The sequence below is a fragment of the Ostrea edulis genome, chromosome 2 (genome assembly GCF_947568905.1).
Source record: "Ostrea edulis chromosome 2, xbOstEdul1.1, whole genome shotgun sequence".
NCBI lineage: Eukaryota > Metazoa > Mollusca > Bivalvia > Ostreida > Ostreidae > Ostrea > Ostrea edulis.
In genome coordinates, this window is record NC_079165.1 from 20375011 (window position 1) to 20447099 (window position 72089).

The 72089-nt window shown below is 36.0% G+C and overlaps 7 protein-coding genes and 1 long non-coding RNA gene across 11 annotated transcripts in view; 3 read left to right on the forward strand and 5 right to left on the reverse strand.

The window, feature by feature from the left end:
* Positions 1-206: 206 nt before the first annotated feature.
* LOC125667617 (synaptotagmin-like protein 5) lies at positions 207-6792 on the reverse strand. The gene is made up of 6 exons (XM_056153330.1): positions 6571-6792; positions 3441-3673; positions 1567-1691; positions 1037-1139; positions 685-827; positions 207-213 (listed from the first exon to the last, which is right to left on the reverse strand). The coding sequence occupies exons 1-6, from the start codon at positions 6680-6682 to the stop codon at positions 207-209; spliced, it is 723 nt and encodes a 240-aa protein (XP_056009305.1). The 5' UTR covers positions 6683-6792.
* Positions 6793-8562: 1770 nt separating this feature from the next.
* On the forward strand, positions 8563-26029 carry LOC125667623 (uncharacterized). Its single transcript, XM_048901217.2, has 8 exons — positions 8563-8954; positions 14726-14813; positions 22039-22196; positions 22333-22642; positions 23228-23314; positions 24408-24529; positions 24667-25541; positions 25862-26029. The coding sequence occupies exons 1-8, from the start codon at positions 8825-8827 to the stop codon at positions 26027-26029; spliced, it is 1938 nt and encodes a 645-aa protein (XP_048757174.2). The 5' UTR covers positions 8563-8824.
* Positions 26030-26155: 126 nt separating this feature from the next.
* LOC125667624 (protein FAM166B-like) lies at positions 26156-36885 on the reverse strand. The gene is made up of 6 exons (XM_048901218.2): positions 36538-36885; positions 34040-34266; positions 32357-32535; positions 30109-30247; positions 29769-29990; positions 26156-26535 (listed from the first exon to the last, which is right to left on the reverse strand). Exons 1-6 carry the CDS (start codon positions 36588-36590, stop codon positions 26462-26464), a joined length of 894 nt encoding a protein of 297 aa, XP_048757175.1. The 5' UTR covers positions 36591-36885; the 3' UTR covers positions 26156-26461.
* Positions 36886-39424: 2539 nt separating this feature from the next.
* Positions 39425-44112, reverse strand: LOC125667575 (uncharacterized). 3 transcript variants are annotated; one of them, XM_048901126.2, is made up of 3 exons: positions 43975-44112; positions 43048-43279; positions 39425-40346 (listed from the first exon to the last, which is right to left on the reverse strand). In XM_048901126.2, exons 2-3 carry the CDS (start codon positions 43219-43221, stop codon positions 39963-39965), a joined length of 558 nt encoding a protein of 185 aa, XP_048757083.1. In that variant the 5' UTR covers positions 43222-43279; positions 43975-44112; the 3' UTR covers positions 39425-39962. The 3 variants fall into 3 exon arrangements, with proteins under 3 accessions (XP_048757083.1, XP_048757084.1, XP_048757082.1); XM_048901127.2 differs by lacking the exon at positions 43975-44112 and adding an exon at positions 43436-43653; XM_048901125.2 differs by lacking the exon at positions 43975-44112 and adding an exon at positions 43382-43653.
* Positions 44113-58205: 14093 nt separating this feature from the next.
* On the forward strand, positions 58206-60156 carry LOC125681830 (uncharacterized). Its single transcript, XM_048922074.2, has 3 exons — positions 58206-58711; positions 58842-59336; positions 59508-60156. The coding sequence occupies exons 1-3, from the start codon at positions 58268-58270 to the stop codon at positions 59997-59999; spliced, it is 1431 nt and encodes a 476-aa protein (XP_048778031.2). The 5' UTR covers positions 58206-58267; the 3' UTR covers positions 60000-60156.
* A 3083-nt stretch (positions 60157-63239) lies between these two features.
* Positions 63240-65192, forward strand: LOC125667626 (uncharacterized). The gene is made up of 3 exons (XM_048901220.2): positions 63240-63745; positions 63876-64370; positions 64542-65192. The coding sequence occupies exons 1-3, from the start codon at positions 63302-63304 to the stop codon at positions 65031-65033; spliced, it is 1431 nt and encodes a 476-aa protein (XP_048757177.2). The 5' UTR covers positions 63240-63301; the 3' UTR covers positions 65034-65192.
* Positions 65193-67917: 2725 nt separating this feature from the next.
* The window catches only part of LOC125681833 (small RNA 2'-O-methyltransferase-like), an 11854-nt gene continuing 7682 nt past the window's right edge, over positions 67918-72089 (reverse strand). Inside the window, exon 6 of one of the 2 annotated variants that reach the window (XM_048922078.2) lies at positions 67918-69009. In XM_048922078.2, the coding sequence (XP_048778035.2) occupies positions 68820-69009 (190 nt within the window). In that variant the 3' untranslated portion in view covers positions 67918-68819. The other variant, XM_056156379.1, reaches the window with a different exon arrangement.
* The window catches only part of LOC130052153 (uncharacterized), a 998-nt gene continuing 678 nt past the window's right edge, over positions 71770-72089 (reverse strand). Inside the window, exon 2 of the long non-coding RNA XR_008800533.1 lies at positions 71770-72079. This is a non-coding gene — a long non-coding RNA (uncharacterized LOC130052153). The remainder of the gene's footprint in view (positions 72080-72089) is intronic.

Below are 72089 nucleotides of genomic sequence, written 5' to 3' on the forward strand. Positions count from 1 at the left end.
GCGTGTATATATATATATATATATATATATATATATATATATATATATATATTTGTGCACCGTAAACTATTTGATATTATCCCAGATGAGAGATTTAGTACATTCACTCTCAGACAATTTTGGTTGGCCCGATTTGTATAATGCATGTTTTGCGCGCGCCTTCTTCACGAGGTGTACAATGGCGTCCACAAGTTTTGAAATCGAGTTCATCGACTGTAGATATAGGAATAAGGACCTATTATATAATAAGATTCATTATGTTAGATAAAGGGTAGTTAGATCTGCACAGATCCAAGAATGGCTAAAAAAAATAGCACGTGGTATGCTAATAAAGCAGTCACATAGTCAGCACTCAGCTCATTTCGGAAAGAAAGTTTGTAAAAAGACAGGCTGTCTTTTGAAACTATTTTCATTTATATCTCTACAACCTTAGGGTTTTGTATGCGTATTTTATATACTTTTTTGTTTCATTTTATTCATAAAATATCGTATTATCTATATCTTTATCCAGATGTAATATAAAAATTAGAGCATAATTTTTCACATTTAAATTATATATGCTATGACTGAAAATTGTAACAATGAAAGAAAATCTGATAAATATACAAATTCAAAACAATTGGTTCATGCATCAGTCATATCATGAAACAAGTATGGTGCGTATCTTTTTGTTCAATCTTATACCATTTCGAACACAGTTCGCCACAGCGGGAATCAGCCAATGGGATTGTGACTTCGCCGATACAGAAGTTCCTTCCGTATTTATTGTACTGCCATACAGTCACCAACAATGTCGAATCGTCCATGTCTGCTTTTGATATATAATACTAAAAAATAGAGAAAACACCATGAATGTAGTGCATGTGTAATAATGTACATTACATCATAAATTACAACAGGTTTGATTGGTGGATTCTATTTGAATTTATGAAATAATTTATACATCGAATACTCCCGTGAATTTCAAATAAATATATTAGAATTAAAAACTTTAATACGCTGTTAATAGCGTCAGTAAAGGATGGCCTCATCTTACCCGAAACAACTCATAGAACCTCGGGTTAGTTGTGGCAGGCAGGACTCTCGTTTTCCTTTTGCCATATTTGATTTCAGCAACGACAAGGTATGATTTCACATACCTAGAAATAAAGTGAAATATCATTATTGTTCTGATTTTTTGGGGATGCATAACGCGCTGAAGGATTCGGACATCAATTCTCCTTGTCATACAGTTTGATAAAAGTACTTATTTCAACCATCAAAATCACAACTGTATGGAAATACATTGAATCACTCTACCCAAGTTGATTGTTATGATATTGAGAAAAATTCGTCAGAGATACAAACAGAAATTAATTATATCCATAGAAGTTTGGATGTCCCTTTGTAAAACAGATATTCCTCAGATCTCAGAGATTTTGCAAGCCATAATCTAATTTTCGAACTTTTTACTCTCCAAATGCTAACCTTATTTTTTGATAGCCAAAAATTTCAAGGACCTGAGTACCGAGAGAAAAGTGTGACATAGTTATTTCTTGTCGGTATACATTCATGAAGTTGTCTTACGGGTTCGAGTGTTGTTTCCTTCCATCCACTACCGGAAGGTCACGACACTCCATGATGGTCACATCGAGGCTCTGTGTGCTGTAGTTATATTTCAGGCCTATACACATGGCAGGATCACCTTCATTCTGCAGTTTAGAGTAGTATTCTGTTGGACTCCAAGATTATTTTAGCATAAAATCTAGACTATCAGTGGCGTTTTCTTATTTGCGAAATAAAACGGAGGTTGTATGTCGCCACAAGCGTTAGCACTATGAAATCTAGAAAAACAAAATCCTGTTCTGCATATCTAAGCTAAATCAAAATATTCAACAACAGTATAATATAAGGTTGACTAATTGATTGAATTTTGTTTAACGTCCCTCTCGAAACTTACTCATATGGAGACCTCATCATTGCCGGTGAAGGGCTGCAAAATTTAGGTCTATGCTCGAGTCGGCGCTTACGGCCTTTGAGCAGGGATGGATCTTTGTCGTGCCATGCCTGCTGTGATACAGGACCTCGGTCTTTGTGGTCTCATCCGATGGACCACTCCATTTAGTCGCCTCTTACGACAGGCAAGGGGTACTGAGGACCTATTCTAACCCGGATTTTTCAATTGACCTACATGTATGAATCCACTTACCGGACACGATAATATGGGGGTGATTTCAGTTTATTCCCAAGTTAGAAGGGTAACTTTTTCTATATTCTTTCTTACTCCCATGTATAATACTCTAACCAATCACATCCATCGTTTACAAACTGACGCATGCGCAGTATCCTTGCAAGACCGACATGTTGCTACCATGCTAACCTCCGAGAAAGGCAGGGTAACTTGGGTATACATTGTAGTTCAAAAGTCACAATATGTCATGTAAGAGTTGACACTCTCTCCGTTCGATTGCAACTCGGGTACCCCGAGTTCTTACTCGGGCATGTATAATTCGTTTACACCAAGAACAATTTTAGATTGGAATTCACTTCCGGAGGCACTCATAAACACCATAAAACCAGAGGAGTTCAAGTCAACACTGCAGGAAAGTTACCAGCGCGACTAATACCTCGACGGGCACACACCAAGTTCCTCAATGATATATACATGTACTCACTCAGTGAGTTCTTTTTGAGTATGATACAGATACCGAAGTCGCCCCTAGTGGTTAAGATGCTCGCGTTAAACCTAGGACTGTTTCTTCGCCAAGTGGCTGGCATTCCTGCAGTGGAGGTGACAGTCACGGGTCTTTCGGGTATGACCTTGAAAACTGAGGTCCCCTGTCACGGTAACCGTTGCTAAAGCAAAGAACTCCCAGTTCTACGACCGTAAGCATAGATCAAAGTGTGTGACACTTAAACTAGTGACGTCTTTACATGAATGAACATTTCTCAAATGAGGCAAAAAAAACAACAACAACAAAAAACAAAAACAGAACAATCCAAAACAAAAAAATCCGAAACAGCATAGGTCACTTTTTGTTTATATTATCCAGAACTACTACACTATGTATATGCACAGTGTGTTTCAGAAAAACATAGACATTTCATTCGTTAATATTATACATCAAAGGAAAATTGCAGTGATTTTCTTTTTTTAAAAATGATACAAGCTTTCCCATTTAGGCTCTGAAAATATTTTTACATGCAGAAGAATGCTTGCATATTTTCTGTCTCACCATGTACATATATAAACTCACGGTTTTATCTTGTGCGACTGGATCCAAATCGACTCCAAGCCTACTTTCTAAAAACAAAAGATACTTTGGAACTTAACCCTTTTTTACTAGAGATGTTTCAATTACATACAAGTAAATAGAGTAGTTTCCAGTTACATCAAATTCACATAATTTAACTAAATTAATATTCATTTATAAAAAAAAAATATAGGAGAGAGAGAAAACCCTACCTTTTTCCCCCACGTTCAAAAGGTCATCAAAAGACGAAAACGCTAAGTCCTCCTCTTTGATTGAGCTCTGTTCGTCGAACTGAGAAATGCAATAACTCTCGGAGTCATCCTCCCAGTATGTCGTGTTCTCAAAGCACGGACAATCCGTTACACGTGCGGTCTGTTGCCAGTACGTATTTGTCCAATATGTACTTAGATAGGCTTCTGGGTTCCCAACAGTGCCCGAACCTATCAAAAATTCTTGTTGTTTGAAGTCAGATATAAAGCAGTTTATTTTAAGTGTGAGTGTGTTTATATATATATATATATATATATATATATATATATATATATATATATATCCAAAATTGAAATAGAGTCTCAGTAATCGGATACTAATATTTAAAAAATATGAAAAGAAAACAGTGTTTTCTTTTCATATTTTTTAAATATATATATATATATATACATATGTATACGCTATAGATTATAGATAAAAGTTTGAGTACTGGATTTTATTTTTTGACTTTATTCTACCCCGATACCAAGAAAAAAGAATTTATTGAATATATATATATATATATATATATATATATATATATATATATATATATATATAAGCCAAAATATAAGTAAATATCCACACAAGTAATAGTATAATAAAGAAAAATTAGAACGCCGAAAATAACTCAACCGGTTTCATTTTCAATTTTGAAAAGTTATGACAGTATTGCTTAGTTACACATTATAGATTTCTATAATGTGTAACTAAGCAATAACCGGGCTTTAAAACGTTATATATTTCAAAATACTTTTGGATATCAATAAATAACCATTTGTCAAATTACTTCACATTATTGAGTAAAAAAAAGTTTATCTTCATCCCTCACACTTTAATCTCATTTGCAATTGATCACAGAGTGAACAATTTCGCTTTGTTTTGGTCTGTAAACATATGCCAATTTATAATACCTGCAAAAAAGAATTTGTGTTTCACGTGGGGGGATGAATTTTGAAAATATTTTCCGTTTTAAGGAGGTACTCTACATTGTCATAATGGCTTACTTCTTTTAAAACATGGATGAAAATATGAATATCAGCAATATTTGTCTATTCATTTATAGACTTCTTGCCTAGCTGAGTACCTCAGTAGGTTAGCACGTCGAGATGATGAAATGTAGATCGCGTGTTTTTCTCAGATTGCTTTCAACTAAAACTGTATTTTTTGCCTAAACAAATTAAATTTGAAAGTTTTCAATTTCAAATTATTATTGTACATATCTTCCTCTTTTCATCCATATCAAATGTCTCAGGTGTAGCATACTTCCCATCTTCGCTAGCAAGGATGACGATCCACAGTGTTTCTCTATAGAATAGAGAAACACCGTGGATCGTCACCCTTGGCTAGCGAAGATGCATACATGTACATCCTTAAATCCATTGATTCCTATATTTATAGGTTATAGACTTTGTATGGGAAAATATGACGACCGAGTTTGGTTTTTTTTGGCGCGTAGACAATAAAAAATCCCCTTGTTAGATATTTTTGTCCGCGACAAAAAACGAGGTCGTCATATTTCCCATACAAAGTCTATAACATTTTTATTATATACTTTCAATTTCATTTAGAAACTAACAATAATTTTATTTTTAACAATAACTTTATCAGTTTAACTGAGTAAAAAATGAAAAACACGAAAAATTTGAAAATGAACGGCGTAGAAATTTTGTTGTGATGTAATGTTTGCGGGCCGGAATGTTTCCGGGCATATATCGTGTGATATATGCCCGCAAACTTTTAAAGAAAAAAGAAATGAAATTGAAAGTATATAATAAAGTGAAATACGTGATTTAACCCAAATTAGAGAGTTATCTCTCTTTGTTTTGTCAAATAAATCAACTTTTATGAAAATTCATATAATTATCTATATATTGACATAAAAAAAATTATTTAAAAATGATAACTTTTGAAAATTGACCGGAAGGTAGACGGCGAAACAATACTATCGTTGGCAGTTCTTTAACGATTATTAATTACTTATTGTCATTACTAGTATATGTATATACCAGTATGATCTCCTTGTTACAGAGTTGCGGGGACTTACAGTACCTGCACCTTGTGCGTTTGTTTGTTCGTTGGTCGACCTTGATTGTTTACAAGTTTCAAATTTACAAAAATGGTGTATCCAATCCATTGTCAAATTAAAATAAGTACATGTGAAAGGTCACCTTCATTAGCGGGTAAAATGCTAAATCTTGTGAACAAGAAAAATAGATATCGGTCCCTAAATACTATTCAGTTTTCTCATCCCACTAAATCCCCCAATGTACCCTAATCCCCTTCAATCTACATTTGTAAAAAAGAAGAAAAAAATAGATAAATAAATAAAATAAAAATTTAAAAAAACAAACATATTATGCATATCTAAATACATTGGCCTATCATATCCTTGAATATGTCCTGGCCCGAAGATCAAGTCCAGTGAAATTGGGGTTGGGATTGTAAAAATATTACCTATACAAGACCGTCAGATCCGTGCTTTCTGTCAATACTACTGCCTATCAATTATATTAGTATAGAATATTAATTATATTACCATCTACTAAAATGGAGTAAATGATTGTCATCAGATTCAATGAAGGCACTGGTTCTATTACAGATTAAATCTACAGTATACATGTAACTGGTTTAATGTACTTTTGAACTAACTCTCTCTCTCTGTCTTCAAAGTTCTTTTCAAAACTGAAGAAAGTAATTGTTTGTGTATGATTTAGGTCAGTGAATTTCTCTTTGGTTTAGTAACTAGTCCAGATACAGAGGCCCGGATGGCTAACTACTCAAAAAAGGTGGGTTTTTTTCAGGGTAAAGAATAGTTTAGGTTGGACCACAGGCAATTGCGTCGCTTGGGGTCGAATTTTACTATTACTCTTTAATAGTAAATTCGACCCCAAGCGATGCCTATGGGTTGGACGCGGCGCCGGGTACGAGTATCAAACCCGGGTCTCCCTGATAAAATACATGTATAAGCAGCATTATTTTCCCAAATATTAGATTGATTGAATGATTGTATTTAATGTCCCTCTCAAGATTCCAAATATCAGACATTCAGAGTTCATCAAGATATGAATAAGAAAAAATGCTATACCTGTATAATTCCATAACAACATTTCAAGACACCAATCCATGGTTGCGTTCAGTCTCTTGCTATCTGTTTTCCCAGCTGGACTACGTAGATCCAGGACCATTGCCCTCATCATCGCACTCTCTTCTCGGTAAATAATACTTATAATCGCATCTGTTTTCAGAATTTGTCATGTTCTTGTTGTGAACCCGTGACATTACAAATCATTTTACTGGTAGGAATGAGGTCTGGGGAAAATGTATAACTTTTTAAGATCAACCATGTTATACGGTATATTATTTATCAAGCTAGTTAACAACTTTTCATCCATAACAAAGTTCTTTGCCTCCTACAAAAACTTGATTTCATTTACAAGCAAACAATAGGTCTATTTTTCAATATTCAAACCCCCCCCTCTCTCTCTCTCTCTCTCTCTCTCTCTCTCTCTCTCTCTCTCTCTCTATATATATATATATATATATATACATGTATATATATATACTCCTGGGCACCTAATCTCTGGTGTGTCCAAACATCCGTATTCACCAGGTTCTTCATTTGTATTTATTAGTATGAATTTTCCGTTTGACCTGGGGATATCCCCTCTATACTTCTGAGAAGACTGTAGATATATGGCTGGTTCTATTCATACTTATGCATCACTTATTTGAGATTTGTGCCTCATGAACTTATGTACAATTCATACTTTTATTTATTTGAAAGAGGGAGTACGAAGCATCATATCCCTGTAAATGGGCCTCCTTTATTCGATTGGCAGGGAATCGGCTTGATTGTTTCCAAACGGAAACTGTAACTGACAACATGTACCATGTCGATTTCCAATTCACCGAACAGGAAGCAATGTTGTAAATTACATATTGCCGATAGGATCCCCCACTTTCGTCTCTTTCGACGCTGATAGTTATTCATCGCCAGTCAAAGGTATCAGATAGCTATAGTAATTATCCATGCAACGACACACAGGGTATTGAAATCGATCGTAGTAAGGGAAGTTCGGGAGAAATAGACTAAATGGAAATTAATGTTTGCATCAAAAACGCGTATATTTTAGATATATTAAACCTCGTCTATGAGTATGACCTACTGATACACATCGTTCTGGGGACCTCTAGCGTTAAATTTATGCGAAATTCTTTCCTTTCCCATTCATACAATTGATTCAGTCAAAGAATATGCATTTCTTGAAACTTCCTTTCTGTCTTGTTGCTGCTAGTAAGTGAATTGGGAATATTTGATTTCAGTAGAAACGGTTACTATCGTCATACAAGTACTAGCAGTATAAGGTACACACTGATCTACCACTCCCAGTGTACACTTGTCATACAAGTACTAGCAGTATAAGGTACACACTGATCTACCACTCCCAGTGTACACTTGTTATACAAATTTCAAAGTCGATGGACAATGAAAAATAGTGTTGGTCCTTTAAACAAACTCACTTTTCAATCAAAGCGACCGGTCCTCCTCTCCGCAAACATTGGTCATTTCTGCTAGCGCATTGTTTGTTCATCTTAACGAGGGAATGTTAAAAGACTCGGATTCAATAACTCTATATTGCCGAGGCTAGGTGTACCTAGACATTTTAAGGCATATTTACTTTCTCCAAACAAAATCTAATATTCTAAACAGATATTATTTACATCAGTGCGGCTATGATTTGTCAATTAGCCTAGATCTGGTGAGACTTTTAACCATTTGCGTCAGGGTCGAGGGAACATTTCCGAACGTTTACCACGAATAGTCGCAGACAAGAAATATAGTGTCATAGACGATTTTGCATAGATGCTAACACTCTTCCCATCAATGTTGGATTTTAAAACGTTAGAAAGGATATAAAATATCTTATCTTCTCGGACGAGACGTCGAAAGGTAACAGCTAAATTAAAACCTGCCAGTGTTAGCTTTGGAATATAGAGAACATACGTTTATTATTGGGAGAGGCGGACCAATACCTATTCATAGTCTTCATCTGAGCCATGATCGTAAATCTGGTGAAAAGTGCGATTTGCATCGCATCGATTGATAGGGAGGGCACTTGATTTGGAGTTAAGTCTGTTTGTAGGAATACATAAAAGGATAAATATCCTAAAAAGTTATCAGATGAGGACATAAATGTATTAATACACCGTTACATTGAAGGCACGTGGGATATGGGAGGAATTAACGCGAAACTTTATTGATTTTTGATGCTAATAAAGTAAAGACAGAAAAGGTTCGGTTCAAACTTCAGATATACAATTGGGATTTTTCTCTCGTCATGACGAACACTTATGAAAAAATTCTGAGCGTAATATCAAAACCGCCAGCTTTTCGTCAGGACTTCGAGATTCAGACGTTGATGCCATGGCTCCGAAAACAGTCGCAGTTATTCTCACAGCTGAAGACAGGTAAGGAAATTTGCTTGGAAGTAAGGAGATGGTTTGCCAAATGTCAAATTTGACAACACATTATTTGAAAACCTTGATAATAAAGGCCCTAATGAATAGTTAACCGTGTATTGTACAATCTATTATATGATGTTTAACAATATAATACAACATCATTGTCCATTTACACACACTTCTAAAAGTGACCGTTATCTTCCACTTAACACTGTGTAAATGTAGGAGTTAATGGGGGGTTCGCCGATTAAATGCAGAAATTAACCCATACTTCATTGATTGTACATATTCTTACACATGTAATAATACTGAAAAAATAGATTTATACTCGTAATTCAAATTTGTTTAAATAGTAGAGGTTTACGTCATGTTAAAATGTCTCCATAATCTATTAAAATATGATATCCTACTTTTTTTCTATTCCATATAACGTTTATTCAAAGAATGTTTTGATTGCTTATATTTCTAAAAGTGAATACATTTGCAATGAATTTTAGACAGAATTTAAGTTTATCACACCCAAGCATTTGGACTGACAGCTATACTGATCATCAGATCCCTCCGAGTCAATTAACATCACTAAATCTCTCTGGTCGTTCCATCTACAAATCGTTGGACAAAGTATTCTAAAAATACTTGCATACTTAGTTGCTTTTGTTCAACGATATAAGTGAATTTCAGAAATGACCAGAATGATCTGAAATCACAGACCCAAAACAAAACGTTAGAGCAAATAATGGTGGTTTGAGGTCGTGGGGTATAACAGACTTTAGATGCTCGAGTGTATACCAACTGAATTCTACGTGTATGTAAAGTCCAAACCGGGACCTTTGTATGCTACTATTTAATTTTTTAACAACACTTTGACAAACAGAACGTGATTCTTTGATGTGTTCCTTTAAAACAAGCACTTGTGCTCGTTTCTCCGTCCGGTCCCCCGATCGTAAATCCCGCTCTTTGCCTACAGAAGTGTTTGTTATTTCTTCGCAAATTGAAATCAATTTAAGATCTTTGTCTCAAGCGATAAAAAATTTAAAAGACCCTGCTAAGATTTCATTAGTTCAAGTGTGCTGTTTATGAAAAATGCACCATATCTACGTTATGTAGACAGCTATCTCGAAAAAGTGTTTTCGTGTTCTACTCGACAGAAAATTGACCATAAATATCTAAAAAGGTGTTCTTTTTCAAGTGTTTTGGATGAAGAAATTGCGTCGAAGTGACCATGATTTTCAAAAGAAAATTTAGTGTTCTAGCCGTCCGGTCCACGCTAATGTTGCACACACATGACAATGAACGTTAAGATTTTCTTCACCATTTTCTATAGGTTATGCGCGCGAAATTCATTTAATATATATATATATGTGTACATAGATCTAAAGGTTTAAAAGACATATACAATATGTAAACAAGTTAGTTGTAACACAATATGGTCACCCATAAAATTTTGCAGATAGATTGAATTGCACTAGAATATCAACTTCAACTTTTTAATTTTTCTATTAGGACTTCTGCACTTAATTAAATGTATTACATGTACTTAGAAAACTCGCACGAACTGGTCCATATTTGCTTTCAGATAGATATTATAATATACCCCAATTTGATTGCTGAGCAAAAATGTAAGTTTCAGATGACTACGGATCAGGCATTTCGGAAGACCCCTCTCCGTGGATATTTCCTGCGTTTGCCTGACATTTATGATTGACCATACACTAAAATGTACACGCATGCCGTAGGGATCAGTTTAGTCATGTCAGCCTAATAATATAGGGTTATTGAACTTATATTGGTGAATATTGGCACTCTTTGGCTGTCAAAATACACTCGCAAGCTCGTGCATATTTACAGCCAACTCGTGCCAATATTCACCAATATAAGTTCAATAACCCTATGATATCGTCATTTATTTTGTTAGATTGGTATTTCATGGATTGCATTATTGAAAATAAACTTTGTCGCCTATATTTTCCAAGAACTTCTGTTTCTGACGTTACGTCACATGTACATCGTCAATTGTAACAACTCGGCTCTTTCCGTTACGGAAAAGGACGAGCGTGATCCAATTAGTACACCGTGTATATACAGTTATCACGCCTCAGACAAAATTGTTGAAATCTAATTGGTCAGATCTTGGTCACATGACGTCGTGAAAAAAACCGTATCATGCGAGTAAAAATCCGTATTGGGCGAGTAATTTTACTTATCGTAATATGAACATCGTTCGGAAAGAAAATGAATAATCATTGAATGAAAAAAAAATTAAGGTTTTTCTTCTCATGTTGTAATCTTTTTATTTACACCCACCCGATGAATTCTAAAAAAAAAAAAAAAAATGACAACAAGGTAATATAAGGGGATGAAGAGCGGCACTGTTCTACACAACTTTTAAAGAGGCATAACACGAAGAAGGAAGAAAAAGAAATCAATCGTGCAAGATTTAGAGACAACAAAGAAACTGATGGGAAAAAGACGCGTATCCTAAAATTAATGCATATTTTATCTCCTCCACATTACGTTTCATAAAGGTTAATCGCCGCTGAGGTGAAGTTTTTTTATGGTATGAAAATTTCTCAATGGTTTACTTGACAATCGATAACAAATGTGTTAGAAAATCATCGATCTGCGTAAATTTATTTATAAGACTTGATTGTAATTTTGACTTCTTTATGGTAATGTTCAGAATTCTTCCCAAGTCAGAATTCGTTGTTGGGGAACAATTTTCCGAGTCTCGTAACGTTGAAAAATACGAAAGAGTTAAGACTAATGTGTTTAATCGCCGATTATCCACCTAATCCGCGTGTAGTTTCTGTTCGTGTCACTATTCTGAAAGATGTTTCTCAAAGTCAACAAACACCACGTCTAATATAGCTATCAATGTGATCAAAGAATGCTGCTTGAAAAGCAATTAATAATGGCTTGGTATGCCCAAATAAAACTTTGAATGAATGATACTGAAGACGAAAACCAGCATATTGGAGTTAAAACCCCCAAACAGATTTGATTAATTAGGTGTTTTATATTGAATACTGAAATGAACACTGTGTAATGATAAAAATTTAAGGACAAATAAATATTTGCCTTGCAGGTGAAGTTTGTGTGCTGTAGATGAATAAGTGAAATTGAATCTATGGATTGAACATAAATTTGACAAATTTTGTTTCTACATCCAAAGCTCTTTGAATACTTAAACAATCAATTTCTAAATGGAATCCATGGTCGACGCTGTTTTGGGCTAATTTGAAATAAATGTAAAGTCGAATCCAGGATTCAAAAGGACGTAAAAGCCGCGAAACTGCAGAGTTACAATGTAGCCCAAAGTAAGGGGGGAAATCTGTTACGGTGCGTTGATTATAATGTGCTATATAGAAAATAATACAGATACATACACTTTTTCATATCATCAGCCAGAGTGAGCAATGTCAGTCTCAGGGCTGATATTATAGGGCGAACATTGGCATGAAGTGTGGTTTGGAAAAGGTTATTTTTTATATGTTTTTTATATATACTTGGTAATTATCAAACAACAAGATTACCAGAAAGTGTATACAATATGCTCCTCACGCGCTTATGAAGGGGTTTTTTCTTAAGGAGTTTGTTTTTTGTAGGGATTTTTGTGTTGTTTTTTCATCGACGATATTTGTCATTCTTTTAAACATCCAGTGCAAAGAAAAAATTATAAAGGTCGGGAATCAAAATCCTTGCAATACGCACATCTTCTTTACAAAGATCTTAGCTCGAAAACTGAGAGAATAGTTAAATGGACAAACCTTGTACTCACTTTAAAAATTGACTGAGTTCGACAACCCGTGATTTTTCCAAAATTAAAGAAAATCAAAATCTTAGCCGCAAGCACATCTTCAATACCCATACAAACACTATGTAAAATAAGAAAATCCTAGCTTTAAAACTATGAGAGAAAACATACTCTCTGCAATATTTCCTCTAAACTAAGTCCAACAATCTGTAATTTCGTTTTTTAAAAATTCCTATGCAAACATTTGCATCTCGCGGATTATGGTTCGAACAAACTTGATTATATGAGAAAGCTCTCGTACATGTTTTGGTTGACTTTTCCGGTACGGTGATATTTTTAGTTTTCAAACCCCGCAATATTTTGATTGTTTTTTAATTATTACCCATTGGAATCGGATGTGGTCTTTCATTTGAACCATCTTGAATCTAAAAATTTGGTTGACATTAGCATAGTGGTTTTTGAAAAGATGCCAAAAGTGAGATGAGTTGGTATGTAGACAAACAAACGATGGACAAATATCACTCACAAAACTCGAATGAATAAATTTTCTTTATGATCTCAAACATGCACATTAACACTATTACACCACTGTATCTCGGATAACTTAAAATGTCATTCTCCCTTGATTTTGCCAATATCTTAGGCAATTATCCTAAGCGAAATGTACAGACGTATGACACGTTGAAGTTTATATAGTCAGAGTATAAACAAACAAACAACACATGTATAGTTCCTCTTCACTTTAGACATGAAAACTTATAAATAATTAGAACTCCTGTCTTAAAAGTTTTACAACAGACCATAAAATGTTTTGAAGAGTTATATGGAATAATTTTCTGAAGTACATGCTCTCGTGTTTGTTTTCCAATTTTCTCTCGCGATAATAACAAGTATATTGTGCACTGAGATTCAGTGAACTTGACTAAGACATTTTGGTATTAATCGTTATCAAGGGATTTTACAAAATCCAAATCATGGGCAAAATTTTCAATATCTTTTTATGTCGTCTAAGAAATCTTGATCTTAGCCTATAAAGTAACACAGGTTTAATTTTCACTTTGGTATTATGCTTAATTTACGTAGTGTACTTAATATTCCAAGGCAGGGGAAGGTTTTTAAGTGATAAGATGATTTTCATTAAAAACACACGATTATTTTATTTGAATTCACATAATCCTCAGTAAATGTTTGACCATAGTTGTCAATAGCACTTGTAACAAGAGAGGAATTGCATAAAAGTATTTCATGATTTTAAAAACCTTCCCTTAAAGTGCTCTTGCTATCATATTTCATTTGAAAAACTATCTAAAAATACTGAAAGTATTGAATAGTGCTAAGCTGTAAATTCTTACATTTACATGAAATATTGCTTTACCTTGGCAATATCAACAAGGTGTAACACTAAAAAAATTTACTGGCAGTTCTATGAATATTAGATCATGGACGTTTATGATGACACAAGGTCTGCTTTCCGTCACAGGGGCTAAGCCCGTTTTGGGCCCGAACTCTGTGATACCATAAAGATATTTATGGTATCACAGAGTTCGGGCCCAAAACGGGCTTAGCCCCTGTGCTTTCTGTAATGTTATGTGTGGTCGGTTCTAAATGGTTAACGGCAATGGCTGTACGTTCAATTCCATAAGACTTCGTGCTACATCAGTTCTCTATTTTGATATCCCAATAGGAGATATTAAACAAGTAGACCTGTTATCCGGAAACTAGAAAATGAAAGTAGAAATCCAGTTTGTGACACCCCCCCCCAAAAAAAAACTCAACAAACAATGAAGAAGAAGTTTAAGAAGCGCTGCAGCTATGCTTAGCGTATTTTAGAAAGAAGTGTCCTCAGCTTGGGTAAAACTTTTGCTTACCTCAAAATATATTTATGTTACGTTGGGTTTTTTTTCTTTTCCTTTTGTGTTTTGTTCAAGAACACGTTTTACTGAGTAACATTGATTGTGATAATTCAAGATATGCATGTAAAAAAGACTAGTGCAGGTTCATAGGGGATTTATATTATTTTCAGAGTATTTGAAAGACATATTACGAAACTGTGGGCAAGTAACTTTCGAAAAAGATGACATCATCATCAAGCAAGGAGACCAGGGAGATTGGTATGCATATTCCTTTATATACATGTATACGCTCTAGTCTTCGACTACCAATTTACTTTCCGAAGAATCAAGGTTCTATTTTAAAATGGTACCACCTCTTTAGTCATGATGCACCAGAGTAACTATGAAGCGTGCTACTTTGTTCTTCGTGTTAATAATAAATAAGTGGCTGTGAAAAGAAGACTTGTCCTTCTAAAACGTGTCTATATATCAGAGCCTATGGTCGCCATATTGTTTAACTTGTAAAAGAAAATGAATGATATGTGATGCAGTCATGACTTAAAGAGTCGAATTTTTAAAAAAAAAAAAAAATGTAGAGAAAGTCTGCAAATGCCATTTATGAATTTATTCGAACTAGCAGGTCTTCATAGTATACTGTGACGTAGTGTTACCTTGTTAGGGTTCAAACACCACAGGTCAATGAGTCAGATAAATAAAAAACTATATCTGGATTCTAAAAAGTACATTTTATTAACCTCTTTCACAGAGGGTGCAGCACCCTCAAGCACTTTGAAAGTAGCTTTATGACGTGTTTACGTTTTCAATGGTTAGATGATAGAGGTATTATCCTCTCTTTTCATTAAAAAGACATCGCTTAGATCTGTTCAAATATTTGTTCCCGCTTTCTTTGCTCTTCACACCGTGTTTGCACTTGTCATTCGTAATCAAACAGAGCATCTTTATCTTACCTTAATATTAGAACAATAGGCCCGTGGGCCTTAACGACCACCTGCGTTCGCACATTTTTAGGTCTTGTTGTCTTTTATTTTGAGTTCACTTGGATATATCAAATCAACACATGAATATTTTTATTAGATACGTCGTCAATGTATCTAAATATGGAGTTGCCACAGCAAGAGATATTTTATTCTCATGTAGAAGCTTTTGAACAAAGTTTGCCTCATAAGAATATAGATATGCCAGTTAATAAAGGAGCACAATTCATGCCCATTGGAATTTAATTCTATTTAGATTTTGATTTCGCTGAGTATGATAAAACTGCCCTGATCACTAACTGTGGTATGCAGAATCTGTATTACCTTCAATCGGATCGTGTGACTGTATAAGTTCTACACACATAATGTAAATTCTATATACTGGTATATCTTTACAACTGTAACTTAATCTCATGAGTCACACCTGTCAACAAAACCTGATCCAATCGTTCATGACTTTACCATGTTCCCTAGTAGATATATTTAAATACATGTTCAGATGATAAGAAATGAATTATCAGCAAAAAGACACAATTTATACTGAAATTGTTTTTGTATACATAGTCTTGTCTAAGACGCGGTCGGTCAATTTTCATTAAAAAAAAAAAGGTGCGCTTGCATCAAGATAAGAAATTCATAGAAGCTCGATCACACACTGACAAGTGGGAAAAAACCGATGGTTGTATGATGAAATTGTAGTATTACAAGAACTTCCTATGTGGAACAAAGTGATTGACAAGTTTTGGGCTGTTTTCTGTGTTTGGTTACTATCAGGAATACACTCCCGTGGGGATCTGGGTTAGAATAGATCCTCAGTAACCCCTTGCTTGTCGTAAGAGGCGACTAAATGGGGCGGTCCTTCGGATGAGACCTTAAAAACCGAAGTCCCGTGTCGCAGCAGGTGTGGCACGATAAAGAACCCTCCCTGCTCAATGGCCATAAGCGCCGAGCATAGGCCTAAATTTTGCAGCCCTTCACCGGCAGTGGTGACGTCTCCATATGAGTGAAATATTCTCGAGAGGGACATTAAACAATATTTAATCAATCAATCATATGTACTTACATACGGATTATTCAAATTTACCAAGAGCTAGTCTCGTGCAATTATATAGGGTAGGGTTGACTGGTCTTGATGAAGGTTGCCATGTTCGAATTTTGAATTGACGATATGATTTAGATTTAGCATATAATTCTAACAAAATAATTGATAAATTGTCTCGGAAACACCGTGTACTTGTAATCATCAATAAGATACAAATGGTGTTACACTTTCTTGACAATCACAGAGTTTAACGATTGAACTAGTGTGATCATAACCGTAATAAATACATAGCAGAATTCCATACACATCAAAACACTTTGATGGGAAATTCTAGTCATGTGAGTGAATACGCTTCATATAGTGGATCCGATACGTATCAAAGCTAGTCTTTATGACTGATTACATATCAAAGCTAACCTTTGTAATTGGTATTTACAGAAGAATTATCAAAACTTTGAAAATTAATACACTTATCCTGGTTTTTTAAGGATAGTTTGAAGGGGGGGGGGGTGAAATAGGCATGTGGAAACAAACGATGCCATAAATAGGATCAAAGTACAGCATTAACCCTCTTCTGAAAGGTTAATTCATAACCCTCTTCTGAAAGGTTAATTCATACCTCATTAAAGCGCGTGATTTTCAAAAGGCGATTTATCGGTGAAATATTTTATTCATAGTCATTTCTGGATTCACCTTATTGTTTGCATTACCGATTTGTTTGCGTTTTCTCTCTGTGTTTTTAATGTACTGATTAGAAATATGAAAAAAAGAGTACATTGCATACCCCCAAGAGATCTATTTGGACCCTCGGAGACGTTTTCATATTCCGTGTCATCAACAGTATTTTTAGATAATTAACTCTGGATGTTATGTTTTTACGTTTTTGATATATATATATATATATATATATATATATATATATATATATTAAGTGGCTTTCTCTGGCCAGCTTTGAAGGGATTGTACCAGTTTCTTTATGACTTTCCAAACGTCTCTCCATTAAATTTATTGTATGCCCTCACGAAAAGTACACGGTATATATAACTATTCACTTATCAGACCTGGGGTAATGGCAATGTGTAATGGTAATGCATTGTAATCATTACATTTTTTTTTAAAGTAATGGGGTGTAATGTGTATTGCACCCATTTTTGAATTACAAGTAATTGTAATGTAATGCATTACTTTCATAAAAATGTCAGTAATGACCATTACTTTTCAACTACATTTGAATTACATATCAACATCATATATTTCCAAAGAGGTCTTTGGAAATAAAATATGCGATATTACTACATGTATTTAAATAAACAGCAAAGTATTTGTTTAGAACAGATCTTGATACGCAGTCATAGTGTGATTGACAATCACTCTGATTTAAACGTTAACTTCAAATAAATTGTGTTTATAAATTTTCTTTGTATTTTTTCCCCATTGTAATGTGTAATGTAATTCATTACTTTAGCAAAGTAATTGTAATTTAATTAATTACTTATATGAATGAAAGTAATGGAAATTGTAAAGGTGAAAATTCCAATGTTATTGTAATTTAATGTATTACATTTCACAGTAATTGACCCCAGGTCTATCACTTATATCATTTTCACTTTTTTTTTCAGTGATACTAATACATATATACTGTGTCATTATATTTCGTCTCCTATCTCAACTTGACATAAAAAGCCCATCTATACTACGATGCTAAAAATATGTACTCGATATTTTTTGTTTCCGGTTAGCATCACGATATACTATGGATATGTGATTTAAAACGTCGGACCTGTTTTCTCTATCCTTTGCAACTTAAAAATCTCTGTTGCGCTTTGTTTGATTAATTTGTTGTTGTTGATTTTTTCGGGTATTGCCCAGCCTGGTATGATTTAAAGATCAGAAAACACCAGCGATTTTCTCAGTATATCATTATTTGGAGGGAAAGTACAAACTTTCTACGTCTTTCGAATTTCTCCATGATTGTAGACAGTAAAGTGCAGTTGACGATTTACCAGGGGGTTAGGGTACCCCCCTCTCCCTGTTGTTAACTGGCTCGGGGGTACTGAGTGCTCCCCCTCTCCCTGTTTTTAACTGGCTCGAGGGTACTGAATGCTCCCCCTCTCCCTGCTTTTAACTGGCTCGGGGGTACTGAGTGCTCCCCTCTCCCTGTTTTTGACTGGCTCGGGGGGTACCGAGTGCTCCACCCTCTCCCTGTTTTTGACTGGCTCGCGGTACTGAATGCTCCCCCCACTCCCTGTTTTTGACTGGCTTGGGGTATTGAATGCTCCCCCTCTCCCTGTTTTTGACTGGCTCGCGGTACTGAATGCTGCCCCCTCTCCCTGTTTTTGACTGGCTTGGGGTATTGAATGCTCCCCCTCTCTCTGTTTTTGACTGGCTCGCGGTACTGAATGCTCCCCCCACTCCTTGTTTTTGACTGGCTTGGGGTACTGAATGCTGAATAAGGAGTCGAGAGCCAGTTCTCCATTGAGTATCTTAAGAGGAATGTTCCCTGGTTTGAAGGAACCCGCCGTTTGGATTTTTGGAAAATTTTAACTGAGAAAGGGTTATTTTGTGCCATCACGGGGGGAGGGGGGTAATTCCCCTTTTGGGATAGAAGAACCAAACCCCTTTGAATGTTTTTTCTGTATCAGCTTCTGCAATGATGGCTCTAGCATATAATTTATTTGCAAACTTTGTTTACTTTTGAAAAATTGATTTGAGAGTTTCAGCAAACTTAGTTAACCGCAGAATTATTATTTACAGTCATCTTATTTACGTGTACCAATGTTTTGTGAGTAATTACCCGTAGCTGATTCAATTAGACTTAACGATTTTACAAATAACCATTCCCGTAATACAAGAAACTCAAACACTTATTTCTTAAACATGATTAGTCCCAAACGTTTAGACATTGTGTTAACGTAAAAGAACAGAACGCCTGTCAAATATGTATTTCAATATATTTTTATTTTCAATGTTTTAGCCATTAATAGGCATTTCTCCATGAATTGTGCTGCTTTTGAATGCAGAACTACTTGATAAGTATACATATAGTATGTTTATTTTAACGACAGAAATGAAAGTAGAATGCAAATTAAGAATATATTAGATTTCAATTTTGAAAATACGTCAGGGTATGAACTGCGGCACTTCACGCCGGCATATCGTGCTTCATAAGATATAACTGTGACACTTCACGCCGGCATATCGTGCTTCATAAGATATAACTGCGACATATCGTGCTTCATAAGATATAACTGCGGCACTTCACCCCGGCATATCGTGCTTCATAAGATATAACTGTGACACTTCACGCCGGCATATCGTGCTTCATAAGATATAACTGTGACACTTCACTCCGGCATAACGTGCTTCATAAGATATAACTGTTACACTTCACTCCGGCATATCGTGCTTCATAAGATATAACTGTTACACTTCACTCCGGCATATCGTGCTTCATAAGATATAACTGTTACACTTCACTCCGGCATATCGTGCTTCATAAGATATAACTGTGACACTTCACTCCGGCATATCGTGCTTCATAAGATATAACTGTGACACTTCACCCCGGCATATCGTGCTTCATAAGATATAACTGCGGCACTTCACCCCGGCATATCGTACTTCATAAGATATAACTGCGACATATCGTGCTTCATAAGATATAACTGCGACACTTCACCCCGGCATATCGTGCTTCATAAGATATAACTGCGGCACTTCACCCCGGCATATTGTGCTTCATAAGATATAACTGCGGCACTTCACTCCGGCATATCGTGCTTCATAAGATATAACTGCGACACTTCACCCCGGCATATCGTGCTTCATAAGATATAACTGCGACATATCGTGCTTCATAAGATATAACTGCGGCACATCACCCCGGCATATCGCGCTTCATAAGATATAACTGCGACATATCGTGCTTCATAAGATATTCCGGCGTGAAGCGTTGCAGTTCATACTCTTACATATATTTTCAAAAACTATTTTTCTTTAAGAGGTTCGCACATGAGTTTTGTAGTTTTGTCAATTTTTTAAAGGTATATTATTGATTTCTACATTGAGGGGAAACTACGAAATCAAAAAGAAAACCTGGAGTCATAGCGCTTGTTATCGAGCAACAGAGTGTTAAACTTGACCTTTTTGTCACTACATTAAATAACTGCATACTCATGTCATCTAACAATATAGATATGAAAAAGTTTAATGCTAGCAGATTAGAAATAGATAATGACCTTTTCTGCACTTAGTATACCCGATAATTTGAGATTTTAAAGGAACATATTAGGAGTACTGTCATTTTTATTTTTTTTAAATGCACATAAGTTCCAAAGTTTTGCCTTAACTTTTTTTTTAAATGGAAATTTAAAAAGTGGGGGTTAATAATAAAAAAAAATTGAATTATTGGCCAAAATACTAAATATTTGCACAAAATTTCGGGTAAATGAATATAGACGTTTTTAAGAACATGTGTTCTGTTTGGGAAATATATCAACCAAATAAATGAACCTGCAATACGTGAATCTCCACTACCTGTATTATAAATTACAAAGTTGAAATACACGCCTAGGAAAATACAGAGTGATGATATAATGGGTAAAACAGAGACTGTTAAATCGTGCAGATGTAACTGGATAGGTTTAGATAATAAATGTATGATTTGTTGGAACCAATTCGATATGTAGTGAACTGGCACAGTCACAGCATCCTGCGCGGTTGTGCTCAAAAGCCAAGGAGCCAACTTCCTTAAATGCATCAAATGAATTGGATTTCAGTGTACATGTATTTAGCAATTCTCTCATTTATTCTAGCGCGTATGAAACATGATTCGTGATATTTTATATGTTCTCATCGTCCCTTGCGCTATTAGTATTTATGAAATAAACAATTCAACTTTCAAAACTTGAATACATAGAATAAATGTCTTTTGTGATATGGGAAATATAAAAACAACAGAAGCACGAGCTGATTTTCATAAAATCGTTTGTTTTTTTTATCCCGTTATATTGCATGTTTGATATCCTCACGATACCAAGAAGAAAATTAAAACTCCTACTGACGTTATTAAATTGCTAAGGCACTAACGTCCTATTTTTACCCATACTTTACCTAAAGTTCTAAATTAATAGTAGACACAAAAGTGCAATTTTTGCAAATGTGTTAGACAATGTAAGTGTGAGCAAATTCAAACAACATAACAATGTTCAAAACTTGAACACATTTTTCCTCCAAGATTTACTATTCGGTTCGATTTTCTTTATGATAAAAAAAAAAAATGCATCAAATTGCCCCATTTTGAACAAATGTAACTGAAGTGTGAATTTGGTTCTGTTTGACGTCATATTCTTTATATTCTAAAAAAGATAATCCGGTTGATTTACTGTATTAAGGAAAAATTCCCTCATGATATGAAGACTTGAAATATTATGGGCAAAATCGTCACTTAACTGAAATTTTAATTCAGTTTCTACATGATTCTGGGCGGCAAAATCTCCATCTACATCCTGAACAAGGAAAAGAATGAAGAGGGAGACGAGACGGTGCCCTTAGATCAGATCGGGACCAGGAATGAAAAGGGTCAGCTAGACAGGTCCAAACTAGGGACATTTGTCACTTACCTAGGTAAGGATCTATCGATTTTGTCTTCAATTTTCCAAAAATATCGAAGAATCGTTTATAACATTAATTACAGAACTAGTTAATCCCCTGTATAAGACACCCATTTTTTGAGTCTGAGAAAGTTTACGAAATGTTTTAGGGACGGGCGTTCCTTTCGGAGATGTAGCATTGATGTCCGAAGACTGCGTCCGAACAGCCACGATCATTGCCGAAGAGGTAACGGATCTACTCGTAGTTGATCGAGCTCTCTATAACAGAGCTGTCAAAGAGGTGCTTGCCAAAGAATACGAAGACAAGGTCACGTTCATCAATAGCAACCCACTGTTTTCTGCATGGCCGCCTAGATACAAGAAACAGCTCACGATGGCGATGTACAAAGAGGAGTTTGCTTACAATACAACCCTAGTGAAACAAGGAGACCCCGTGGATATCATATACTTTCTTATTAGGTGAAAGACCATCAACAAGTTTTGTAAACAATGAATACATCCATTTGATGTTACAGTAGAGCCTTCAATCTGTAATGTCTTATTTCTCTCATCAAGCAATTATTTTCAGCTTATTTGATTAATGATAATAATTTCTATTTACTTTGAATTTTGCATAAGACGGAGCAATATTGCACTAACAACAAAAGAGAAACAGGAGCTTAAAGTTTCATGAGGTCGTTTCCATGACGTCAATTCAGTTTATAGATGTAGGAAATGTTGATTAAGTCTAATAAAGCAATCGAATGGTTTGTCGTAAGTGAAGTTCTCCAATTAGGTTACATGCACAGTGGCTAGGCCCGTTTGGGCTTGAACTCTGTGATACCATATATACTCTATATTTATGGTATCACAGAGTTCGAGCCCATACGGGCTTACAGAGTTCGAGTCCAAACGGGCTTAGCCCTGTGGTTACATGTATCAATTAGTTTTAAAAGGTTTGCAAACTTATCATACAGACTATTAGTATTTCCAAATCCCCATCCTAGAAATTACGAGATGTATCTATTCTGGCAGTCGACTTAGTATTAGTCTGGTCTTTTACAGAGGTCACGTGGAGCTACGCACCGACTCCGCAATGCATCCAATTCAGTTTCCTAAAATTTACCTAGAAACGATGAATGAAGGTGAAAGGTAAGACAGTGTTATGTCGGTGGAATTGAAAAAATAAATATAAATAAACCGCTGTAACGTCTTAGAATTAGTAGAATAAAGATTAAAAGGGAAATTTGATTATTTTAAATTTTCACTGAACTCAAAACGGGGGAAAACATGTTATTCACAAATAAACGAATAAATAGGATCGCAGGTACATGTACTGATGTACAAGTCATGAAAATCAAAAGAAAGTTACAAAATATGATTATGAAATATAAATATAGGTGTCGCAGATTATGGAGGAATTTCCCAGGGTTCCGCTGTTTGTATACCCCTGTAATACATACAACATGGATATATTTTATAATTTAATATTTAAATTTATTTGATTTGTTGCTTTCTGTAAATTAATGGGTTTTGTGTCAAGTTGAAGTTCGTTGCTTTTTTTTTTTTTTTTTTTTTTTTTTTTCTTCTTCTTCTTTGAAATAGTATAGATTCATTACAGACAAAATATTGGGAAATGCAATAATAAAAATGTTATTCCGAAAATGAAAACAAGAGAGATGTAAATCTCCCTCACTATTGATTTTTACTTTCTTGCACTCCTGATTTAGTCCAATAATTATTTTCTTTATTTGTCCGCTCTCTTTTGAAGTTATGACACCGTAAATCGTTCCCAAGCAACACTCTTTTGCCATCTGTCGATTTTCTACCAGCACGTGAGGGTTGGTCAGAAACACTCTTGAAAGGTCGGGAAATCCGGTCCCCGTGATTGTTTTGTATTTCCATTACATTGATTCGTTAAAGATCTTTATTTTTCCCTTCAAACTTTTTTCTAAAAAAAAAAACCCACAATTTTGTATTTAAATGGCACGATGGAAACTTTTCAATTTATCAGTTTTTCATGAATAGATTTTTTTTTTAAATTCATACATTTACTGGTATTAACGATCATTTCGAATGCCTTCAAAATGTAGGTTGATTTAGATTCGCTTTCTGAATGGATTTAGGAAATGCAGAAATATTTCTATCACTTTATATCCTATAATTACTTTATTCACCCCATTTTATGAGCGTTCTTAAGAACTTTTTGTCCTATGTAATTCTAATGTCCCTGGGGCTTTTCCAGACTGATAAAGCGTGACAAAGCCCGACCCCCTACAGAACCAAGCTACAACAGTGCCCACGTAAGAAAGAGGGAGAACCACAGGCATGTCAAAATGTTTCTGCTTGGAAGAAACGAAAGCGTGGGTAGGTGGTTGTTCGACAGTAGAAATATCCACAGAATGGACGACGTAGATTCGCATTCAAATCGTTACAAATGCTATTGTTTTCAACCAAAAATAAAGATTGCTCGTTACGACATTCTATCATTGTATACATTACAGGGGAGCCGGAAGTTCTTCTGGGACTCGACACATACATGCAGACCGCCGTGTGCACGGAGAAAGTGGAAGTTTTAGTGTTAGAAATGAAGCATTACGAACGACTTTTTGTGAGGCGACATCCTAGGACTATAGAAGACATGAGAAGAATTCTGGAAGTAAAGCTAGAAACACGATTGAAACTGGTCTCTAATAAAACTGATATACCTTTTCTTTCACGTGTGAAAACGAAATTAAATATGATGAATAATCCACAACCTCTTGTCAAAAAGGAAAAAGAGCTCCCCTCGCAGAAAATGGCAGAGAGGGAATTTCTTAATCATAAAGGACCGCTTATTGACATGTACGGCCCTGGGAGTGTGTTTTACATGATACGAGTGCGCGAAAAAACCAAAGTTAAGGGATTTAGTCCTAGAGAGAAACGGAAACCTCTCTATAGCAGCAAGGATTCCAACGACAACGAGCATTTACATGCAATCAAGGTCCCGCAAACTCTAGTGTTGGCTGCTCAGATGGCAGGCGCCAAGAAAGACAGGGAAGTGCTTTTTGACAGAAACGAAATTGAAACTACCTCGGTACGTGCCCCTAGTTCAAAGGCGAATCACATGGGGCCCAAGTCTTTCCGAAGAATACAAAGTGCAATGAAACCAGACGAGGAACCAATGAACACAAATTCAGACTTTTTTGATTTCGATGACGATAAAGAGACAAGCAGGTCATGGCCAAACGAGACTAGATATGGAACAACGGTGTCCTTTATGGATGCTGAGGATGACGTCAGCTTGTCTAAACTCGAAAATAAAGTCCGAAGTTGGCTGAGTTATGGCAATCCAAAAAGTGGACCTCAGGTGGCTCAGCTGCGACGCCTTGCGGTTGAAGTATGTGTGTTTTAAAACGTAGCTGTATTTCTGATATAAAGTAATCCTACTAATAATGACAAAATATATCCGATAGCATTATCTCTTGCCGCACTACATACTGTGTAACTGGTATGTACGTGCAAGGGATTGTGAGTAATATTTACGTCACTTGCAAAATACTGTAAGAGTGTAGGCTAAAGCCTAGTTTGCTATGGTTACTAGAAAGATAGTGGCTAATTTTGGGTCAACGGCTAGCAGACCCATAAATGATATGTACAATCTATTTAGAACTTCTATTATATCAACAAAAATACTGAACTCTTTTTCCCCGTTGACAGGAACTGGAAACCATACCAAAACCTGGAAATAGGGTGGTGGTGCACAAGCGCAGTCGTTCTACTCACAGTTCAAGCAGCGGAAATGAAGCCGACAGCACGGTTTCCAAGAAAGAATCACCTCGACAGGAAGAGAAATTCGACAAATACCGAATTCTCCTCGCTCATTAGATGAGCTTACCAAAAGATATTTACTAATTTTTCTTCTAATATGATAGCATACATATCAATTACCTGCAATATACCCCAACCTATTTCTGTTTTGTTATCTAGGTATGCCCAAACATGGTTCTCGAATTTCCTTCGTTCTCTAGGTTAACCAATTTATTAATAAACCATGCAAAAGAAAACACATTTACATATGCAAAATATTTCTAAAATATACAACGAATACAGTGATCAAGTGATTATATCATGTACAATGGTTAAATAAATATATATAATACTGCTTTCAGAATACTGTAATATTATCGGTAGACTAATAGTCTCGGTAGCCAAAGATGAATGGTATATCGTTATGAAAAATTGTAAAATCAATCACTCCATAATTAAATGTCATTCCTGAAATGTTGATTGCGTTGTCTTGTGTTTCAGAATGTTTATCTAGATTGTTATTTTGTTTCCGAGCGCGTTTTCTGTGCTGTGTCCAAACGTATTGCCATGTCGGAACTTCTGACCTACAAAAGCGAAAATTATAATTGAGGTAAACGTTCACAAGAGCCTGAATCATTCACCTGGCTTCAATAACAGTCTCGTTTAAAGTCAGCATATTTCGCAAATTCTATACGGTCTAGTTTGCCAGTACAACCTGTCATTGGGTCAAATGCTGTCTGACGTGTTTCATACCCATTGTTAGACCGTTCTTGACACACTGATTCTGACTACGGATTACTACGTTTCCCTGATCAAGATGTCATAGGGCTCAAGGTGGGTGTGACCGGTCGACAGGTGATGTTTAACTACTCCTAGGCACCTGATCCCACCTCTGGTATATCCAGGGGTCCGTGTTTTGCCCAACTCTCTATTTTGTATTCCCTATTGTAGTTAGGAGATTGATCACAAGCCAGCCCCTCTATAAGTTAGGTCGTTGCTTGTTTTCCGTCCCTTCGAATGTTTTTCCACTAATATCAAAAGGTCGCCAGCTGTAGGTGAAGCGCCAGAAATTTAATTTTCTACGTGGCACCCAGGACCGTAGCTGTGAGGGTTCTTTATTACGCCACTAAATGGGCCCTCAGTTTATAAAGTCTCGCCAAAACGACACGCGGCTCTCGCTTCTAAATGACGAGCGTTTGGCGGAGGAGCAGTCGCCACATATTTTTACGTCATGGGTTTATGACGCAGCCAAGGCATGCAAGGAATGACATACTTTTAGATATTCATGAAATCTCCTTTTCGACTTGAAAACTCCTATGCAGCCATGCAGATCGCTTCAAAAGTAACAACTTTTCTGCAGGATCACTGAGATACATTTGTACTACGTATCGTATAAGTTTCGGTGACCTTAGTGATAAACCGCGATTTTCTCATTAATCACTTGGATTAAATAAATAAATAATACTCCTACCATTAAAGTAATTAAATTCCTTTACATTCATCCAAAAATTCCAACTCCGTTGGTACGTTAATTGAATATATTTTCGTAACAAAAAACATGTCACTTTGTGGTCCTAAAACGGTGACGTCACCTATTTCGGTGATCATTGTTAATATAGGTTTACCAAAAGTTTGTAACTGTTAAAACGTATATACAGGAAAAATGTGCAACTAAACGTCAATGAATAAAATAATATAGTGTAAATTTCTAGACTGCTGGTATACTTTATATCAATTTGAAGGTTTCCTTGAAAAAGTAATAAGTAAATGGGCTTATTTTTGGGGTGCTCGTGTTGATTTTTTGCATACTCTCCTTCTAGTGGTTCATTTTCGGAAAAAAATTGAAGACGCACTCTATATAGGTTTGCAAACACTACGGCGATCTACACCCGGAAACGACAACGCGAACACGTAAACAAAAGGTCACCGATTCTGGTCAGTCACCGAAATAGGGCAGTCGACGATATATGTATGATGACTTGGACAAAGAAGTAGTGGAGAAGTCGATTTGTCTCGTCGAATAGCTTCAAAAACCAACAACACTTCCGAGAGGCAACTAGAAAAACGTTTGAACAAATTATGATGATATGGAGATGCATCCATTTTCCGTTTCATTGTTTCAGAAACGTAGCCTAAGCGGTAGCATGCCCGCTTCGTGATCGGAAATCGTGAGTTTGAGCTCCGACCGCGTCATACATATATACGTAGCGACTGTTCCTTTTCCATGGGCTCGGAACTGGAAGTGAATGTCGCGGTAGTGACCGCCTTCCGGGTGACACCTTAACAATCTAGGTATCGCACCACAGTAGACGACGGCACAATAAAGAAATTCGCTGGTTGCGCATAGCATGGTCAGACACCCCATAAAGCTGGTGACGTATCTTCATGTGTAAAAGTTGTACACCTACATCCAACCAACCGCACCCCTAACCCAATCCAACCAACCTCATCCCTAAACTAATCCAATCAACTTCACCCCTAAACTAATCCAACCAACCTCACTCCTAAACTAATCCAACCAACGTCATCCCTAAACTAATCCAACCAACCTCACTCCTAAACTAATCCAACCAACGCCATCCCTAAACTAATCCAACCAACCTCACTCCTTAACTAATCCAACCAACCCCATACCTAAACCAATCCAACCAACGCCATCCCTAAACTAATCCAACCAACCCCATACCTAAACCAATCCAACCAACGCCATCCCTTAACTAATCCAACCAACCCCATACCTAAACCAATCCAACCAACGCCATCCCTAAACTAAAACAACCAACCCCATCTCTAAACTAATCCAACCAACCCCATCCCTAAACTAATCCAACCAACGCCATCCCTAAACTAATCCAACCAACCTCACTCCTAAACTAATCCAACCAAGCTCACTCCTAAACTAATCCAACCAACCTCACTCCTAAACTAATCCAACCAACCTCACTCCTAAACTAATCCAATCAACCTCACTCCTAAACTAATCCAAACTAATCCAACCAACCTCACTCCTAAACTAATCCAACCAACCTCACTCCTAAACTAATCCAATCAACCTCACTCCTAAACTAATCCAACCAACGCCATCCTTAAACTAATCCAACCAACGCCATCCCTAAATTAATCCATCCAACCTTATCCCTAAACCAATCCAACCAACCTCACTCCTAAACTAATCCAACCAACCCCATCCCTAAACTAATCCAACCAACCCCATCCCTAAACTAATCCAACCAACCTCATCCCTAAACTAATACAACCAACCTCACTCCTAAACCAATCCAATCAACCTCATCCCTAAACTAATCCAACCAACCTCACTCCTAAACTAATCCAATCAACCTCACTCCTAAACTAATCCATCCAACCTCATCCCTAAACTAATCCAACCAACCCCATCCCTAAACTAATCCAACCAACGCCACCCCTAAACTAATCCAACCAGCCTCATCCCTAAATCAGAAGATTTTTATCTAGCGTTGATCTCGAGGAACACAGAAGAACTTATGAAGAAAAATTTCAAAATGGTATGCTGCATTGATAGATTCTTTTTTACCATAAAAAGGAATTTAGCTTTATACTTAATTAACATTTACTAGTATTCTGATTTACACTATAGATAGAATATGGCTTATTTTGTGGGGTCACAGCTATGTACTTGTTAATGCGGGAATTAATAGTTTTGGTTTTGGTTATATAAACGTCTAAATTATTTCCTTGCTTTGTACATACAGCCTATAAAACGCAAAGTCATTGTTTCATCAGTCGTTAAAAAGATTATCGGTTCACTTTCATCAACGTTTATAAAAATTATTCATACCTGGAACATGTCCTGTGTAATGGGGGACAATTCCCGTTTCTTTCAGGTAAATAGGTTTACCATCCCTCAATTGAGTGGTGGGTCTAGCAAAATTAACGCTCTTTGAAGCTGGAACTGATTGAGATCGGAGATCGTCTGTGAATTCATTGAGAGCTAGGTGTGTTGTCATTGGATAACTCATTCCCACCTGGCCGCGACTTCGGGGAACAAATCCCGAATAACCTACGTAATGGAGATTTTAAAACCAGATGTTTAAACTAAGCATAGACACATATATACATCATACATCTTCTGCAATGTATTCATCCGATAAAATGCATCGGGTGTAACTTAAACTTACCTGATATAAAATTCTTCCATGGACTGTCATTCTCTAAGTAATACGGCGACAAAGATGGAAGAGCGGTGTGTTTGGAGACAAAGGGTTTGGGTTCCCTCGCAATAGGTTGTAAAGGGGTAAGGTATCTACTGCGTATATCCTAAAACATCAAATGATGACAGAATATCAAATTACTTCATCCCAACGGACAAAGGCACGTTATGTTATACGATGACATAGATTGATTGTTCGCTGTTTTACGTCCCGTCGAAATTTTTTTTTACTCATTTTGAGACGTGACCAGCTGTAGGTGAAGTACATGTACCACTTTAGATCTACATGTATGCTCAGCGCTCAGGGCTATAGCAGTGCGGGTTCTTTAACGTTCCAACGCCTGCCGTCTCAGAGAGACCCGTAATTCTTACTCTCGTGCAACCAGACGCTCGGTTGTCTCCGTAAATCTCCGACGAGCAGATAGTCTTATAAAGACTCACGATAACGATTGTAACATCAGATAATAACTGTTACCGCTAGAGAACGCTAATTCAGTTTCGGTTTGATTCTCTCTAACATAAACAGTCAATTCCGAGTTTTGATGTTAATTAGTTGATCCTTCATTAATGATACTAATGGGTAAATCATTACTGACGTACAATAGGAAAACTGCAATCGTTGTCAGCTGGAAATTGTACTTTCACTTTTGCCTCCCAAAGTAATTTTGGTATTTAAAATTGAATACAAAACGGTTTTACCATATCCCGTAGGTAGAACTGCAAATAAATCCTTTCCTTTTTTAACAGTTTTTAAACGCTCTAGTTGTAAATACTTAAGCTTAAACGGCAAATTCCATCTATTACAAATTTCTGGAGGTATTTAGGAATCAACCAATCAAATTAAATACCGATATTTTGGTTAGCCTCGTTCTGACGTTACAAACATTATCTTATCGTTGAGTCTTTACTAGACTCTCTGCTTGTCGGAGATTTGCGGAAACAGCAGAGTGTTTGGTTGAACGAGACTGTTCTGAATACCATCTTGAATTTGACGCGACTATGGCACGAGCGGGGCTCGAACTCATGACCTCCCGGTTACGAACGCTCTACCACTGAGCTACCGCAACCGGTTACGATAGTTCGATGCCGCAATTAGATTAACATAAACAATGAGGCCCAGTATCCAAGTAAATGCCAAAACATTAAGGATCGTCATGTAGTATATATTCAACACCCAACACCCCTCCCAAACCAGAAGCCCTAACAGGTTCACAATAGGAATTTCTTTTACAGAGGAATGTAATGATGTGAAAATTCAAATTCTTTAAAAATATTTTCAACATGAACAATGCGTGTAGTCAAATAAAGAAATAAAGCACCCTCGTATAGAGTAGATTCAATTTTGTTCGAATTTTAATCCCAAGACCCAGGGCAGCGCCATGATGTGGATTCCTAAAAATTAAAAAAATATTCCGAACACCTCTAGGGTACAATTTGTATCCAATATCCAAGAACGCTCATGTAGTTTACATTCAAGTTTGATCGAAACATGACCCCCGCAGTCACGGCGGTTTTTAAATTTTGCATAGGAATGTATGTTGGATATACATATTTAACGGAGATATCCAAGGATCTATAATTATGTACATGTCATATAGGAGAAGATTTATACATATCATAACCTACCACCACTTAGCCAAGATTGAGCTAGAGATCCAAAAATCACCTCTTGCAATCATTTGGAATCTTTAAAAGCCACAAAATAATTGCGATTTGTCAAGGTGATATGCAAATATTCTGAGACATGTATGGGCGGCGGAAAGGGTAAAAAAAAAGACGTTAATGAAAAACAAACAAACAATTTTCAAAAACACTAAAATACAAAACAAACCAGCTTAAAATAAAATCAACAGACTCCCTTGCAAAACCAACGATCATCGATGCCAAATCAACAGTCATTAACTGAATTGTCGCTAGATGGCGTGCAAAAAAAAACAACCCAGACACTATCTGAATTAACGCTAGATGGCGCGGGATAATTGTTGGTCTTTTTTACCCTTTCCACAGCCCAGACATGCAGTGTCCCAGTATTAGTTGTCCAGTGACTGTAAGGTCTTGGCGTACTGTTGGACTTTTATACTAAAACTTTTGAGTCTCATTTGTGTATGGCGAGGATGACTCGGGTGAACGTTATGACCCATTAACATCTTGTATTTACCCCAAACCAGTCTACGATTTATCACCCTTGTAACGCGAATGCTGAACGTTCCTCTTACCGGAAGTCTTAATGAATTTCCTTGTGGTACAGGGCTTCCGGTTTGAAGAGCAGTTGTAAGTTTCAGTTCATTTCTCTTGTCTACGTGTGCCTGTTGATCTTCATTAAAATCTTCAATGGCGTTTTTACAGTTGAGTGAAAAACTGTTCCCAAAGTAGTGCTGGCCCTTCGGTATAAACCCTAGAAGATATTAATGTTAGTTTTCAGAACTTAAAAAGTGAGCGTCAAAAATGATGTATTTGATTACTAGAAAGTAGAAAATCTTATTATTTCACTGAATTTCAACATAAAATTGAAGACATATCTATATGCCAGAATGTAGGAATATATGAGTACAGGGGAAAATTCATGGTAGAGGTATATTTTAAGAAAAAATTAAATATGATTATAATATGCCGATTATAGTCTCCCAAACGAAGTACAACTGGCTGTGTAAAAATGGGCTTTTCCTGAGTACTATACAATAATAATGATGATGCAAAAAATAATATAATACTAATAATAAAATTCATATAGGGCCTTATATATAACAAATTACTCTGAGGCGCTTTACAAGGGTAAGAAGAGAATAAATCACAATTAAATGAAATGAAATGACAATATGGCATATCATCTTATATCAGTAAAATTACCAAAATAAAACACTATAAATAAGACCAATTGCTAAAGTACCCCCCCCCCCCCCACACACACACACATTAATTAACTCCCATGCACAAAATCCATGCCAATTTTAATTTTATTTTTAAAATTTAGATCGCAAATACCTTGATTTTGAAAATTTTCAAAAAATCCCTTTTTTTCCTTCAGTAAAACTAGTGTCACTTGACCTTGATCCTAGTTTGTAGGTCCCTACATTCTCTCATTGTTTCTGAAGATCACATGTCTAACAGCCCCGGTTCTAAGTTTATATGACCAAGGTTAAAAATCAAGGTCACTGGAATCACTTGACCTTGAAACTAATTCTTAGATGCCATCATCCTTTCATCATTTCTGAAGATTCCATGTCTGCATCTTGATACTAGTTTATACGTCCTATCATCCTCTTATTATTTCTGAAGATCCCATGTCGCTATTAGTCCTGGGTTCATGGTTAGAGGTCAAGGTCATTGGAGTTATTGACCTTAATACTAGTTTGTAGGCCCTGGCAGGCTCTCCTCAGGAACTAAGGACTTTATCTATCATATAGGTCAAGTTATATCTGTTCAATTTTGAAATTAATTTTCCCCATAGAGTTCTATCTTACACCCCACCCCCATTTGATCCCCCTAAACATTTATCCTAACCCCCTTCAATCTGAAAACAAAAACATTTCTGCACAACTAGATACATTAGCTTATATCTTTGAATATCTATTAACAACAACAAACGGAAGAAGGATAAGAACCGAGCAAAAACAATAAGTCTCCAAACTTCGTTTTGGAGACTTAATTTCATGTACATGTACAAACTGTTTTTTACAGTATAATTACGGAAGATTGTTGGCGTCAGGTGAGAAAACTATTGTATATAGTGGCCGCCAGATAACTATTTTTCTCTCTTGGAACCAACCTGGTTTCAAACATAATTGTTTAAGTATGCACTGTCTTCATAATGTAACAAATGTTCTTTAATGAAACAAAATACTTTATACCAGCACTTTGATAATTCTTAAGAATTGTTTGAAGAAAAAAGTTTTAGTTACCGGCATATCCAGGCACCATTTTATCTACTAGTTTCTGGTCTCCCAAGCCCTGGGCCCGTTTCTTCAGTAGCCTGGTATTGGAGGCGGAGTCCGGCCTCACGGGTTTAATATCTTTGAGAACTAATTTACCAGAAGTCACCACTCTGGAGTCCTTCAATAACTTATTGGTGGTCTTCCCGAAGGTTTCACCTAACTGGAATTTAAACTGGGGACAAAACCCGCCATATCTGTAAACACAAGGTAAACTCTTAATTGTTAGTTTCATTTGAACAATTAACGACACAGATCAAGATAAGCTTCTTTTTTTCGCTAATTCTAAAACACAGAGACAATGGCACACTGTGGATCAATGACGTGCTCGCTGTGCATACGGCGTGTGGTTATTTGACAACTTTCCAGATTCTCGAGTTAGTGATATGCATACCGATACAAATATTCTGGTCACTCTCACATCATTTCTGATTTTTGTTTGCTTTTAAAACGTTCTACTTAGCTATAAATGATTATACTTAATTCGTCATATACATGTATATTAGAATTTCATACGAAATCATTTTCAGTAATATAGTACTTGAAATTCCATTATAGTTGTACAAGTTCCAGAGATGAACTTCTCGATATAGTTCGATTAGCCGGAGACGTCGGCTTTCCCAGTGCTCGATTATAGACGCGTGGTCTGTGTTATTCGGTATAGCCTTCCTCACATCCATCAGCACTGAACATCCGCATATCCATTTGCTTTTACGGGTACATCAATAAACTTGTGAGAGTGTACTCATGGAAACCTCAATACCGTAAAAGATTCAATACAGTGTTAAAGTGCCAAGACTGAAAATGGCTGGATGTAGATTTAAAAATAATCGTATTCATTGAATGTATTCATATCGTGATTGTCCAAAAAAAAAACACATCGTAGGTCATCATGCAAACTTAATGAAAAGAAAGACTCAAGCAAGTTTTTATGTGATGGAAATGAATGTTTGCCAGTTGTAAATTTTTCAATTTCTTCAGAATAGGTGTTTCTGACTAGTTAGGACAAAACTCCGCCTTTTCTTCAAAAACACTGTACGCTGTATAAAAGTATTGTATACTGTATATAAAAATACTGTACGCTGTATAAAAATATTGTACGCTGTATATTAAAATACTGTACGCTGTATATAAAAATACTGTACGTTGTATATAAAAATACTTTACGCTGTACATGTATATAAAAATACTGCACGCTGTATATAATTGATAATGATACGTATTCGAAGACGGTGGCTTCTGACTATGGCTGGGATAAAGCTGAACATTTTCATAAAATAGTCAATTTTCCAGTCATCAGCCCTGGCGAAAATTGTTTTTCTAGTGACTCTGAATAGGACATGCTACTAATACATTGAAAGTCAAAGGTCCCGATCCGTTGCTCTCATCTTCACCCATGGCAGATTTAGTCGGAATAATGATGTCATGCAAACAAGATCCGACAGAGAGTGCTGCGTGGTATTCAGCTGAATGTTGTGGACCGAGTAGCTCTTGTTTCTTTATTCATTTAATCATCTTTGAATATGCTTACGAGTAAAAGGACTTGGGAAGGTTTTTCATCATGGATTTCAATAATACTTTTTTCAATGACAGTGGTTTTTCTGTATCAAGTCCACATGGACCGATGCCTGTACTCATTATCTCCCCTCTGAGTTGTTTATCTTTAACGGAAGTTCACGTGTGGAATATCGGCGTAAGGAACAATGAATTAAAGCTCAAAAATGTCTCACCCCTCAACTTGCAACAGAAATTACGGCACATCAGTGAAACCCCGTTTCATTACGGTTTGAAACAAAATCAATCTGAATATCGATATACATATTCCCCTCGTATGAAAAACATGGAAAGTCTTTATTGGATTTTCAAATACACAGTATTTAAATGACATGAATAAGATTTGTTCTCAGTGGGCATATTGATTTCAAAACCAAACACAATTGAAATTAATACAGTTTCTCTCCCAGGCGAAGATTTTTTTTCTCGATTCACTGTGCACCGCAAAATTCAGTCAATACTTATCAATGCGGTCGGTCAATGGGTCATTAGTGCTTAATTTGCCCCTTAAACATTTAATGAATAAAATTCTACATTCTGTTATTGCTTTTTTCATATGTGTATTTAAATATTCTAATCCAACGAGTGATAGTATTATGGACGTCGGTTTCTACTATAAATATTTATGCATTAGATATGTTTCCATTGTCACCAAGATTTTACACAGACAATAAACAAAATGAAATTTATATATTTATTCCTCATATCCTTGGAAACCTTATTCACCGGCTGTCTTAGCGTGCAAATGTTTGCAAATATTGTATACTATCTGCTTATATTTGCATAAAGAAAAAAAATTCCTGCTCATTTGATCGAAATAGTTTGCAATCAGTTTTGCGTACCATTACCCCACAGTAAATATTCTGCTAATTAAAAACGCTTTGTTAATTATGAATCATATGTAATTAACTTACCCGGGTGTGTGATATGGATCCGGGGTCATCAGGATACTTTTTCCGACTGGCATGATTACAAGACCCACCTTCTAAATTATTCACAATTTTATTGCTGTTTCCTGGTTTACGCGCTAAAACACTGCGTATCTATGGAACAATCGCGTTACGTCACCGATTGTGTTGCAAGACGTTTATTTCACTGAAAAATTCGAGTGTATACGTTTCTCATGCTTCTTACGACAGTGCGCATTTTAATATCCTCAAGGCATGAAAAGTTGAATGCGTGGCGATTTCTACCTCTATACTTGCTTATAATTCATAAGCAATAAATCAATGGTTGGTTTTTTTTTTTAAAGATGCACAATATTCCGGTCGGACGTCTGATTGAGATTTGACGAATAAGTGTAATAATCTATTGTGTTCGTGCAAATCACGCCGAATAACTCCGATATAAATCAAATAGATTATTAAGATAAGATTTTATATACCTCTGCATGTGTTCTTAGACTACTACACACTGCATTAATCAATACTAGTAAGTTTTATTTCCAATCATATTTTTCACAAGAATCGGTATGGGCATTGATAAATCAAAAAATAGGTAAAGCAGCTTTCTCGTATTCACGTTTTAAGTTGTGAATATTCTACCTACTGTCCTTTTATACATTATTTAATCAAGAAGAAGTGATTATCCAAATATTTAAAGTCTTTCTAGTTGCAATCCCTTTTAAATGAAATAGATAATTGGTAATTACAATAACATTAAATTCGTTTGATGCATATCTTAATGTGGTCTAGTGAATTTTGAATTTACCGGGTGGCAGATACCAATTTACAATGGTAAGTAAATTAAGTAAATCGTTTATTACAGTGACTTGTACATAATTTATAACATGCTGACTTACAAAATTAAGATAACTGTACAGCTCGTGCCCGGCCCATTGGGCCTATATAAATCACTTTAACATTTCATAGCTCATTTATATGTTCATGTTTAAACTTGTGGATTTTTAAATATTAAATAAAAATTAACTTTCAATTTTCAACATATCTAAGACTTGATCTCGTCCTCCCTAGTGATATTTGATATCCTAGTGATATTTGATATCCTAGTGATATTCAGAATCCTACTATTTCTATCGACTATTGTAGTGGCGCATCCAGAAATTTTTCAGGGGGGGGGGGTGCACATTACAGATAAGATAAGATAAGTTTATTCCAATTTTGGGCCCAGAGGGCATAACAGTAAGACAGTTTATAAAGAAGGAAATTCAAAAAAGAAAGAAAGTTTACAACATTACATGTACAAGACTATGTCCTGATTAAACTTCCATCATGGGACAATGGAATGTTATTTTAAACGAAACGACTTCCAAGCAAATGGGGGTGGGGTGTGTGGGGGGGGGGGGGGGGTGGAGTGTGCAGCCCAGTCATATCTTCCAATGCACACGCCACACAGCACTTTATCATCGTAAAGAAATTCTAAAAGTGGGGAGTTTTCATGAGAGGAAGGCCTTATTTTTATGAAAGAAATATAAAGGCTCAGTTCTCGTGAAATGAAATTTTAAACATTTATCTTTTCGCCAGTGTATTAGCACCAAATCAAAGTGGAGTAACAACCGAAAAGGTTAATTAATTATTTAGATTGGGCGCAAAGGAATTTTTGAAGCTGGAATGAATAGAAAAGGATGACCCGACGACTTCAAGACGCACACAAACAATCCATATATCTCTGGACAGTGCACGGCTAAGATTGAACGAAACATCGACTATATTTATAGTAAAATGGTACTCATAAAACTCCAGGGAATACCTTTTATTAAATACCCACATCAATGTTTCGTTTTTTGAGTGTTGATTTCACAAGATTTTCCGATCACCACACTGGTTTAATATTTTCTGAAACTGATGACGTCATAATGCATCAACGCAACTTTTTTGTGGAAAATATCGATCGCGTCACAAACAAAACTGCGTACTTGTGTTGGATTGCATTTATTATCTTACAAATACATAAGGGGTAGATCTATTAAAAAAAATATCATTAATGTAATAAATATATCATTACTACAGTAACTTGATCCGAGAGAGTTGGATCACGTCTCGTTGGCAGGCGCGGATCATCAAATCAAACTCGACGCTTCGCGTCTCGTGTGATCTGATAATCCGCGTCTGTCAACTCGACGCCACGGTAAACTAACGACTGTTCGGGTCAAGTTTTGGTAATGATGATATATATGTATTGCGAAAGAAGACCTTTCCAACCGTTCAGAAAACGGCACAAATCCAAACATTGCGATCAATCTTTACGATTCCACATAGTCCAATTCAATTCTTTATTGACACTAAAGCACATGCAAGTGGTGTTAGCCATGTATTATAATATATATACATGTATGTGTGTGTGTATATATATATACATTTATATATATATATATATAATATTGTGTTGCATGGTATTATAATTGTAACAAACAGTTTCTAAGGTATAAAGAGTCTCTGATATGTAAACAAATTTCTTCTGTAGATAGAATATTAAGAGGATTCAATAAAGAAGATAATCCCATGATATTTATGAATACTTTTTTTATTATATGTATGTATAAAAGACAATCAAGTAGCCTTAGTGGATTCTGCATCATTGCTTTCTAAACTGGCGCTACTGATACCACTTGTCTTATTGGCACAGACATAGAACGCAGCCCGTGAAAACTATACTCTAGATAACGTTTATAGACTAAAATCCCTCCATGTTGCAATCCTGTGAAAGGAGGACTTAGTCCCGAGACCCCTCTACATTTATTGCAGAAGGCTCTACTCGGGAACCTGACCATATTCGGCTTTCGGGAATACAAACATGTGCATGCGTCGCATAAACTATACGGATAGGAAAGACAACTTAGTATTTAAACGTATTTTTTAGATTCAGTTTAATTGCATGAATAGAATTATCAACATATACTGTACAGTCTGCATTTTATTAGATAATACTAAATTTAACACTGGCTATACACAGAATAACCTACATCCATAAACATGCAATATCACATTATAACAAATCTATATACTGTATTAGTTCTAACAGTCCTTTACACTTTGGGTGCATATACTCATTTAGCACCAATACTACATTTTATTAAAACTTAAACAATACTGTACTTTAACACAAACAATTATAATTTGTGCATCTTTCAACCAATGTTTCTACCAAACCCCGAACATCAAGTAAAGAGAAGGACGTGCTCTTGCCCATTTACAATCAATACTAATGCTATCAATACACAATCACCTTCAGAACCCCATCAATACCACGCGTATATTTCAATGTTAACTCCTGTAAAGGGATATACATGTATATATATTTCCAAGTAAATAATTGTTAGAGAAAATTCGTGACATAATACCGGATTTCTTTTTGTTAGTCTGTGATAATTCCTGATAAACTACCAGAATGTCTGTGTCCTGCCATTTCGCACTCGTTTGTGCAACAATGGCGCAGATTTCGCCCGGTTGTTACTGCAAACGGTCGGTCTACTCAGTCTGTCAACAATACTACCTAGTTCATGCGCACTCACGACCCTCCAGGTACCCGGATAATGTTTCTTGAGCTCCGGGTATTTGTGATGCATATATGGTCTTGTTTTGAATTCCCTCATTGTTTTAGAATGCTGTTCTTCGTAGGTTTTCCTCTCACGTGACCACAGCACTGACTTCCGTGCACTTGCTGTTGTCGGTCTAGTTACAGTAGAGTCTATGTACGTCATTGTAGTTTCTTCCAGAGGAGGACCGAAGACTTCCCTTCGAATATCTTCTTCTTTTACATTATTCTGTAAATGACAAATGATTGAGATGTTATACGTATTTCGACATGTCGCGGTAGTCTAGTTATACATATTTCGACATGTCGCGGTAGTCTGTGACAGGTGGTTAGGGTACCTTACACTTTTACCTCATGACTTCAAAATACACATGTATCTTTCTTTAGTGGTTAACTACCTTTTCGTGAAATATAAACGCTTTATGTTGGAAACAGTTCAAGATATCATGTCACAATATGAAAGTTATCACAGACAGACAGACCGACAGACGGACGGAGAGAATAAATCTATAGGCATCTTTCTTTAATAGTCAACTACCTTTGTGTAAGATATGAAAGGTCCCTTACGGTCAACACATTTGAAATTATTACGATAAAAACTGTATCGATACGCAATCAGACAAAGCGCTATGACCCCAAAATTTATAGGCGTCTTTCTCGTATTGTAAAAGTATTTCTTTACAAAATTTGGAAGAAAAAACAACTTTTGCTTTCTTGGTTTCTATCACACCTTCTGTTAGCGTGTTTCCATTTCACAGCATACCATTTTTCCCTAGACATGTGAAAGGAAAATCGTTGGGGTCTGGTAGATAAACGCAATTTTAATTGCAGAATGCTATCAAAAATGCATTATAAATAGCACCCTAAGCACTTTCAATGCTGTTTGTTTCACATCTATTATCGTAATTTGAATGACTTTGGAAATAAGTTGTAGTCATTTAGTTAGGAACTTCTCTCTTGTCTAAAAGGAAAGGCTTACAGTTTTTACCAAGAATTTTTTTCCTCATAGTTCGGCTATATACAGTGTATGGTTTGATATTTACTTTTGAAATATCAGTCGGACAGAATTTGCTTATATAGTGCAACCTATTTTTACCTCCTGCAAATGAATTAATGGTGGATTCGTCTCATATCTATAGGACGCGCTGAGATGATATTTTGTAAGCAACAATTATAGAATGTATGTATTCTTTTGACACACAGAAAACTGGGTCTCGCGGGTCAAAGTTTATTCAAGGTCACAATCTTTTAATACCAGAGAATCTTGCGTACGTGTGTCCGTGTGTGTGTGTAACACTTTCGACCCTCATAATGTCCCTTTCCTGGACTCAGATATAAAAACGTTTTGATAATACATCGTACCAGCACAGATGTTTGGAATAGAAGATTCTTTTTAAAAAACCACAGTACTTTAACTATTTTCTATCTTTTCACCCACAAAGAACGGGGAGGGAGGCCCTTATTTAGTCCTTCATTTGAACAAATTTTCATACTGTTTACCCAATAATACTTTGTCAAGATTGTTCAATGATTCTGGAGAAGAAAAATTTCAAAGGATATCACCGCATCTTCACTAGTTTGTTATTACCTCCTCTTGGAAATGGATGAGACCCTTCATTTAAACAAACTAAAATTCGTTTTATCCAAGGATAAAATGTGCTAAGTTTGGTTGAAATTTGTTCAGTGGTTCTGGAGAAGAATGTCACCATATTTTTACTATTTTGCAAGTATCTCCCCTTGAAAAAACCATGATCCTTCATTTGAACCACATTGTATAGAACAAAGCTTTCTTGTAAATAATGGCATTTGTGAATTTTAATACATACACCCAATTTCAGGGTGTTTTTATTATATCTCTTTTTGTGAGGGCGTGACCCTTGATTTGAACACACTTGACTCTTTTCAAAAGGATGCTTTGTGCCAACTTTGATTTGTGATAGATCAGTATATATAGTTAATTTGAAAAGCTTACGACGATGACAACTACTACGAGAATGACAACGACGACAAACAACGGAAAAATCAGCTAGAACAGTGCTGTATAGATGATGCATGACCTTTACCTTTGTTTTCCATGTTAGTGACCTTGACATAACATTGAAATAAAAGTTAAACAGACTTTGGTTGCCCCCCCCCCTCCGACAAATTTAGAAATACATGTAATTTCTTAAGGCGAACAACTACGATAGTTGTGTATTTTTTGTAATTTGTCAGTTCAATCATAATTTATAGAATTTAGGGTTATCTCTCTTTGATGAATGACCAATTCACATGACTTTTGGGGGAAAAAGACAAATAAAACTCCAAACTACTTAAACTAGTTCGGTATTTAATATCAGTATCCAAAGACAGTAAAATTTCGATTTCACTCAGTGGAGCTAAATGCGATCGCTCCTTATTAGGTCCAATTAATTTTGTCAGCTATACGAGTCTCTGACACTTCTGATCTTCGCGGTTTGAGGGACATTTGTTACTTTGACTGTAATAACTTTATATACACTGTATATCTTTTTTTTTTTACTTGGAATATGAATAATCCAAAAGAACTGGATATGTGTGACTATATATATTTACAAATATTCATCGGTGAGCTTTATTAATAACTTCATGGATAATCATTTTTTTTTTTAGATCAATCTTGTAACCTTGTTTGTAAAGACACGATGTTACCTTTTAAGACTATCAAGATCGCACATTCAGTTGTTCGTAATAAATCTGTAGATTAATCTTACTAGCGTTTTAAATCCTCAGATGATATCGATTTTATCCTTTACAAACAATGTGAAACATACCATTTGTATGTTCACAATGCAACACAAGTCTTACGGGTTTCTGCAAATTTACATAGGCTAATTCGGTACAAAATCTTTTATTAACTTTCTTCTCAGAATAAGTTTCATTGAGAAATGAAATATTGATATGATATTTACCTCGCTGAAGAGAGCAGCTTCTTCCTCCTCACTGAACATGAAGGCTGGAAACTGATATTTGACGGACTGGCGCCTTTTGAGCTCCTCCCGCTGACTTTCGAACTGAGCAGACGACTGGCGGCGTTGACTCCCGCCAGATAGCGTGGACGGTCTGCGTGCTATGGAAACTGACATCCTTTCTCACGTCATTGCTGTAAATAACTCACTGGAGACCCACGGTGAACATTCCCACCTGGAGATAAATAAGAAAGCCTGTAAAACTTTATCAAGAAAACCAGGTGGTATGTTGTTTTTGGTACAGGAGTGTAACGATGAACCCCAAACCCGTACCTACCCACACCCGTTAATGCATGCTCACTACATAAAAAGCCCAAATGTATCCAGATACCTGCTCGTAACTAATTTGATTCAGTCCAATTGTATTGGACTTCCAAAATTATCCAAAAATCCACAACAGACAAACACCGGGCCACTTGCAATAGACTGGGGTCGCGTGACTTCTGTCTTGTGGTATCAAGTCGATCTACAACTTCGTTGCCAGTCTTTGATACAGCAGGGTTATTTTTGACATATATGACATTCTGTGTGACAATTTGCCAATCGTTTTTAAATCCATTGCATGACTATTCAAATCTTCTGTTGTCCGTAAATCAAATTACTCAGTAAATGATATTGAAGTAATTACTGTCGCTTAAAAAATCAACTTCAAAGGTACTAGTCCAGTAGAATATTGGCCCTTAGGTAACCAGCCATTCATCAAACTCTGTATTCAATATGAACATTTTAAAACTCTTCCAAAGCATGGGAATATTGATTGAGATTGAGGCAAAGGTGATTTTTCACGTATTCATCACAAAATGTCTAGCACAAGTAAACAAAAACCAAAATAAATAAAAAGGTAAATAAATCACTAATATCCTTACTTACATTTACAAATCTCTCCTCACGGTCTTGCTTGAAACACTCTTGAGCGGCAATGAACCATATTTTAAATAGAATCAAGGCAAACATTTAATAAATAACAATAGATACTTTAAGTTAATTAAGTGTCCCAGATTAGATCAAATCGCGATTGGTATACAACATGACTTAACGACGGAACATTTCTCTTTGTTTATAAAGAAACAGTTAACGCGTCCGTATTAGTGCAGGAAAAAAACTGATCAGGTTTTAAAAGTCGCTGGTCGTCCGGTCACGTAAATGACTTTAAAGCGCGGTTTTAGGATTTTAATCTATAATTTCGCATTCAGATACCCCGATTGAAAGAAATATGCATGATATATATAGTTCTGTTATAATTCTAGCTCTATGTAAATCTAATTTCAGTCATTAAGTCGGCAGACAGTCATTGGGTATTTAAAAAAAACAGCACTCTAACCTCCTAGCTCCTTTTAACTTGGAAAGTTAGAAAATTTGAAAACAAATTCCGAAGTGTTTTTTGTAGAAAAAAGTTGTAAATCATTTGTTTCGATGTGTGTACAGTTTAACATAGTTTGATCACATTTATTGATTCAGGGTGAGTCAAAATGCATTAAGAAATCTCATTTCATGTTTCTAAGTAATTAACATCGGCCAACAAGAGTCCTAATAATTAAGCTTCTACGTGTATGAGTAAATAATGCACATCTTATATGTACATATACCTCCCGTGTGTAGTTCCCTTAGTAATCCCGACTTACTCTGCCAATTATGACTGCAGAAAAACTCGTTATACAATCAGCTGGTATGAACTATTTTTAAAGTTATATGGCAGGTATTATAAATTGATGTTCTACAGTGCCTACTTAACGGAAATCTATAGAATTACATGTTCTTGTTCTTTCAACTGTAGTCCAACTGGTCGTTACTGGTGATCTAAATATAGATGAAAATGACGACCTGGAGTCACTCATTCTAAAAACCTCTACATTCAAGGAGTCCCCACATTTCAAACGGCAGCAAAGCTTCATTTCTATTATGAACTTATATCGAAGATCATACCAGAAGATGGGCTAAATGACCTTGACACCTTGTCAGATTGGATAAAGCATATTAGAGGGATATTGATGAAAAGGTGAAGATAGCAAATAGTGACAGACTTTTTTGACATCACAGACAGCTGTTTCTTCAACAAAAATGGAAAACGGAAATATTCCTATCTAGTGATCAGTCATCAAAAAAATTACTTTGTTAAACATCACTCTTATTCCACGCACAAGTACTCTGAAGTTGAAATAAAAAATATGCTAGAATTCCTCATTGACAATTCGTGGTCTTTGGTGATCAGGTCTTCCAACAGTCTGTTGGAATCCCCATGGGCGCGAATTGTACTTCATTGTTAGCTGACCTGTTTTTATATTCATATGAAGCAGAATTTATTCAAAAACTTCTACGTGAGAAGCAAAAAATCTCTTGCTGTGGCCTTCAATTCGACATTTAGATAGATCGACGACATATCATCTATTAACAATGATAATTTTCATTCATATGTCGATTCGATATATCCCAGTGAACTCGAAATAAAAGACACCAAAGAGTCGTGCTCTTCTGCTTCATACTTGGATATTTTATTGAAAGTAGATATTAACGGCAAATTAACAACTCAACTTCATGACAAACGGGATGATTTCAGCTTCTCCATTGTCAACCTCCCATATCTATGTAGCAATATTCTATTATCACCTGCAATTGGTGTTTAAATCTGTCAACTGATTCGATAAGCAAGAGTTTGTTCTGCTTATGGTCAGTTTTTAAATCGATGCAGGCTACTGACAAACAAGTTGATGGTGCAGGGGTTCCAACAGTTTCGTTTAAAGTCAGCGTTTCGCAAATTCTATGGTCGTTATAACGATCTAGTTTGCTAATACATCCTATCATTGGTTCAAATGATGTCTGACGTGTTTCATACCGATTGCTAGACCGTTCTTGGCACACTGATTTTAACGACAGATAACTCCGTTTACCTGATCAAGATATAGGGCTCACGGAGGGTGTAACCGGTCGACAGGGGATGCTTACTCCTCCTAGACACCTGATCCCACCTTTGGTATATTCAGGGGTCTGTGTTTGCCCAACTCTCTATTTTGTATTGCTTTTAGGTGTTATGAGATTGATCACTGTTCGTTATCTTCACCTTTCATTTGTGTCTAAAACGAAAGGGAGTAGACCCACAAGCGTAGATCAAAGAAATGTCTCTCGTATGGTTTTCTATACGTGGGAGAGTGTACATGTATGTAATGCCAGATTAATCCAAAATAGTCAATAAAAATGAAAATATAATTTTCATTGTGAAAATGGTGGTAGACAGGGTGAAACATGTCAACTTTTTTATTGGCCGGGTTGTACAACATGCAAACGGCTTATAGAATGGTGAATGGCGGGAGGGCTGGTGGGCGGGCACCTACTTTGTGTAATCATCTCCTCTCACACCTCTAACTTGACGTTCCTCAAATCTTGTGCAGTTGTTATGGCTACATTGAAGATGTGTATGTGGGTTTTTTTAAATGATCAGACATTTTTCGAAAAATAATTTACATGTAGTTGAACTTGGTCATTTTTAAGCATTTCTTGAATAGACGGTACCTAGTCATGTAATCGACTCCTCTGACATAATTTATTTGACATCCTTCAGACCTTGTACAGCTGTTATGGAAACATTGAAGATATGCATGTGTCTTTTTTGGAAGTGATCGGGCATTCTTTGAAAAATTTACATGTACATGATGTAGTTGAACTGTCATTTTTAAGCATGGTACATGTACCTACTTCATGTAACCAACTCCTCTCACGGCTTTTACTTCACATCAAACCTTGCACATTAAATATGTTATAAAAACATTGAAGGTATACATTTTTTGAAAAATTCTACATTTGATATATCATTTTTTTCAGTGTGTTTTGTATATATTTCAAAGCAATACGGCCAATTCTGTTCTTGAATCGATATATTTTTTTAAAACTGCATCTATTTTTTCTTCCTTCTAAATCTCCTGCAAGGAAGTGTCATGATGTAAAATTTGAACTTAATGGGTGGTCAAAAATTTACACCAAGATTCCCTACGAAACAGTTGAAATACTTAGTAATTTAAGATGTGTTTTTGTTGAAGAGAAGGATCAAGTTCTTTTTATTAAAGTTTGTGTCCAACAGAACAACAAAGCAATGTGTGGATTATTTAGCATTATCAATACATGCACTCTTATACATGTTTTTATTAAAGGTGTTCGTGTTTATTTACACCTATGATATGGACTAGTCCTAATAGTTTCTGGCATCTAGTCAGGTGATATTTAAATATTCAACACATGGATTCCAAGAGACCGGTGTATGATTAGGAAGTATTACGGTAGCCACCCGACGGCTGTTGTGGTGCAGTACTTAATCCACCCACTCCGTCCATTTGTTTCTCGTGTTTCTTGAATTTGTGTCAACTTTATAATTTACTTCGTGAAATGAAAGATAACTATAGATATATTTGAATATGTGTGATTGAATTCAAAATGTTTACATCTTCAATGTTAACCTTTGATATCTTTACACATGGTAATGATTGGCCATTCCTCGTGTTGTAAAGCAAAGTGCGTACTAGACAAATATAGTACGTTTATTTCAATAGCTGGAAATTCCGACAGATCTATGTAAAATGAAATGATCTTCAAAGCTTCACGCCGGCATACTTGTAAGTAAACTCCACTTTCAGAACACTCCACATCCTATATTACCTGAAAATTATAGACCCATAAAACTATTAAACTGCCTTGGGAAACCTTTTACTTGAAACTGTTTTTATTTGATTTAACGCCTAATTTTACACAAAGTATTCAATGGCGTTGTACATGTATAATATAAAAAGCTTTAAAAGAATAAACAATACATCATATACACGCAAACACACTCTACATATACTAAACTAAAAACATGTACATTAAAGCTGTCTAAACAAATGTGTCTTCAGTTTGGCTTTAAAAGTATGTAAAGATTTGGACTGTCTTATTTCAGCCTGTACACTGTTCCACAGTCTCGGACCAATGGTTCCGAAACTTCTATCACTGAAAGTGTTACACCTGTTAAAAGGAACAATGTAGCAACTCTCAGAAGATTGAGCGGAGCGCAACTTTTTATTAGGTACCTGTTTCGTTAAAAGTTCTGTTAAATACAATGGCGCTTCGCCCACATGACACTTATACATGAAGGTCAATAATTTAAATAATATTCTAGAATATATTTGTATATTATACAGTCGATTAGAAAATTACGCATTATTAATGACAGTCAATGTGGTTTTAGAAAACAATATTCAACTTTAGAACATATCATGACATTACAATTTCTATCTCTTACTCTTATGAACAGGAAAATTGCGCAGTTGTAGATTTCAAACAAGCTTTTGATACGGTAGATGGAGAAATGGTTTGTGGAGCAAACTAGCCAAGAGTGGTATAAACGGTAAATGTTTTAATTATATCAAAAATAGGTACATGAGAATTAATTCAAAAATGAATGGTGTATCCTCTGATTTTTTCAGCTGCAATGTAGGTGTTCGACAAGGTTAAAAGTTGTCCCCATTTTTGTTCTCTTTGTATATTACAGTAATTCCACCACTCTAGAATTATTGGTTCAATCTTATATTTGATTGTTGATTTTTCAAAAATATATTTTGGTAACAAATAAAAATAATAAAATAAGTATGCTGTGGTATTAATAAATTTTTTTTATCAATTACCACACATATATCTGTTATCAACGTCAGAAAATTGCAATTTTCCTTAAACAGCATTAGCAATATTTCACAAAAACTGGTTAAAACAATATAATAGTATTCATAACAATTTCAGGAAACTGTTTCTTTAAAGAATATACAAAATGTCTGTGAAAAATAAAGAAAATCTATCGCATAATGGACTAGACAAATAATTTAATGAAAACGGAGTTATTGCCCTTGGATTCCATATTTTGAAACATATAATTGATTATTCATACATGTATATATCTCAGACTTTTGAAAGGTTTTATTGTTAACAAGATTTTTACAATAACTATTGAAAAAGACTCCAACAAAATTTATGTTCCTGTCATGCATATATCTTATTAAATCATTGACTTTGCGAAATCTTATGACGTCACAGGAGGGTGGAACTACGTTAATGTCCTAGAGCTATATTTGTTAGAAAAAATATACATGTAATTTGTTTACAAAATATTACTGACCCTATTGAGGGTGAACTTTATGTATTTGAAAAAGTGTGGGGTTTTGGGGGTTTTTTTGTTTTTTTTTTTTTACATGTATGTCGGTAATACTGTCATTCTGGCAGACATAGCTGATGATTTACTGAATGCTTTGTGTGCAGATTTTAAATTTCTAAGACTTTTGTAAATAAAATAAAATAAATTTCCTATAATCTTAGAACCAATGATTATATCTCTCAATAAATAAACATAAAGGGGCATGGACACGATTTGAGTTGAAAATTTTCAAAATTTATTTTTCCATTTTTTAATGTTTGGAATGCTTAACTAAGGTATTTCTAATGGTCAGCAAAAATTTGAATGTCAGTTGTCGAGGTACACGGGAGATGCAGAGCTCACAATTCTTTGTTATGTAAACAAGACTCGTGCCATGTTTTTGTTTACATAGTTAAATATCCAAGTAAAAGTTTCGTTTAAAGCAGATTATTTGAATTTACAAGTTAATTCTGAACACAGTCAAATAGTTTCTAGTGTTGCACATTTTTTTTTGTTTTAAACATGTTGTTTTCTATTAAGCAATCTGTATGGTTCATTCATATGCTTCTGTGATTTTGGACATTGTCAATGTGCATCCTAATGCTCCTCTGTGGGCCCAAATTGGTTGAATAAATATTATATCCTATTCTATATGTAAACAAAAACATGGCACGAACCTTGTCGACATAAAAAAGAATTTTGAGTGCTGTATCTCACTTGTAACTCAACAACTGATATTCAAATTTTGGTTGACCATTAGAAATTAATACTTTAGTATTGTAGATAATAAAAAGGAAAAATCAAATTTTGAAAACTTTCAGCTCAAATCGTGCCCATGCCCCTTTAATAGGGCCTTTGTTTTAATTTCATCATTCAACGTTTATTGCTGCCGTATCCAAGACCACAGTTAGAGAATATACATACATATACAACCAGGTGTGACAATGGTCCCTTTTCACCCGACTCTTAATTACAATACCTTTTTTTGGTTGATAATATTTTCCTTTGATATTATGTAACTTCTGTCTGATAATACTACATCATATTACCTTATGCTTTCAATGGGGGAGCCTATAAAGGCTCAGCCTGTTAACTAATCCTTATTATGCATTTAATTTATAGAACAGAATAAAAATAAAATTGAGAACCTTCGTCAGAGAATCTGTATAATTCATACTCCGCGCGTTTGCAATAGAATTTCACGCCATTATATAAATATGCTGTTCATAGCCAACTTAAGCAGTTTAAGGACTTATAAAAAATTATTTTGGGGCTTCTTTCAGCGTCAACTTAATTTGCGAAGTGATTTTTTCCGCTTAATCTCCTATCATAAATGTTTGAGGTCATGTTTAAGGGTCAAACATTTATTTTGGAAGATTAAACTTCGTTCTTGGCCCAATGAAACAATATCATGGCCATCTAATGACAAAGTATAACATTTATTATTCCAAGGAGTGACCCACCAAACTCTTAGTCAATTCAAACTTGCGGAAATGTTCATTTCGTCCGTTTATCGATGGTATAAAAATATTTATCAATTGGATTTTGAATTCAATAATTTTTTTTAAAAAAAATCAATTATCATAGTAATCTTAATTACAAGTTAAATATACATTATAACAACAGACATAAATTTCTGATGGTTTTAGAAGGGGCTCTTTCGCAGTGGGTAACTGGGTGTTAGTAATGATATTGTTTTGAGAAATCTAGATCATCCGTTGAGACTTTTAAAATACTTATGAATCGAAGGGATAATTTGTAAATCTGGATTAAAAGGAGCATTAACAACGATCAAAGCCGATTTGGTTAGCGAATTGAACGTTTAAAGAAAAACAAACGAAGACTTTCTTTTTTGAGTAGTGAACAATGCGATCTTGAAGAAACCGGTCATCGTTTAAGAGAACAATTCAATTTCAAAATTTGCTTGGAGAAATATCGACAAAATATGGCTCTTATCACAAACCAAACCGCTGGATAATGAAAATTTTGACAGGTGTAGAAAGTCAAAATTAAAAAGAGGAATTATCTTGCGGGAAAATATGTAAGTCCTACTTGATTAAAAATTCTTCAGAATGACAGATACGAATAAAAGGCCCGTTGCATCACGGCTGTGCATTAATCTACAGGGAGACAATGACGAGGACGGGACTACGAGACCGTCTCCGCTGTGGATTAACCCCCGCGTGGATGGACGAATGAGAGAGTCGGTGGACTTCTCATCGTGGCTCAAACCAAACTGGCTCGAGGAGCAGGGACAATTTTCGTACACCCGTTCGCCTAGTCCTGGGGCAGATTCCTCATCGGATGACGATAGCAACTCGGAAAAAAGCTGTCAACAATCGGGTGGTAGAAAGAAAGGAATAAGCTTTGCGACTGTCGTTAACATTAAAAAGGCGGCAAACCTCTTTAGAAGCAGCAGGACACAGGCACAGAAAAGACAATCAGTTGCTAACATTGCTGATTTCCCCCGAAGTAAGACGACAATTGGAATCGAGGCTTCGCGACATAGCATTTCTAGAAACAAGAGTGTTCGCTGGATGGACGGCAATTCGCGGAAAGACAGTGTGGAGGCTTATCACGATACAACAATGATATCTAGAAGTAAATCATTTTCTCATAATGAGCCAATCAGTGGTCTCTTCGATATTTCCAAAGCGGCGGGAAAGAGGAAGCCAATCTTGCTAAACACTAAATCAACCTTACCCTCGCCAGCACCATATAGCCTTTATTTATATGCGCAAACACCGCAGCCTCCTAAACCAGAAAAAGAATTCAAGATTCCAAAGAAAAAACGGAAGAGGCTATGCAAAATATTACCGACAGAAGATGAAGAACCGCATAAGCCAAAGATAGGCGACAGGAAGGTTTCAGAAGATGAGCTAGAGGCAATAGTGTCGAGGCTTATTCGACCAACAAATGCAAGTCGAGCAAGATCGGCTTCGATAAGCCGAATATTCTTTCAGCATCCCGAGAAGAAGCCACAGCCACGCGATCGAGTGGATTACTTGGTTTTCGAGCCAAATCGTTTCCGAGGATTGAGGAAAGTCGGAAATAATGAAATTGAAGAGATCACAGAGAGACTGAACATGTACGATATTGAGCGGTGGCCCCCCAATTCCGCGCGGGATGAAATTCGGAAAACTGTGAAGGAGGACAAACTTGGTGTTTTAAATAGCTATCGCTGGAAAGGAATTAAGAACTGTTGATCAGATCAAAGAAAGAGAAAATGTGTGTATAAATAATTTCATAAGGAATTTAAAAGTACCATTAACAAAAAGGTGATAATGAATATTAGCTGTATTCATAAGTGAGATTTCAAATAAGAAATGACGATGAAATTCTCAAGTAAGAAAATTATTTTCATCAAAATTATTTGGATCATAGCTTGCCTAAATGTGTCTGTTTTTAAAATTCCTGTCTGGAATCCCACTGAATGCAAAGTTTTAAGTGGTAGAAGTGGTGCAGCGCTCTAGACGTGTTGTTCTTTATTGATCACTCGTTTCATGTTTGTACAATGTTTCAGTGTAAAAAAAAAAAACCCCAACATTTTCATCTAATATGATTACTAACTATAAAGTTCTACAATCAAAATGCTTAGTTTTTGCTTGGTTATTTATTACAGTTTCAAATCCAAGAAATGCGTTGAATCGTAGAAAGTTTTGCTTGATAATTTTTGTACAACAGTCTGGCACCTTCACGCCTTTCATTCGCGTTATTACGTGTTTTATTTGCGTTATTACGTGTTTTATTTGCGTTATTACGCCTTTAATTTGCTTCGTCTTATTATGCCTTTATTTTGCACTATAACGATTCGCATTATTACGCATTTAGAAATATTTTTTGTTGTTTATGTGATCCTAATCGGCTTTCGTAAAGATCTGATATGTAATTTACCCATGCAAATTTTCAAAATGGGGTCGAGAATGACCAATTTCTTTAATCTGTTTACTCTTATCCATTCTTTTGGAGTTCATGGGGGAATGCACATGACTTCTTATGAAAATAGATATTTTTAACTAGGAGGGAAAACTCCGTTCATCAGCACTATTGTATGAGCTATTCTACACAAAAAACGAAATTCAGTTACATTATACACGTATACGCAATGAAAACATTCAACTGATAAGAAGTTTATTGTTGACCTCGAGGAGGATTCTGGGAAGAAACGTTGTTTCCGCGCTTCTGTCAGGAACATATTAGTAAATAAATCATATCAACTGAATAATGAGACATACCACAGTCTACGTCATAAATCGAGGATAGTTCAAGATTTTCGAACTTTTCGTCATTTATCAAAAATATCCCAGGTCATTTGAATGACCTGTAAAATGTTGCATTGACCAATTTGGAGTAGGTCACTTCCGTATAGTTTTCCTATCAATTGATTATTATGGGAAAAGTGGATTAAAATAGGAATAAAATCAAGAAATGAAACATCACATTATTTGCAAGAGTATAAAAATTCAAGAGATGAAACTCTAGAGTTGAACAATTCAAGGGATAAAACATTAACTCACATGATTTGCAGGAGTCGACTAATTCAAGAGTTCATATATTTTAGATTTTCAAAAGATAAACAATTAATGCAAAAGTTGATACAATCCGTAATTTACAATTAAGAGATGACCAATTCAAGAGTCGACATTTTTTTCTTTTTCATTTTTGGTGTGCAAGGGTGCAATACTTTAAAGAGATGATGTATTTAATTCTTGAAATATTTTGATCAGTATACTATTTGTTTTAATTATATGTAGTTTTTTTTTTTTAATTATGCGAGAAAACAATCGAAGTTAAAAAATCCCACCAAAGAGCCCTGGTGAGCAAATTCAATTTCAAAAGCAACTTATTTTCAGAATCTTTGTTCGAAAACGAATATGGAGATATCAAAATAATGCCCTCAGAACACATGGTGTGAAAAGAAAACTTACTTGTACTGAAATAATCAGACCAATGGACAACAAATATTCAAGAGAATAAGGAAAAAATGCGATTTCAATAGAAAAAATGAAGATCACGAACAGTGATCAATGTCATAAATCCCACAAAAATTGCAAAATTAAGGGAAACAGGGACCGCTGGATACACCAGAGGTGGAATCCGATGTCTAGGAGGAGTAAGCATCCCCTGTCAAGTGGCCACACCCGCCGTGAGCCCTATATCTTGACCAGAGGTGGAATCTGGTGTCTAGGAGGAGTAAGCATCCCCTGTCAAGCGGTCACACCCACCGTGAGCCCTATATCTTGACCAGAGGTGGAATCCGATGTCTAGGAGGAGTAAGCATCCCCTGTCGACCGGTAACACCCGCCGTGAGCCCTATATCTTGACCAGAGGTGGAATCCGATGTCTAGGAGGAGTAAGCATCCCCTGTCGAGCGGTCACACCCACCGTGAGCCCTATATCTTGACCAGAGGTGGAATCCAATGTCTAGGAGGAGTAAGCATCCTAAGTTGACCGGTAACACCCGCTGTGAGTCTTATATCTTGTTCAGGTAAACGGAGTGATCTGTAGTCAAATTCAGTATGTAAAGAACGGTCTAACAAACTAGTATGAAACACGTCAGATAGCATTCGACCAAATGACAGGTTGCATTTGCAAATTAGGTCATTATAATGACTATGGAACTTGAGAAATGCTGTCTTTAAACAACACTATTGAAATCCCAGTAACAACTTATTTGTAGACAGTCTGTCTCGATTTTTTTTTTAAATCATCATACGCAGAACATGCTCTCCCATATCAAATCAGTTGATAGACATAAACACCATATGCAGTCGATAATGGAATATTGCTACAGTAATATGGGAAGTTGGCAGTAGAAAAGCTGATGCCATCCCATAGAGAAATGGGTAACTGCTAACATTTACCTGGTATCAAATACTTTTTTCTGAAGGAAGCAGAGGCAGAAAATATTTGGCCAGTTTATTTGTTTGTAATGCTCAGAAAGAAGTTAATCAAAATTCATTAGGAGACTCGATCCAAGGGACTTCTTGTGAAGCGCTGCCGGTGGGCGGGAAGCGTCACAATTTATACCCACATGTATTTTCAAAATTTTAGATATAGCTCTAAAGATTTTTTCCATGGGGAAAATACACGTAGCCCTGAAATCAGTTTGAACATTGTTTCTGTGTCTGTATAACATATTGTACTTTATATCCTGCTGACCATGCCACAACTATTATCGTCGACTGACCAGTTTCGGTGACCTTAGTGATAAACCGCGATTTTCTCATTAATCACTTGAATTGAATAAATAAATTACACACCTACCTTTAAAGTAATTAAATTCCCTTACTTTCATCCAAAAATTCCAAATTCATTGGTACGTTAATTGAATATATTTCCGTAACAAAAAATATGTCACTTTGTGGTCCTAAAACGGTGACGTCACCTATTTCGGTGACCATTGTTAATATAGGTTTACCAAAAGTCTGTAAGTGTTAAAACATATATACAGGAAAAATGTGCAACTAAACGTCAATGAATAAAATAACATAGTGTAGAATTCTAGACTTTTGGTATACTTTATATTGATTTGAAAGTTTGCTTGAAAAAGTAATAAGTAAATGGGCTTACTTTTGGGGTGCTCGTGTTGATTTTTTGCATACGCTCCTTCTAGTAGTTCATTTTGGGTTAAAAACTGAAGACGTACTCTATATATGGTTGCAAACACTACGGTGAAATTGATGACGCAATCTACACCCGGAAACGACAACGCGCAAATGTAAACAAATGGTCACCGATTCTGGTCAGTCACCGAAATAGGGCAGTCGACGATACATATATATTTTATCACATGCTGCCCATGACAATTTCTCATTTTGACATTCGCCTCACATATGTATACAAACCTAATTCTTTTCTCGAACATCCACTTATCATAAATGAAATCTTGAAATCTATACATATATATATAAACACTAAAGTTCCAACAACACCCGATATCTCAAAGTGTCGGATCCACAACATGGATACAAGGTCAAATACAAAAAATTATACAAAGCACTAAAATGACCAACGACACGAACAACCAGATTGTCAAATTCAGTCGTCCTGAACATTTGACAATCTGGATGTTCGTGTCGTTGGTCATTTTAGTGCTCTGTGTGTGTGTGTGTGTGTGTGTGTGTGTGTGTGTGTGTGTGTTAAATGGGGTAATGGGGGTTGCAACATCCTTGCCCGTTTGGTTGGTTGTACATTTTAAACGAAAAAGTTCATTTTTGTTATTCTGACATTACTAAATTCCAAAACCGTTCTTCATTCCATTCGACTTTTACATCGATATTAGGATTATTCAAATATAATATTTATATAGGCACTTCAATGAAAAATAGTAAACTATTTACTGTAAAAATATTTACATTTAAAATATTTCATTTTAGGTACCTCAAGTAGAGAGTAAAAAAATATTTCATTATATTCTTTTTTGAATGTGCCTTTTTCGTATTAAACTTCCACAACATTTACCATATCATCATTTTGATACGACGGAAAAGGTGTTTACGAAAGCTTGAGAACGGTTAATTTTTAAGTCTGGTTCCCATCCCGCCACTCCTTGATCACTAGTGATATATAGTTTTATTATGTACCCATCAATGATATATACCCATCTAGTGATATATAGTTGTATCTATGGTGACAGGGGACAGTTTCTTTGGTTCTGAAACATGTGGGTAGGGGGTATACATCAAAGTCACATTATGACAGACTAATAAAAAAAATCCTATTTCCCTTTTATGTCAATACTTGTATTTCATATTGCTGTAGTTAATAAATTATGACCCTAAATTACATGTGATTTATATATACTGGTGCGGGTGCACAAAGCATGCTCTGAGCAGGTGCCCCTTTTTTGCTTTGCTTTTCTCTCATTTGGGCTAATCCGCAACCTGCCCCCCCCCCCCCCCCCAGCACAGTACCAAACGTGAGGATTTAGACACTGTGTACAATCAAGAACCCTGTCCGCCCTTCTTAAAAATCTACCTTTCATATGGGGCCATCCACCTTCCCTCTCAGCTACAGATCTTTTGTTGGACCATGCATGTTTTCACCGGAATTTCTTCAGCAACTGACCATGTGTCTTAGTTTCGTATTTGCACCTATCTATATGCTAGGAATCATGGTGACACCTACATGTACATGTTGTATATCAACATTTTTATTAAGCACTCGGCTTCATTTGACATGTATCCTAAAATTATTCTACACATTTTTCCACATGTAATATCACTTCAAATATGGGGTATTTCCATTTTTTCAAAAAGTTGACCGGGCCTATAGTGCGAAACTGTCCCCTGCTTCATATTAAGAGTAATTGCAGAATGTGAATGATAATTCCAAACTGATGAATATTGAAATGTTTGTACATTACTACAAGTGTAAGGAATATTGTTATCCGCCAGACCCGATTGAAATAGAAACAAAATTGCGAGCCATTTCTAAAGAAAACATATCGTTAAATACAACACATTTGCAATCTTGGAATTTTAGACCACCTTCAGAAAATTCATGATAGAAACTTTTAACGCTATAATATCATATCTATAATACACCATACCGATGCAGTATTGATACTTTGTTAAATATAGCAATTCGCTATTACCGGTAGTAAATTTCTTGTTGTTCAAGTGCTCGGTTTGGAGATTTGCAAATGTTTGCATTAAAACACATTTTTTAAAGAAATATTTCATAACCAGCATTATTATTGAAACCCATTTTTTAAAGAAATATTAATAGAAATAATATAGCTACGCAACTAGTCGATTCCATGAATCCGTTTAATTTTGATGAAATATATAAAAGTTCTATAGTGTTGAAATTGTCAGTCTTTGTATACGTATAGGATCGTCAGTCTATTTCGAACAGGGAGATTCTCAGTCTACCTTAAAGAGCAAGTCTCCAACTCAATTGCAAGTCTATCGCACCGATAGTATATAAAGATCATTTCAAACCGAGAAACAGCAATACAAGCAGAGACGCACGAAGTAACTCTGAAACAACTCAATACAGACCACAATATTTAACATGGCATCCCCACCAGGCGGTCCGATCGAGATTTGTTTCTCGTTTGATACGACTGGATCTATGTCCAGTTCCATCAATGCTGTTAAACAGAATGTCCAAGAAATGATTCAAAGACTTCAAACGGATATACCCGGTATCAGAATCGCTGTGTTCGCTCACGGAGACTACTGTGACCGGAATTCTTCTTATGTCACCAAGTACATAGACTTTTCTACAGACTTGAAGGAACTGTGTCAGTGGGTGAAAAACGTGGGCTCCACTGGGGGTGGCGACTCGGATGAGTGCTATGAACTGGTTTTGCACGAGGTTCAAAATCTGACTTGGACGCCCGGAACTCAAAGGGCACTTGTGATGATAGGTGATGCCCACCCACATGATGTGAATTACCCAGACAATAAATTGAAGTTGGACTGGAAGCAGGAAGTCGAGAAGTTGGCAGTGATGGTGAGTAAATTACATGTTACATGATGACTAAAAATCGTCCTACCTTCCAATATTTAATTGTTGAACTCCACGACAATGTTACTTTATCTCTTTGCAAATATCATAGATTATATCAATTGTAAAATTGTAGGGTATCCGAGTGTATGGAGTGCAATGTAGAGCTTCGGGTGACAAAAGGACCCATGACTTCTACCAAACACTAGCCGACAAGACAGCAGGCAGACGAGTAGAACTAGACCAGTTCTCCAACCTGTTTGACTTCATAATGGCCATCTGCTACAGAGAACAAGGAGCAGAATTTCTGGACATCTATGAACAAGAAGTACGACAAAGAAACGCTAGAATGGGTCTTCATAAAGACTTGAATGCGATGTTTGGCGCACTCAAAGACGGAGAACCTTGTACGTCTTCATCCACTAAAGTGGCAGATTCGCCAAAGTCCAAAACACTTCCCTACAAGCCGGTCCTGAAAAAGGTGTCATCCTTGACAAAAGTTCCTTCCATTGTAAATCTGAAGAAAAAGACTTCAATCATTCATGGGGTCAAGAAAACAATCGCCAAAAGGTCTCCTCGCTCTGCTGTGGATAGAAAGAAAGCGAAATCTCTGGCCATTTCGTGTCAGAAGGTATTAAAGTTTAAGTAATGTTTTCTAGATATCAAGAAGAATAACGTTATGAAGTTGGAAGTAATATTAACAATTGACATCTAATGATAATCCTATTTCACAATACTGTAATTTAGATTCCAATATATCAAAATGTTGCAATTCTATATGACTGGAATATTTCTTTTGCAGATTGATACGCTAAGAAAATTGAAGAGGGAAAATGTCCCAGAGACGAATTTCTCTATGAGCAGGATACAATGGTCACCATGGGAACTCGCCATTGCTCCCAGTAGACCGGAAGATGACGCTGAATGGGTAGAAAGACACAGAGGAAGAAGGGATTTCCGAAAATCTACCATATGTGGAGGAAAGACATTCCCCGCAGCTGTGTACGAGTTCTCGGTGAGGAAAACTGGTGATTCCAAACGTTTTGTTGCGTACTGTAAAATGTCTTCGGGATTTACCAAAACACGGTGTTGGGAATCCCGTCTTTTATCCAATTCGGACGTTCGATCTCAAGTGAACAAAATGGTATCCTTAGGATATCATGTGTTTGTGCGCAGATGTTTGGTAACAGACTGTAACAAGAACACGATAAAGAAGTCTCTTTTACGATATGACTATGCATGGAGACGTGTAAGAAATGTTAGAGAGTCTCACAGGGATATGGAGATGGTTTAACAGTGGCGTCTACCGTGAAGACATAAACAGCAGCTATGATAATTATGTTTTGTATGCTCACCTCTGTCTGTGAATCATTTGGATGACCTCATATTGTTATTTCATTACCTCATATTGTTACAATATATTTTGATTCTGTAATAAATTTCAAAATACATACGTGGTGAATGTAGTTTTTTTGGCATGCAGGCTTGTACTTGACAAACTAAGGGGTATATGGTATATTCATATGTGTGTGGAGGATGTCTCTGTAGCTGCCAGGCTAGACAAATCTCGTATTTCGCTTGAAGACGACCCTGTGCACCGAGCAAAGAAATAAATTTTCCAAATTCCTTCATTCAACTATCCTCTCGCTTGCCTTATGATTCTCCTTCTTTCACCCTCACAGTTCATGTTCCCTCGTGGCTCCAGCGACTTTAATCTGTTCATAGGATATGCTTTAAATTGAAATAAATAATGCACCGGCGGTAGAAAATGTACTCGTTAGTAAGCCACCGACTCGTGATGTGAATTCCAAGATGATGCGATATGCTAAACTTAACATATAACACTGGTAGACCTTCTAGCCTACTAGTATTTATATAAATGAAAACAACTTCAAATGGAAATGTCCAACAATTATTGATTTGAGTAGGCAATATCTCGTATTCATTTTGAATCGGTGAGATCCCCTATTTGCATTTCGCAAATTCTATGGTTGTTAAATTGATCTAATTTGCAAATATAGCCTGTCGTTAGGTCCAATGCTGTCTGACGTGTTTCATACCAATTGTTAGTCCGTTCCGTACACACTGACTGCGACTACGGATTACTACGTTTACCTAATCGAAATATGGGGCTCGTGCGAGAGTGACCGATCAACAGGGAATATTGACTGCTTTTAAACTCATGATTTCACCTCTGGTATGTCCAGGGGTCCAGTTTATTGCCCCAATCGTAATATTGTATTCTTTATAGCATTTATGAATTTGACCACCGTTCGTTTTTTCCCCATTTTCATCGCCAAGTTGAATCGTTTTCATGAACGAAATCATGAGCAACAACTCTGAGAACAACATATCGTTATGAAATATAGTTCGAATAAATGACATTACCTATTCGAAATCATTCCTATTGAATTGGTGATATCACCTATTTGAATGGTGATATCACTCATTCAAGTAAGTGATCATACCTGCTATTTAAATTCATTCATTACCAAATCAATGTAAATAGCTTGTATTGCGAACTAGGATCTGTGATATTTTATTTCTAGTCACGGAGATATCAAATTGAATTGGTATTATCACCTAAAAGAATGAATGATATAACATATTCGGAAAAAGTTATAACACTATTCAAAAAGTGATATCTGTTTAAACTGAAAAGCTGATGCAGGGTGTGTGTGTGTGTGTGTGTGTGTGTGTGTGTGTGTGTGTTAAATGGGGTAATGGGGGTTGCAACATCCTTGCCCGTTTGGTTGGTTGTACATTTTAAACGAAAAAGTTCATTTTTGTTATTCTGATATCACTAAATTCCAAAACCGTTCTTTATTCCATTGGACTTTTACATCGATATTAGGATTATTCAAATATAATATTTATATAGGCACTTCAATGAAAAATAGTAAACTATTTACTGTAAAAATATTTACATTTAAAATATTTCATTTTAGGTACCTCAAGTAGAGAGTAAAAAAATATTTCATTATATTCTTTTTTGAATGTGCCTTTTTCGTATTAAACTTCCACAACATTTACCATATCATCATTTTGATACGACGGAAAAGGTGTTTACGAAAGCTTGAGAACGGTTAATTTTTAAGTCTGGTTCCCACCCCGCCACTCCTTGATCACTAGTGATATATAGTTTTATTATGTACCCATCATTGATATATACCCATCTAGTGATATATAGTTGTATCTATGGTGACAGGGGACAGTTTCTTTGGTTCTGAAACATGTGGGTAGGGGTAGGGGGTATACATCAAAGTCACATTATGACAGACTAATAAAAAAAATCCTATTTCCCTTTTATGTCAATACTTGTATTTCATATTGCTGTAGTTAATAAATTATGACCCTAAATTACATGTGATTTATATATACTGGTGCGGGTGCACAAAGCATGCTCTGAGCAGGTGCCCCTTTTTTGCTTTGCTTTTCTCTCATTTGGGCTAATCCGCAACCTGCCCCCCCCCCCCCCCCCAGCACAGTACCAAACGTGAGGATTTAGACACTGTGTACAATCAAGAACCCTGTCCGCCCTTCTTAAAAATCTACCTTTCATATGGGGCCATCCACCTTCCCTCTCAGCTACAGATCTTTTGTTGGACCATGCATGTTTTCACCGGAATTTCTTCAGCAACTGACCATGTGTCTTAGTTTCGTATTTGCACCTATCTATATGCTAGGAATCATGGTGACACCTACATGTACATGTTGTATATCAACATTTTTATTAAGCACTCGGCTTCATTTGACATGTATCCTAAAATTATTCTACACATTTTTCCACATGTAATATCACTTCAAATATGGGGTATTTCCATTTTTTCAAAAAGTTGACCGGGCCTATAGTGCGAAACTGTCCCCTGCTTCATATTAAGAGTAATTGCAGAATGTGAATGATAATTCCAAACTGATGAATATTGAAATGTTTGTACATTACTACAAGTGTAAGGAATATTGTTATCCGCCAGACCCGATTGAAATAGAAACAAAATTGCGAGCCATTTCTAAAGAAAACATATCGTTAAATACAACACATTTGCAATCTTGGAATTTTAGACCACCTTCAGAAAATTCATGATAGAAACTTTTAACGCTATAATATCATATCTATAATACACCATACCGATGCAGTATTGATACTTTGTTAAATATAGCAATTCGCTATTACCGGTAGTAAATTTCTTGTTGTTCAAGTGCTCGGTTTGGAGATTTGCAAATGTTTGCATTAAAACACATTTTTTAAAGAAATATTTCATAACCAGCATTATTATTGAAACCCATTTTTTAAAGAAATATTAATAGAAATAATATAGCTACGCAACTAGTCGATTCCATGAATCCGTTTAATTTTGATGAAATATATAAAAGTTCTATAGTGTTGAAATTGTCAGTCTTTGTATACGTATAGGATCGTCAGTCTATTTCGAACAGGGAGATTCTCAGTCTACCTTAAAGAGCAAGTCTCCAACTCAATTGCAAGTCTATCGCACCGATAGTATATAAAGATCATTTCAAACCGAGAAACAGCAATACAAGCAGAGACGCACGAAGTAACTCTGAAACAACTCAATACAGACCACAATATTTAACATGGCATCCCCACCAGGCGGTCCGATCGAGATTTGTTTCTCGTTTGATACGACTGGATCTATGTCCAGTTCCATCAATGCTGTTAAACAGAATGTCCAAGAAATGATTCAAAGACTTCAAACGGATATACCCGGTATCAGAATCGCTGTGTTCGCTCACGGAGACTACTGTGACCGGAATTCTTCTTATGTCACCAAGTACATAGACTTTTCTACAGACTTGAAGGAACTGTGTCAGTGGGTGAAAAACGTGGGCTCCACTGGGGGTGGCGACTCGGATGAGTGCTATGAACTGGTTTTGCACGAGGTTCAAAATCTGACTTGGACGCCCGGAACTCAAAGGGCACTTGTGATGATAGGTGATGCCCACCCACATGATGTGAATTACCCAGACAATAAATTGAAGTTGGACTGGAAGCAGGAAGTCGAAAAATTGGCAGTGATGGTGAGTAAATTACATGTTACATGATGACTAAAAATCGTCCTACCTTCCAATATTTAATTGTTGAACTCCACGACAATGTTACTTTATCTCTTTGCAAATATCATAGATTATATCAATTGTAAAATTGTAGGGTATCCGAGTGTATGGAGTGCAATGTAGAGCTTCGGGTGACAAAAGGACCCATGACTTCTACCAAACACTAGCCGACAAGACAGCAGGCAGACGAGTAGAACTAGACCAGTTCTCCAACCTGTTTGACTTCATAATGGCCATCTGCTACAGAGAACAAGGAGCAGAATTTCTGGACATCTATGAACAAGAAGTACGACAAAGAAACGCTAGAATGGGTCTTCATAAAGACTTGAATGCGATGTTTGGCGCACTCAAAGACGGAGAACCTTGTACGTCTTCATCCACTAAAGTGGCAGATTCGCCAAAGTCCAAAACACTTCCCTACAAGCCGGTCCTGAAAAAGGTGTCATCCTTGACAAAAGTTCCTTCCATTGTAAATCTGAAGAAAAAGACTTCAATCGTTCATGGGGTCAAGAAAACAATCGCCAAAAGGTCTCCTCGCTCTGCTGTGGATAGAAAGAAAGCGAAATCTCTGGCCATTTCGTGTCAGAAGGTATTAAAGTTTAAGTAATGTTTTCTAGATATCAAGAAGAATAACGTTATGAAGTTGGAAGTAATATTAACTATTGACATCTAATGATAATCCTATTTCACAATACTGTAATTTAGATTCCAATATATCAAAATGTTGCAATTCTATATGACTGGAATATTTCTTTTGCAGATTGATACGCTAAGAAAATTGAAGAGGGAAAATGTCCCAGAGACGAATTTCTCTATGAGCAGGATACAATGGTCACCATGGGAACTCGCCATTGCTCCCAGTAGACCGGAAGATGACGCTGAATGGGTAGAAAGACACAGAGGAAGAAGGGGTTTCCGAAAATCTACCATATGTGGAGGAAAGACATTCCCCGCAGCTGTGTACGAGTTCTCGGTGAGGAAAACTGGTGATTCCAAACGTTTTGTTGCGTACTGTAAAATGTCTTCGGGATTTACCAAAACACGGTGTTGGGAATCCCGTCTTTTATCCGATTCGGACGTTCGATCTCAAGTGAACAAAATGGTATCCTTAGGATATCATGTGTTTGTGCGCAGATGTTTGGTAACAGACTGTAACAAGAACACGATAAAGAAGTCTCTTTTACGATATGACTATGCATGGAGACGTGTAAGAAATGTTAGAGAGTCTCACAGGGATATGGAGATGGTTTAACAGTGGCGTCTACCGTGAAGACATAAACAGCAGCTATGATAATTATGTTTTGTATGCTCACCTCTGTCTGTGAATCATTTGGATGACCTCATATTGTTATTTCATTACCTCATATTGTTACAATATATTTTGATTCTGTAATAAATTTCAAAATACATACGTGGTGAATGTAGTTTTTTGGCATGCAGGCTTGTACTTGACAAACTAAGGGGTATATGGTATATTCATATGTGTGTGGAGGGTGTCTCTGTAGCTGCCAGGCTAGACAAATCTCGTATTTCGCTTGAAGACGATCCTGTGCACCGAGCAAAGAAATAAATTTTCCAAATTCCTTCATTCAACTATCCTCTCGCTTGCCTTATGATTCTCCTTCTTTCACCCCCACAGTTCATGTTCCCTCGTAGCTCCAGCAACTTTAATCTGTTCATAGGATATGCTTTAAATTGAAATAAATAATGCACCGGCGGTAGAAAATGTACTCGTTAGTAAGTCACCGACTCGTGATGTGAATTCCAAGATGATGCGATATGCTAAACTTAACATCTAACACTGGTAGACCTTCTAGCCTACTAGTATTTATATAAATGAAAACAACTTCAAATGGAAATGTCCAACAATTATTGATTTGAGTAGGCAATATCTCGTATTCATTTTGAATCGGTGAGATCCCCTATTTGCATTTCGCAAATTCTATGGTTGTTAAATTGATCTAATTTGCAAATATAGCCTGTCGTTAGGTCCAATGCTGTCTGACGTGTTTCATACCAATTGTTAGTCCGTTCCGTACACACTGACTGCGACTACGGATTACTACGTTTACCTAATCGAAATATGGGGCTCGTGCGAGAGTGACCGATCAACAGGGAATATTGACTGCTTTTAAACTCATGATTTCACCTCTGGTATGTCCAGGGGTCCAGTTTATTGCCCCAATCGTAATGTTGTGTTCTTTATAGCATTTATGAATTTGATCACCGTTCGTTTTTTCCCCATTTTCATCGCCAAGTTGAATCGTTTTCATGAACGAAATTAATGAGCAACAACTCTGAGAACAACATATCGTTATGAAATATAGTTCGAATAAATGACATTACCTATTCGAAATCATTCCTATTGAATTGGTGATATCACCTATTTGAATGGTGATATCACTCATTCGAGTAAGTGATCATACCTGCTATTCAAATTCATTCATTACCAAATCAATGTAAATAGCTTGTATTGCGAACTAGGATCTGTGATATTTTATTTCTAGTCACGGAGATACCAAATTGATTTGGTATTATCACCTAATAGAATGAATGATATAATATATTCGGAAAAAGTTATAACACTATTCAAAAAGTAATATCTGTTTAAATTGAAAAACTGATGCAGTGTGTGTGTGTGTGTGTGTGTGTGTGTGTGTGTGTGTGCCACTCTGAGGTAGTAGAAAAATAAAATAAATCGTTTCTACGATTTCGTAAATTGCAGAAACGATTTAAAAAGTCGTTTTTAGGATTTATAAAAATCGTTTCCACGATTTAGTAAATAGTAGAAACAATTTAAAAAGCTCTTACGATTTAAAAAGTCGTTTCTATGACTTACAGAATTGTTTTTTTGATTTAGTAAATCGTATTAATGATTTGGAAAGTCGTTTCTATACGATTTAGCAAAGCATATAATATATAATTGATTTAAGCAAGAGGCCCACAGGCCTTATCGGTCACCTGAGTATTAGTTTAAAGTATCACTTGCTCCAAGGGCTACAAAATCTATAATATAATCTATAATAACTTTCCTGTTTCTGCATATTTAAGCTCAATTCTGACATTCAGCATGATTAAAAAAAAGCAAGATGTGTTCTTAAAACACAAATGCCCCCGAAAATGTCCATACTGATGTGAAATACTTCACATGATAGATGTTATCGTATTATAATATTAATTTTGGTACACCCTAGAAACGGAACCCTGGGTTTGTGAAGTTCACAATTTTGGTACATCCCTTTCTGCTTTCCCTAAATATACATTCAGTTTTTATACAGTATCAGTAAAATCTCAAATGATAAAAGACAATAATCACAATGTTAATTTCGGCCCCACCTGTAACCAAATCCCCTATCTCTGGGATCATTAAATTTACAATTTTAGTAAAGGGTTACCTGCCCCCTCGAAATAACTTAAGTCTGAGATTTTTTCGAGAAATCAAAGCCTGATATACGTCCATTGTTGGTTACCAATTCTCCATCATAACTATTCTTCCAATTCTTTTCATTTGCTATGGTGCATGTTTGGGACAAGGGGGACATATCTTGTAAATTTCAGGACTTCTGCAATCCCAAGCCCTTAGTGTCGAGACAAAAACTGCCAAAAATTGACAAATTTTTAAAGATCTTCTCTACCACTGTACACCTTTAAGAAAAACTAACTAAATTAGTCATGTAGAGTAGGCAGTCCTTTATCAAAATTGTAGATTTTATGATCCCAGGGTAGATGCTCTGACTTCAGAGTAGGGCCAAAACCCTTGACCCTGGGGCCATGAATTGCGAGACCTCCTTGCTTATCATGACTGTAAACACAGTTTCTACATGTCCCCGAGTAAAGAAAAAAGATTTTGAAAGATTGCATCATTTTTCGAGGTTTTGGCTCTGCTCCTCGGCTTTCAGGGAGAATGGGGCTATGAAATTCACAAAATCAGTTAATCACTGATAGTTAAAACTGTGTTAAAAGATGAATTTTGTGTAGAAAATATTTCAATGATCCTCTCCTGATAAGGACAAGTCACTCAGATGACTTATTGCAGTCTCTTTTTGTCTATCATTGTGTATTAACATTTGAATATTTTCAACTTTTTCTCTGGCCAAAATTGGCGAGTAGTATTATTGAAGTAAGGGGAACAAGAATTGACTCCATCAGTATTTATTTAGATCACTAGTCTTGAAATGGTTCTAATTACTATACATACAAAGATATGTATCTAACATTGAAAATTGTATTACTTCTAAAAAAAAAAAAAAAATTACAATCATTTTATACAGCTATTTGTCTTATATATGTGCTTAGTATATGTATAAAACAGAACATGTGCCAAACACAACATAATAAGAATTTCAAATTTCTTACATTTATTTCAGCATTTTTTTAAAATGCAAGTTATGGTTGAAAATACAAAATAATTTGGTTTTAAAAAAGAAGACAAAAATAAGAGAGGAATTAACCCACCAAACCCCAGAAAAAAATCACTTGCAAATAAAAAAAAAAAACCCAAATAAAATCTAAATCAAAAAATCCTAAAGCACACTTAGGAAATGAATGATGTCTATTCTGGAGATATAAAATCATTGCAAAAAAAATTGCTTTTAAAAAAAAGGAGAGAAAAATCCCCATACATGAACATAAAGCACTGTACAATGTGGTCCTGAGGTATTTAAAAAAATGACTACCAGTAGATACATGTACATGTATTAACATTTCCTTGTCCTTAGTCCCAGCTCTCCTCAGTATCATTGGTATCAGTAAGCCTATTTCCTTGTCCTTAGTCCCAGCTCTCCTCAGTATCATTGGTATCAGTAAGCCTATTTCCTTGTCCTTAGTCCCAGCTCTCCTCAGTATCATTGGTATCAGTAAGCCTATTTCCTTGTCCTTAGTCCCAGCTCTCCTCAGTATCATTGGTATCAGTAAGCCTATTTCCTTGTCCTTAGTCCCAGCTCTCCTCAGCATCATTGGTATCAGTAAGCCTATTTCCTTGTCCTTAGTCCCAGCTCTCCTCAGTATCATTGGTATCAGTAAGCCTATTTCCTTGTCCTTAGTCCCAGCTCTCCTCAGTATCATTGGTATCAGTAAGCATATTTCCTGTCTGTTGAAAATTCTGATTGAAGCATTCAGCATCATAGTCGTCTTCTTCATCACTGCCACATTCATCCTCCAATTCCAGTGGAATAATTATCTTAGTCTGGTCCTCTGTTAATTGGTATCCATTTCCTTGTAAAAACTCTCTGAAAGAAACAAGAGGTACTGTGAGCAATGCTCACTAAGAATACCTCCCCCCCTTCCAGTTTACTCCCAACTCTCCCAAAGGGTGATGTTAATAGGTATAAATTACCTCTTTTCCTGAGTGTATAAAAGAAAGGGCATGACAAATCTTTGATGTCCAATATGCTTGACCTTTGACCCCAAATTCAATAGAAAAACATTTTCGTCCCATGGGTAGTCCATATGTATGGTATTGTGACTGTAGGTGGAAAGGATAATGCTTTAGAGCCTGGAAACCATATTGCTACTTCAATGTCCAGTGCACTTGACCTTTGCCCCAAATTCGATAGGTAACATCTTCGTCCCATGGGTAGTCCATATGTATGATATGGTGACTGTAGGTGAAAAGAAAATGCTTTAGAGCCCGGACACCATATTGCTACTTCGATGTCCAGTGTGCTTGAATTTTGACCTTTTGACCCCAAATTCGATAGGGAACATCTTCATCCCATGGGTAGTCCATATGACATATGGTGACTGTAGGTGGAAAGGATAACGCTTTAGAGCCGAAAAACCATTGAATCTACAGACAGACGGACAGACAACCCGATTCCAGTATATCCCCCCCCCCCCCCCCCCCCAACAAATTTGTTGCAGGGGTTATAAAAATCCAGTAATTGGAAAATAATCTATACATTGTAATGCTAATGATTGGTACAAAATCTTCCTTAAGGAGGAATAACACACCAGTGAAATCTGATATGAATTGAAAGTGGAGGATATGTACAATAATACTTTGAAATTAAAAACTTTCTTGAACTTATTTACTTTTTAAAAAAAAACAACCAAAACCCCATAGTTTTAGTAGAAAGTAGACAAGAAGCCCATAGGCCACATTGATCACCTGAGTCACCTTGGTCCCACTGTTGTTCAGTTGTGCTTTTTAAAAAGACTTTTCTGCAATCTTTATTCCCATGAAATTTGTTAACCCTATATTGTGACCCCAACATAACCCCAAAGGGTCACAACAAAACCATGATACAAGGTCACAAGGTCAAAAACCATTGTATGATATGGAGGGTCTTGTCACAAGGAATGCACAAATGAAATACAAGAGCCCTATCACTTCAAAAGTTTAAGTTTCAGAGAGACAGACAGGACCATAAAAAACAATATCCCTCCCAAAACTTTAGTCAAAGGGGCATTAAAAAAAATACTTGAATCCATACAACTTAAGGAATGTTTGCACTTTGATATGAAGATAATCTTGAAAAGAATTTGTTTTGATTAATTTCCTGTAAACTTTAATCTCCTATTGTGGCCCCATCCAACCTCTGGGGACCTTGAATTAAACATCTTCAGGTAGAGCAAATTCAAATTTGTTCAATTTGGGGCCCCAGGGGTAGGGTGGGAAGCTTTCATGTAAATTTCAACTTTCCTGGCCCAGTGGTTCTTCAAAAGATTTTTAAATAAGCCCACCCTATTTATTGCTTTTCTTGATTATCTCCCCTTTTGAGGAGGGCATGGCCTTTTTCTTTTTAACAGACTTTAATCCCATTTAACCAAGAATGATTTGTGCCAAGTTTGATTGAAATTGACCCAATGGTTCTTGAGAAAAAGATGCCACAAAATTTTCACTACCCAGTAATTCTTAAAATTATCTTCAAAAAGGGTGTGGCAATTCATTCAGAACTTGAATCCTCTTTACCCAAGCATGATTTGTGACAAGTTTGGCTGAAATCAGCCCTGCAATTTTTAAAAGGAAGACAAAAATGTTGAAAGCTTAAGGATGGATGGAGAGATGGACGCCGGACATAAAGTGATCCGAAAAACTCACTTGATGTTTCAGCTCAGGTGAGCTAAAAAATAAAACCCCTGCTAGACAGGAACGCACGAACTACAGATCAGCAGTCGACATGTAAACCAGATATATGTAAGACATTAGAATTTAAAGGAAAATATACATGAATTGTTGATGTTCATATTTTCATTCAAGTTTCAGAAAGGAAGTCAGCCATTATGACGCTGTTTTATTCCTCCTTAAAAGTAAATGAAATTTAAATCAAACAAGAGGTACTGTGAGCAATGCTCACTAAGAATACCCCCGTTTACCCCAATCTCCCAAACGGTGATGTGAATAGGTATAAATTACCTCTTTCCTGAATGTAAAAATATGTTATGCCTTTGTAGAAGAAAATGGAAGATATAGTCCGAACACAAATCCATGGCATAAACCTATAATTTTGACCTTGAGATCAAAGGTCAAGGTCATAAAGAGGTCATGAATGTACATGACACATAATCTCATGGTGATACACCCATGTCTTATGGTATGACTATGTCAAAATCCTATAATCAATTTTGACCTTGAGGTCAAAGTTCAAGGTCATATAGAGGTCATGAAGGTACCCGACACATCGTCTCATGGTGATACACTCATGTGTCAAATATGGTATGCCTATGTCAAAGAACAAAGAAGTTATGGCCCGGACACAAATCCATTGTAAAAAACCTTTAATTTTAACCTTGAGGTCAAGGGTCAAAGTCATATAGAGGTCATGAAGGGACTCAACACATCCTCTCATGCATACATGCCAACTTTTAAAAATCCCCATGGGGGATTTTGCGCGCGACGACCTTTTTTCAAAGCTCAAAATTCACGACATTTTAGCATGAAAATAAATATTTGTCCTTTCAAATAAAATATCAATCAAATCATTGTTAATGTATCATATATTAACACAACATCAAATGTGTTTGACCATTAACTATATAAAAAAAACTTTGAAAGATATACATTAATATTTTATTAAAATCATCTATTCAGCAAAAAATCTTCTCCAACAAGTCACATACATAATATCAAATAATATTTAAGGTTGCATCCTTTTACACCATACAATAAACATTGGCCGGTCTATATATCAAAATTTAAATTAAAGTACATGCATTTAGGTACGACTGCAAAGGCGATCTTGCTTGTCTGTAAACATGGGCTTGCAGAGACTGGTGGAATAATCTGCATTGCAACCAAAAAAGGAGTGATCTGCCCTGCTATGAAGTTTGCGAACAAAACCTTTGCACCCATGACATCTGAAATAAT

What these genes read in the sequence shown, in the direction of transcription:
- LOC125667617 (XM_056153330.1), bottom strand. Translation starts at nt 6,682, where the DNA reads ATGATGAGGGCAATGGTCCTGGATCTACGTAGTCCAGCTGGGAAAACA. An exon ending in AGGAAACAACACTCGAACCC is followed by an intron (nt 1,140 to 1,566) that starts GTAAGACAACTT and finishes CTTTATTTCTAG; the next exon opens with GTATGTGAAATCATACCTTG. An exon ending in GGTTCTATGAGTTGTTTCGG is followed by an intron (nt 828 to 1,036) that starts GTAAGATGAGGC and finishes TCTATTTTTTAG; the next exon opens with TATTATATATCAAAAGCAGA.
- LOC125667623 (XM_048901217.2), top strand. Translation starts at nt 8,825, where the DNA reads ATGACGAACACTTATGAAAAAATTCTGAGCGTAATATCAAAACCGCCA. An exon ending in ATCATATACTTTCTTATTAG is followed by an intron (nt 22,643 to 23,227) that starts GTGAAAGACCAT and finishes GGTCTTTTACAG; the next exon opens with AGGTCACGTGGAGCTACGCA. An exon ending in TGCGACGCCTTGCGGTTGAA is followed by an intron (nt 25,542 to 25,861) that starts GTATGTGTGTTT and finishes CCCCGTTGACAG; the next exon opens with GAACTGGAAACCATACCAAA.
- LOC125667624 (XM_048901218.2), bottom strand. Translation starts at nt 36,590, where the DNA reads ATGCCAGTCGGAAAAAGTATCCTGATGACCCCGGATCCATATCACACA. An exon ending in GATCCATATCACACACCCGG is followed by an intron (nt 34,267 to 36,537) that starts GTAAGTTAATTA and finishes TTGTGTTTACAG; the next exon opens with ATATGGCGGGTTTTGTCCCC. An exon ending in GAAATTCATTAAGACTTCCG is followed by an intron (nt 30,248 to 32,356) that starts GTAAGAGGAACG and finishes TTGATGTTTTAG; the next exon opens with GATATACGCAGTAGATACCT.
- LOC125667575 (XM_048901126.2), bottom strand. Translation starts at nt 43,221, where the DNA reads ATGTCAGTTTCCATAGCACGCAGACCGTCCACGCTATCTGGCGGGAGT. An exon ending in AAGCTGCTCTCTTCAGCGAG is followed by an intron (nt 40,347 to 43,047) that starts GTAAATATCATA and finishes TGTCATTTACAG; the next exon opens with AATAATGTAAAAGAAGAAGA.
- LOC125681830 (XM_048922074.2), top strand. Translation starts at nt 58,268, where the DNA reads ATGGCATCCCCACCAGGCGGTCCGATCGAGATTTGTTTCTCGTTTGAT. An exon ending in TCGAGAAGTTGGCAGTGATG is followed by an intron (nt 58,712 to 58,841) that starts GTGAGTAAATTA and finishes GTAAAATTGTAG; the next exon opens with GGTATCCGAGTGTATGGAGT. An exon ending in TGGCCATTTCGTGTCAGAAG is followed by an intron (nt 59,337 to 59,507) that starts GTATTAAAGTTT and finishes TTTCTTTTGCAG; the next exon opens with ATTGATACGCTAAGAAAATT.
- LOC125667626 (XM_048901220.2), top strand. Translation starts at nt 63,302, where the DNA reads ATGGCATCCCCACCAGGCGGTCCGATCGAGATTTGTTTCTCGTTTGAT. An exon ending in TCGAAAAATTGGCAGTGATG is followed by an intron (nt 63,746 to 63,875) that starts GTGAGTAAATTA and finishes GTAAAATTGTAG; the next exon opens with GGTATCCGAGTGTATGGAGT. An exon ending in TGGCCATTTCGTGTCAGAAG is followed by an intron (nt 64,371 to 64,541) that starts GTATTAAAGTTT and finishes TTTCTTTTGCAG; the next exon opens with ATTGATACGCTAAGAAAATT.